The sequence below is a fragment of the Pangasianodon hypophthalmus genome, chromosome 13 (genome assembly GCF_027358585.1).
Source record: "Pangasianodon hypophthalmus isolate fPanHyp1 chromosome 13, fPanHyp1.pri, whole genome shotgun sequence".
Taxonomy (NCBI): Eukaryota; Metazoa; Chordata; class Actinopteri; order Siluriformes; family Pangasiidae; genus Pangasianodon; species Pangasianodon hypophthalmus.
In genome coordinates, this window is record NC_069722.1 from 1,754,815 (window position 1) to 1,826,903 (window position 72,089).

General features: G+C 40.9%; 3 protein-coding genes across 6 annotated transcripts in view; all 3 read left to right on the top strand.

Annotated features, from left to right (window-relative positions):
• The window catches only part of syt3 (synaptotagmin III), a 58,012-nt gene extending 47,170 nt beyond the window's left edge, over nucleotides 1–10,842 (top strand). For both annotated transcript variants that reach the window (XM_026916803.3, XM_026916802.3), the window contains 3 exons: nucleotides 2,867–2,996; nucleotides 3,147–3,237; nucleotides 6,269–10,842. In XM_026916803.3, coding sequence (XP_026772604.3) covers nucleotides 2,867–2,996; nucleotides 3,147–3,233 — 217 coding nt within the window. In that variant the 3' untranslated portion in view covers nucleotides 3,234–3,237; nucleotides 6,269–10,842. The remainder of the gene's footprint in view (nucleotides 1–2,866; nucleotides 2,997–3,146; nucleotides 3,238–6,268) is intronic.
• Nucleotides 10,843–23,040: 12,198 nt separating this feature from the next.
• On the top strand, nucleotides 23,041–49,984 carry med25 (mediator complex subunit 25). Of its 3 annotated transcripts, none has more exons than XM_034310286.2 (20): nucleotides 23,041–23,253; nucleotides 24,910–25,051; nucleotides 25,550–25,595; nucleotides 25,676–25,800; nucleotides 25,898–25,996; nucleotides 26,493–26,613; nucleotides 26,720–26,876; nucleotides 26,984–27,117; nucleotides 27,276–27,360; nucleotides 29,074–29,357; nucleotides 30,782–30,883; nucleotides 34,474–34,559; nucleotides 36,288–36,345; nucleotides 37,894–38,001; nucleotides 39,503–39,676; nucleotides 40,884–40,991; nucleotides 41,262–41,333; nucleotides 44,750–44,917; nucleotides 46,649–46,763; nucleotides 49,570–49,984. In XM_034310286.2, the coding sequence occupies exons 2-20, from the start codon at nucleotides 24,915–24,917 to the stop codon at nucleotides 49,674–49,676; spliced, it is 2,286 nt and encodes a 761-aa protein (XP_034166177.1). In that variant the 5' UTR covers nucleotides 23,041–23,253; nucleotides 24,910–24,914; the 3' UTR covers nucleotides 49,677–49,984. The 3 variants fall into 3 exon arrangements, with proteins under 3 accessions (XP_034166177.1, XP_034166178.1, XP_034166176.1); XM_034310285.2 differs by having other exon boundaries at nucleotides 23,042–23,253; nucleotides 46,646–46,763; XM_034310287.2 differs by lacking the exon at nucleotides 41,262–41,333 and having other exon boundaries at nucleotides 46,646–46,763.
• Nucleotides 49,985–69,962: 19,978 nt separating this feature from the next.
• The window catches only part of lrrc4ba (leucine rich repeat containing 4Ba), a 48,656-nt gene continuing 46,529 nt past the window's right edge, over nucleotides 69,963–72,089 (top strand). Inside the window, exon 1 of the mRNA XM_026916127.3 lies at nucleotides 69,963–70,072. The gene's annotated coding sequence lies outside the window, so the exon portion shown is untranslated. The remainder of the gene's footprint in view (nucleotides 70,073–72,089) is intronic.

The window sequence follows — 72,089 nt, forward strand, 5'->3', positions numbered from 1 at the left end:
GAGTTATAGAGACGCATGAGGGAGACAACCAATAACAGGACATGGGTGGAGACAAGACGTGAATCAAAGCAAAAACATAAACATAAGACAACCCGGAAGAGGTGGAAATTCCTGACAGAACAGTTTATAGCTGCTATAACATAAGTGAGTTCAGGAACTAACCTGTCTCATGGATGTTCCGCAATGTCCAATGGAACTATAAATGGATAAAAAGTTTCAGGTGAACCCAATATGCCGTAGGTATGCTTTGTATATTGTTCAGATGTTACTTTGGATCTGCGAAATCATGTGAATTTATGAATTACACTTTCAGTTCTGCTTCCGTCAGAAATCAGGTTCCCTCCTCTGATATTGAGCTGCGGTTCTCACAACCTCTCCACGACGACATCTCTCCGTTCCAGCACACGTCCTCGTGTCCTCGTTATCCTGCAAATCTCTTTGATGAATGGCTTTTAATCTTAACGTGTGGAATCGACTCAGAAGCTCAGACGCTGCTTCTGCTGTGTTCAGCTTTCACCTGCTCGGATAAACGAAAAGACAGGAGCGAGACAGGAGCGAGACAGGAGCGAGACATGAGCGAGACATGAGCGAGACAGGAGCGAGACATGACCGAGACATGAGCGAGACAGGAGCGAGACAGGAGCGTGAATGTGCTGTTGATGCCGGTGGTAAAGCTGATGTTATCTCAGCACTGGTTTCTGAAAAGGTCCACTGTGGCTGCAGGTTTTCATCCAAACCACGCAGGAGATACACCTGGTTCCACTCGTTCAATCCATCAGTCTCGGTCTTCAGCAGATGATGAGTTGTATCAGGTGCTCCTGCGCGGTTGGAATAAAACCTTGAGGCCATGCTGGACCTTTGTGCTAGAGCTTAGCGATGGATTTAGTTTGATGTAATTGCTGTGACGTATGAAACCTGGTGAGTCTGGAAACACAGACTTGTCTGCTTAAAATGCTTCTGTCTTCATTTATCAAAAAAGAAGTAGAAAAAAAATGTCTTTAATTGGAAAGGATGTGGGACAACATATCAAGGGGTGTGTCTCCAAGTGGAACAAATGGGCGTGTCTTTGTGTTCACAGCCACCTCACAGCCTTTAATCATTATAGCATTATATTGGATGTACAGTTATGTGTGTGTTTGTGTGTGTTTGTGTGTTGAAAAGCTTTGCTTCTGTTTGACTCTTAGAGATCTGAACTCATTGCAAGAACAAACAGGACACACAAACCCCTCATTTACATACTGCTTTGTACCTCTATTTGCATCTTCATGCAGTCCATTCTTTGTAAAACACCCGCAACGCGCCCTCGGTTTGCACACGCAGTTTATCCCCTCGCACATGCAAATTAGCGTGCGTTATTTGAGATCTTAGGAAATTAGGGCCAGTGTAAATTGTTATCTTCTTTCAGAAATGTATTCAGAGTCAGCAAATTAAGATCAAACGCTATGTTAATATTTATGCAAGTAAAGTTCCTGGTATTTAGAGTCAAAACATTTCAGCATGACACATGGTGGTTCCATCAAGCTGAGAAAAAGAAAAAGGGGCTTAATTTCAAGGTCAGAATCGTGCGTCACTGAGACACGCCTCCGTTTCAGGCAAGCTCTGCCCCACGCGCACAAATCCTGTGCAACTCTCTGAATTATGCGTAAGTCTGTAATTATATCTGAGGTCTGAATACAGACGTGTTCAATTTCCTCACTATGTGTCCTTAACCCTGAATACTGCCCTTTATGACTAACACCTCAGTGAGCTCTTTAAAGCAGTATTCATTATCGTCCCTGCTGTGTTCAGTCAGTAAAAACACACAGTTTGACTTATATGAGTGAAAAATGATGGAATCCTGTTAAGCGCTGCAACTCATGCTTATTTTTGGAACCAAGTAATCTAGTTATAAAAAGAACAAATTTACAGCTTAGGGAAGCGAAATTCTCTTTCTACACTCTTTGAAAAAAAAAAAAAAGGTACTGAACTGTACCGTTGTTTGTCACTGGGATCCTTTGTACCTTTAGTATGCATATATCACCTGAGAATGGAAATGTCGTTTCTTTTAAAGCTTATGTAAGGTACAAGCTGTCCTTGAGCTCTAATTACATACCCTACATTTAAAGGTGCAGTATATTCACTTAGACATGGGAAGGTTACAAAAAAAGAAGAAGTCCAGGAACAGGAACAGTTTAGTACCTTGTTATTTAAAGTAGAATGAGCTTAATGTTGGTCTGGATAATTGATCACAATTACAATCAAAAAATGATTTTGTCAGGATTCATCCACTTTTAGTGTAAAATGGGCGGAGCTCATTTTAGGTTAAGCTTCATCTCTACCAATCACAACGCTGATATGCCTCGTCCCTCCCACAGAGCGTTTATCGGCGCTATGAGGTCTCTTCCAACGCTAACCTAACCATGCTAAATCTGTACAATCCCAATTTTCAATGGGATTTACATTTTCAAAAATAATTGCACTAAAATGTAATTCCACTTGTGACAAAAAAGGCTAGTGTCCATGACGTCTGAAATGAAACAAAGAACATGAGTCTAGATGGAGGGATGTTTTGTCCTCTGACTGAAATGTGAGATTGAGCTGAAACAAATCATTTAGCTGATGGTGATCCATCTCTCTCTGTAATTAAGCGACTCTGTTAGGCTTCTCTGTCCTCTGTGAAGGATTTTTACGGTACTCATTTAGCCATAAGCCAATATTTCTTTGTCCTCTGTGGCTTGCTCTCTTCTCTGATCTTATCTTGTCTCTTTCCTCATCATATTTATCTGATTAATTTACTAATTGGGATGTCCCTTTGTCTGCCTTCGTCCCCATTCTCTGTCCACCTAATGCAATGTCTCTCTCTTTTTGGTTTCTCTGTCTCCGTCAGTATCGGCCATAACGAGGTGATTGGGATGTGCCGTGTAGGCAGCGATGCTGAAGGCCCTGGCAGAGAGCACTGGACGGCCATGTTGGCGAACCCCCGGAAACCCATCGAGCACTGGCACCAGCTGGTGGAGGTATTACTTGTCCCCTTTTCCCTGTGTGTGTGTGTGTGTGTGTGCATATTTACGATTTTGTGCACTCATTTGGTTTGGAGCTTTCTCTGTCTCAGCTGTTGCTCTCCTAATCTCAGCACTAAATATAAATACTGTGTTTTCTTTGGCCAGGAAAAATCCATTAACACGTACGTGTCGAAGAACGCTACAGCCTCGCCAAAACCACACATCGTGGTGGACAGTCCTCACTCCGACTAAACACGTACGTACAGACGCACAAACACACACTGACACCCACACATGGCTCATACGGCATCTTTCCAAACTTTACTTCCTGTGCCATAGTTCCAGGAACCTTTTTAGCCTCCTGCAGACCAGCAACCATTAGAGCTTTATGAAATGACAAACCCTCTTACTGACGTTTTTGAAAACCAGGGATCTACGCTTTTATATGTGAGGCAGCATTGAGCATTTGTATTTAGTCATTTGGAATAGTCATGCATAGCGATGTTCCACCATGGAGAAGCCAGGATCTTGCTTTACAAGCATATCCTATTGTCAGAGAAGGACATGCCAGGCACCCTGATGTTGAAGACTTGTGTCGGTGAGCAGGTGTGAGGTTCTGAAGATAGATAATTTGGTACAGAGCCCAAACTGATGACTGAAATGTGGGGAGATTTGTATTTGGTTCTTGCTGCAGAAGGAAACCAGTGGAGTTCCTGAGTCGGGGAGTCACATGCTAGAACTGTTGGAGGTTATGGTTATGAAGTAGATTAGCAGCAGCATCCTGAATAGTCTGTAGAGGAGATATGACAGATGAAATGAGGCCAGCAAGTAGAGTCCCAGGAGGTCTGCTTACTAACTAGATAGTTTGAGAGTTTGGAGGGGCTAGAGCTTGTTTGAGGGATGATGGAAAGGATAGTCAGGAAAGGGCATATTATTTTGATTCTGTTAAAAAGAAAAATGCAGGATCTCACAGTTGTTGAGGTGCACTTGGAAAAATATAAGCTCACACCAAAATTCTCAGCCATATGCTGGATGGTCTGTGATGGTGTACGTGGTGATTTGGAGGTCCAGATAGTTATTTTTGTCAAGGTCAAGTTGATGGATCTTAATCCGAAAAGGCAGTCTTTCATGTTGAAAGTCAGTGTAGCAGTGATAATCCCTGAAAAGACAAACACCTTGTCATCAAGATCCTTTTGAGGAGATAAGAGTTGAGGAACAATCCTGACATAGAACTGAAGTCGTGTGTCTTCAGTGGAGCAGTGATAAGAGGAGCTCTTAAATCTAATGGCTGAGCCCTGAGGTTTAGTATAAACAGGAGAACAAGAGTGGACCAAGAGCTGAACCTTGGGGAACTCCCATAGTGAGTTGATGAAATTGAACCTGTCCATACTTCATGACGGAATTGAAAAAAAAAGGTACGGTGATGCCAGCACTGTATTTATGCCGTAACGCAAAACAGTACAAAAACAAACTCCTTCATGTTAGTTGCTCACTAAACTTATGTCACTTCAAGGACTATCTTCAGGATAGCGCCGTTCCATTGAGAATCTTCTGAGGAACTACAGATTTGAGGAAATATCCTGACTTTGAACTGAAGCTGTGTATCGTCAGTGTAGCAGTGACAAGTGATAAGAAAACCATTAGATCTAATGACTGAGCCCAGAGGCTTAGTAAATATGAGAAGAAGAATCACATCTTTAGGGAACTCCTGTAGGGAGGTGATGAAAGTGAACCTGTCCTGCATGAAGCTCAGTTTCACACGCTGAGACTGTTTTTCCCATTAGAATTGATTACATACACACAGAGTCATTTATAATATCTACAGGATCGATCCTACCATGAAGCATGGACAGGAGTACACTACAGGAGTAGCCCAGGGTTCGGTTCTCGGTCCACTCTTCTTCTCCAGTTTACACTAAACCCGCGGGCTCAGTCATTAGATCACACACAACTTTACTTCTCTTTTCTGGCCAAGATATCGGACTGCCTTTCTGAAGTGTCTTTCTAGAAGTTAACCTCGACAAAAAGAAGCTTCATCTGTCTCTTCATGGTACTGCTGTCGTGGCTGCTCACTTGAATGATGATGTCACGGATCATGCGCTCTGTATCAAACACTCACGGTTTTTGCATTGAGGTGGAAGCCCAGAACAGGAAGTCATCCTGAGATCAACTCCAGGACAGTTCCTCAAAAGGTTCTCGATGGAAAGACGGTTATCTTCAGGAACTATGCTGATGACTTCATGATGGTGATATTATTTTATTCATCTGAAACACAACCACACCGTGAACATGAAGGACAGTTTTGGCATTTCCGTACATTTTGTTCGATCCAGATGTTTCTCCACTGGCATCGAGGTTCTTCCTCTGAGATTCTGCTGAGTTAAGGAACACGCATCCACTCACCTGGACTCATCAGAGGAATCTGCACCCTTCTGTTGTGTTTCTGGAGCGCTGAAGGAAACGAGAGCGTGAACATCTGCTCTGTCCTGATTTTATAACCCGTTTGTCCTCTCGCTTCTGTCCTGCTTTCGCTCTCAACTCAGTTCAGTTCAGTTTCAATTTAATGCCAAGCAACAATAATGTCTCTGTATCACTCTTTCTTTTCTTTTTCGCTCTTCTTCCATCTCTCCCCTCGCTCATGGTTGATCTATCTATCCCTCTCATTTCCTCTCTCTCTCTCTCTCTCTCTCTCTCTCTCTCTCTCTCTCTCTCTCTCTTTCTCTCTGTCTCATATCTCTCATTTTTTCCTCTTTCACTTTTTCTTTCTCCTCTATCTTCATCTATCTATATCTCTATATCATGTTTCTGTTTTCCTCCCCCTCTGTATCCCTCTAAACCTCTTTTCTCTATATTCCTCTATCTCTATCCATTTCTTCCTCATTCCCTACCTCTTCTTCCATCTCCCCTTCTCTTTGTTGTTTCTCTTTTCCTTCTTTCTTTCTCATTTTGTCTCAAATGCCTATTTTCTCTGTTTATTTTTCTTTACCCCAATATCCCTTTTTATCTTTTTATCTCTTTTTCCTTTTTCCTCTAAACACGTCTCCATTTTTTCCATCTCTCTGTTTCCCTCCTTCATTTTCTCTTTCCCTTTCTCTTCTTCTCTATTCTGTATTCTCTAAAAATTCTACCTCTATTATCATCCTCTCATTCTTTCTTACTTTCTTCTTTCTCTCTTTTCTTCTCATTCTCTCTAGCTTTTCTCTCTCCATCTATATTTCATTTCATTTCTTTTTTTCTATATCACTGTTCCTCTTTCATTTCTCTTTCTCTTGTTTTTTTCTCCTCAGGTCTGCATTGCCATTGCTCCAGACGTCCATCTTTTCCTCTCATCTGTGAATAAATCTCTCCATCAAGCAAAAGAAGCGGAAAACAGACACTGCAAAAAACCCGACACAACACACACACACTGAGTAGTCTATAGACCCACCCCACACACACACACACACACACACACACACACACATACACGAGCAGGTACACACACCTCGGCGGAAGGCGTGGTGCAGCAGGTGTGACATTACACACACATGTTGGTTTATTCAGGGGAAAAAAACACGATGCACATTCCCAAATCTAAAGATCTGAAAATCTACAAAGTATGTTTATTTAGTTATTTAAAACTGAGCCTGAGTGGAAAAAACAGATTTTTAAAAGAAGTCGTAGATGTAATTTCACTATGGACCATTAGGGTGTGTGTGTGTGTGTGTGTGTGTGTTTAGGAAAAAAAAGGCTGTAGTAAATCACTAGAGTCAGTTTTCACAGGGACGGAAAAAAAAAAAATCTCTCGAGAGGAGGACTACTTTAGTCTCGCATCAGGAGGACGGAAAACGAGGACGGACCCGTCGGCTGAAAGCATGCTGCGCATCCTCCAAATACGTCCTCCTCTCATGCTCCGAGAATGACAACAAGCTTTTTATTTTTCTATCCATCCAGCCATCCATCCAACTGTTTTGTTGATCCATGTATCTTTTTGTAGAACAGACTGTGCTTGGAGTGATGATGGGACAACTTTGAAGGGAAAAAAAAACAACAAAACAAAAAAAACAAACAGGCAGCGAAACTTTCTGGAGGAACTAATGATTCAAACGATAAAACGGAGGACCCTAAACGGGGACGGAGCGCACTTTAGCGATGGACAAGCACCCTTTTTTGGGAGAAAAGGAATTCTGCCATAGTGTTTTATTTTTGTACCATTCCTTCATTTTTGACACGCTTGCATTTCCTCGGAGAGACGCACGCATCCGTGATCCTTTTACGTACGTGTTCGTTGGGGTGTTTTACTTCTTGGAGTTCGTTTTTTGCTTGCGTGTACGCCTGTGCGTCTGTTCTGTCCGTCACCGTGCTCCTGTGTATGACATGTTCTGGCGCCTGACCTCTATCCTCTAATCCTCTAACCCTAGAACGTCTGTCTGACCCTGTAGCCCCGCCCACTGGCACTAGCTCCTCCCACAGCAGCTCTTGTTAAAGCGAAATGTGTCTTCTGTCCTGTGTCTTAGAAGATCGGTTTCTTTGTGCTCTCTGTGTCTGAAGCCGGCGGCTACGAGGAAGGAGGAAGAAAAAAAATGTCAGTTATATATTTTTTTTTTTTAAATTATCATTATTTTTATTTTTGCCTGAGTGTGCTGTTTTGTTTGTGGACATTGTTTACATTGTTTAAGTAGAGCTGGGCGATAAAACCAAATTGTCCCTGAAAGCATTTCGTTAATTTTATTATATATGTCATTTATTAAAAACAAAAAAGAACAATTTTCTACAGTTTCGTTTCAGCTGCTTTGCCAACAGCCAATCAGAACAAAGGTGCAGCAACCAATGAAAACAGAGAGGAGGCGGGATTTTATATCATACTGCTTATCATATCATTAATAAACAAATCTTCTCTAGTGCTGTTCTTAGAAAAGAATTATCTATCTATCTATCTATCTATCTATCTATCTATCTATCTTTTCATGCAATTTCTCCTTTCCCTCTTTATTTCTCCTTCATCTCTCTTTGTCTTTCCCTCACTCTCTTCTTTCTCTCCCTTTATCTCTTCTATTATTCTATCCCTCCTGCCCTCTCCCTCTTTTATTCCACTCTTTTCTTTCTCCTTTTACTTCTCACTCTCTTTGTATTTACCCAGTTCTATCTGTCTATCTCGTCCCCTTTCTTCCTCTTTTTCACCATCCATCTTTCCTTGCCTCATCTTCCCTCTCTCTCTCTTTCTATCGCTTTCATTATCTTTCACTCCCTCTTGCTCATCCACTTTCGATCATTTTATCTCCTTTCTCTCTTTATTCCTTTCTGCTTATTTCTTCTGTTTTCTCATTTTCTATTTGTATTTATCCGTCTCCCTCTTTCTCTCTCCTCTTCCCCCTTTGGTCCTCCTTTACTTCATCTCTCTCTTTTTTATTCTCTGTCACTCTCAGTCCATCTACCCTTCCCTTCATTTATCATCGCTTATATAGCTTAAATAAATAAATCTCGTCTCTCAGTGTTCTAAGAAATAAACTGACCCGTGTGTTAATAAACAAATCTTTCCTAATTATCGTCACATAATCATTAATTGCAATTATATGTTTTTTTTTTCATGTCGTCCAGCTCTATTCTTTCCAAACATGAGACAGAGACTGATGGGGACTTTCTTCATTTCTTCATCTTCATCTCTCTTCGTCATACTACTACATCGCTGCACACCATCACTCACATCAGTTCAGGACAATTACAGATACGTTAACCAGCAAACCTGATCGATGTCAAATGTTGCTAATGAACAGTGGAAGTTTATAAAGCTTTAGAAATGCACCCTAGCTTTTGCAACTAAACGTAGATTCTATATTTCTCTATAGACTCTATATATAAATGTATACAGATATTTCTGAAAACATCAATTTTGTCCCTCTATTTTCAAAAATATCTCGTATGACGCTAACATGCACATGACAGCCCAGTAGGTTGCAGTAATGCGTCATAAAGTATTAGACCAAGTGCAGAAGGTACAGGCTCTTTATTAGTACCTAGAATAATGAAGACTAAAGCAAGGGGCAGCGCTTTTTGAGCGTTGTATTCAGGAGCAGTACAGCGCCGATCATATTCTGTCTTCTTCAACAAGGGTGTAAAAATAAAACAAAGTGAAATTAAACTGCAAAATAAGAAATTACAGACCACAAATTAGCAGCCTGGTCAGTTATAACCAGCACATTTAATACATATGCAATGGGCTTGCGCAGGTTCACACTGTGACATCAGCATTTTCGAATAATATACTTTTAATCCCAGCCATGCAAAACCAATGAAAAAGTATGTAGGTTATTTTCAAGAAAGTTTAGTTTTTAGTGACCCAAAATGCTGTTTTCAAAAATATGCGTATAAATATTATAATAAATATCAGTAGGTGGGTGGGGCCTTACTGGTATTAAATTAAGGTCCACACAAACATTTGTAGATTGCGAGTTTGGGCCTGCTAACCTGTCTGAGTCGATCGCTAGCAAGCACTAAATCACCAACTATAAATGGTTATGGTGTCTAATCTAGCTGCCTGTCTGACTGTCTGACTGACTGTCTGACTGACTGCAGGCCTCTTTTTTAAAATAAATTATCCATAGTATAGCGCAAAATCATGGACTGTCACAAAAGTGTAATTAGTTGGGGAAAAAATAGCGTGACTCGACCTTTAGACTACTGTATCAGTACAAACAAGGGTTAAAACGTCATCTGTTTCTCTCTGGGCCCATACACTCACACACACACACACACACACACACACACACACGCACCAACGTGGGTTCAATCCTCTAAAGCAAAGGACATTCTGTCATTTCCTGTCTTTGTTTCTGTTCTGTTTGCTGTTCTGTTTGCTTTCTCGCTCTTTTTTCCTTCTCTCTATCCCTCCTTCTCTGGCTGTGTTCCAAATGCAGGTTTAATATCTTATTGGAATTCATGCTAGCAAGTTGTGATCATCGTTCAAACTTTAGACGTCCTTAAAGGAGAGTCGCTAGGACAGAGGACACCAGGGATTATTGCTAGCATGTGTGGTTGCTAGCTAAAAGCACGCAGGCTAATGGGGCATTTAATAATAATAATAATAATAATAATAATAATAATAAAAAACAAATCTACAAGATCTGTTTCCACATGGATCTGTTCCTCACTCTCTTTTATTTACTCTTTTTTTCTGTCATGCTTTGTATCTTTTTCTCCAAGCAAAGGAATCTCTCTCTCTCTCTCTCTCTCTCTCATCTCCTTCTCTCTTATTCTCTGTCTCTCCTATCTGTCTCACTTTTTCTATCTCTCTTGTTTAATCTTAATGTTAATCTTAATTTTCACCCTGTCTCCCCCTCATACTATCTTGTTTTCTTCTCTCTCTCTCTCTCTCTTTCTCTCTGTCTCTCACATCTGTTTTTCCTTTTCTTTCATTTCACCTATTTCTGTCTCTTGTTCCATCTTTGTCTATTTCTCTCTTTCTCTCTCATTTTGTCTGTCTTTTTAATGCCATCACTCTCATTCTGTCTCTTGCTCTCTCATTCTATCTCATTTTCTTTTATTCTCTTTCTCTCTCTCTCTCTATTTTTCCTCTCTTTCTTTCTCTCTCTTTGTTATACATATCTATCTATCTATCTATCTATCTCACGCTCTCATTCCAACTCTCTGTTTCTCTTTCTATCTGTCTCTTTATTTTTCTCCATTTCTGTCATTCTCTCTCTCTCTCTCTCTCTCTCTCTCTCTGATACATTGCAGTTATTAAGCTTCTCTCCATTCTGACCTCACCTCACTCCTGAGCTGAACATCATTCCCCGTCCTGCTCTGGCCCCGTCTCGTCTCCGTCTCATCCCCGTCTCGGTCTCGTCTCGTCTGTCTCGGTGTCGGTGCAGTTCTGGGTGACCTCGGGGGGGGTGGGTATGGTTGGGGGGGGGAAGCGTGGTGTTTGCATGCCTTTATTAACATGGATGATGTCAAACTCGATGCAATGATAAATTAATGAAATTAATGAAATAAGTGATGCTGAAAAAGAAAAAAAAAAAAACAACAGAAGAAACCGACAACGAACTCGGCACTTAGCTACTAGCGTCGATCCTGATCGGCCTGCAGAGTAACGGTGTGTATACTGTATCTCTCTTTCCAATCGCTGTTTCTGTTTGTCCGTCTGTTTCCTTTCAGAAATGTTTTACTTTTTTATGAGTTTCGATATAAAGAGGAGATTTTAAGAAAATGCAACGTTATCAGGGCAAAAAAAATGAATATTACATGCTGATGTGAATGATGATGATGATGGTGATTTGACAGTGGTCAAAATAAAAGATATGTACCAAAGCCTGTGTGTGTGTGTGTGTGTGTGTGTGTCATTTCCTGCCGTGCATTAAATTGTGCAATTATTTAGTGACCTTCATCAATTTTTCATGATGTGGCACACTCAATTCAAATGCAATGTGTGTGTGTGTGTGTGTGTGTGATCACCTGCAACATTTAGGCTTCTCACTTTTAGACCAAAGCGAATTTGAAAAAAAAATAAATAAATTCACCTGCTGAAAAACAGCCAAAGGGGAAAGGATGCGGAAACATGTTTAGGTGACCTTTAACCCCAAAAATTCACACACGCCTTGGCAGTGAATAAAAATAAGATGGTGGGATGTGTCCTCTATATGCTGAAGAAAAAAGAAAAATGAAGAATTGCTAATTATTTATTGCACTTTTTTCTGTGACTAAACACCCGTGCTGAGTGTGGTTCTCCAAATATGGACGTGTGGGTGGAGTTCAAACAGTGCTGATCACTGATTGGTCAAACACATTGAAGATAGAATCATCCGGATTAATGTCTCTGGCTTGGTTTTTTGTAGTAAAAACACTCAGATTTTACATTCAGCTCTTTTTTTTTTACATTTGTTCCCCGGGATCCAGGTAAAAATCCACCATTTTCTAATTAGGGCAAGTCCTGAATGGCTTCCTGTACACTTTCTTTGTGCCCTACATAGGGTATAACCTGGTGTGTGTGTATATATATATATATACACATAGCATAGACCACAATTTGACATTGTTTGAGAAAGTTTGTGATCAAATGCATCCGTAAACAAGTTATTTACTTACGTTATACGTTATAGCAGCTATAAACAGTCGTTCTCTCATCTCTCTTTTCTCTCAAAAACAAAAAACAATCGCAGCTTGTCATGTTACTGAGAAACCGCAAAGAAGTGTAAACTCCTCTGTCCTGAAGATGTCGGAAAACTTACAGTTACAGCTTCACCTCTGACGGTTACAAAGCGCTGACACTGGAGACTCCTTCCATAAACTTTAAGTAAACATCTCCTCACAGAAAACTTCACCGTATCGATGATTACACACGTTTTTAATCTGTTTATGTGGAGCGTCTGCTGTACACGTCCCTGTGAATGAGCTGTTACTATGGAAACGATAAGGTGTCAGAACGAGAGCATTAATTATAAATAAAGCTGTGATCTGCGGCTGCACTACTGTAAGAGCTGCTGTTACAGAGAATTAATCAACACCTTCTGACCAATCACAATCCAGATAATAAATCAGTATGGAAGATTGCTTCTTATTCACTGTTTCTGTCTCTCTCCCTCTCTGTCTCTCACTCTCTCTCTCTCTCTTTCGTTATTAGATCTGATTTGTCTGTGAGAAAGGTAGAGTAAAGAGGACAGAAAGAGGAGTGGCTTCAAAAGAGGAGGAGAGGAAGGAAGGAAGGAAGGAAGAATAGAGGATGGGGAGGAAGAAGAGGAGAGGAGAGGAAACAGAAGGAGGAAGAATAGAAGATGAATAATGAGGAAAAAGGGGGAGAAGTAAGAAAGCAGGTGTGTGTGTGTGTGTGTGTGTGTGTGTGTGTTTGTGTGTGTTCGCGCGTGTGGAGCAGCTGCAGCCCCACGGCATAGTGAGAGCACACACTGCACCAAGGTGATGACACGGCACTTATCACTACCTCACACACACACACACACACACACACACACATGCACACATACACATGAGGGGCTGGGCCTGCTACAGTCTCCATGGCAACATTCCCAGAGTGCAAAAAAAATCATTTAGTCGGAAAGACACTGCGCTCCGGTTCAATGAACTGAGAGAGAGAGAGAGAGAGAGAGAGAGGAAAAGAGAGACAGAACGGTAGACATGAGAAGAGAGAGAGAGAAAGAATGATAAGACATGAAGAGAGAGAGAAAAAGAACGATAGACATGAAGAGAGAGAGAGAAAGAATGATAGACATGAAAAGAGAGAGAGAGAACGGTGGACTTGAAGAGAGAGAGAGAAAGAATGATAGACATGAAAAGAGAGAGAGAGACATACAAAGACATAGAAAGAGAGAGAAACATAAAGTGAGAAACAGAGAGAGACATAAAGAGAGTGATATAAAGAGAGACAGAGAGAAAAAGCTATAAAGAGAAAGTGAGACACAGAGACAGACAAACAGAAACCGTAATAGAGAAAGAAAGAACAATATAGAAAGAGAGGTACAGAAAGATATAGAGAGACGCACACATGGAGAGAGACATACAAGGAGATATAAAACAGAGAGAGAGAGATAGAGGGGGACAGACATACAGAGAGAGAGAGAGAGAGAGAGAGAGAGGGACAGACATACAGAGAGAGACATACAGAGAGAGGGGGGGGGAGAGAGAGAGAGAGAGAGAGGGACAGACATACAGAGAGAGACATACAGAGAGGAGGGGGGGGGGAGAGAGAGAGACAGACATACAGAGAGAGAGAGAGGTGGGGGGACAGACATACAGAGAGAGAGAGAGAGAGAGAGGTGGGGGGACAGACATACAGAGAGAGAGAGAGAGAGAGAGGTGGGGGGACAGACATACAGAGAGAGAGAGAGAGAGAGAGACAGACAGACATACAGAGAGAGAGAGAGAGATAGAGGGGGACAGACATACAGAGAGAGAGAGAGAGAGAGAGAGAGAGAGAGAGAGAGAGACATACAGAGAGAGAGAGAGAGAGAGAGAGAGAGAGGGACAGACATACAGAGAGAGACATACAGAGAGAGGGGGGGGGGAGAGAGAGAGAGAGAGAGAGAGAGAGACAGACATACAGAGAGAGAGAGAGATAGAGGGGGACAGACATACAGAGAGAGAGAGAGAGAGAGAGAGAGGTGGGGGGACAGACATACAGAGAGAGAGAGAGAGAGAGACAGACAGACATACAGAGAGAGAGAGAGAGAGAGAGACATACAGAGAGAGAGAGAGAGAGAGAGAGAGAGAGATAGAGGGGGACAGACATACAGAGAGAGAGAGAGAGACAGAGAGAGGGACAGACATACAGAGAGAGAGAGAAAAAGAGAGAGAGAGAGAGAGAGAGAGGTGGGGGGACAGACATACAGAGAGAGAGAGAGAGAGAGAGGTGGGGGGACAGACATACAGAGAGAGAGAGAGAAAAAGAGAGAGAGAGAGAGAGGGACAGACATACAGAGAGAGAGAGATAGAGAGTGAGAGCTACAGCGATAGAGACAAAGACAGAAAGATATAAAGATAAACAGATATAATAAGAGAGAAGGAGGGAGGATGAGTGCACTATAAAACTTCATGCTAGGTGAGATCAGTGACTGTGTGTATGAGTGGACAACATGGCGTCATTCCTCCCTCTGTGTGTCTGAAGGCTTTTTGGGGTCCGCCTTTGGCCCCGCCCACACAATCTTACTCACATGTTCACATAAATTATTTAAGTTATTAATTAAGACGTAAAATGCTAAACGTTAGCGGTATCATTTTCGCAGGTATATTGTATATTGATTTTACTGTCGTAAGGAAAGATTTCAGCGCTTTGAGTCATTACTGACTGAGCTTTTGCTAGCGAGCTGACATTTTAATTAAATCGTTTTAATTAAAGTCGTGTAAGTATAAGTAGCGAATGCATGGACTCAACTGAAAATATAAACCAGTCAACATTTACACTCAACACAGACTAAGAACAAAAATCGCTGCTCAACGTGATTTTCATCTCGCTCTGACACTCGCTCTGAAATTTCAAGTGTTCGCTAAAAGGTCATACAGTCGATACGTTATTATCAAATTTCGTGAGTGTTAGCTGCCTTGGTTTGCGCCATCATTTCGTTCACTTGTGGTGGTTTGCTAGTAATAATATCAGTATAACGAGCTAGCTTAGACATCAAAATGAGCAACGTAACGTAAAAACTGCAGACAATTCCCTGCTGAGGGTCTGTCAGAACAGCTTACAGCACAACAACACATGGCTTTGCTACAGCGCTTTAGGGGCGTGCATGCGTGCTTGTTCCTGAGACTCGTCCATCATGGCTGCTGCCGTCAATCACCCCATCAGCCACGCCCTTTTATTTATCACTGAACAACTCCTATAAAACGCATTTATCGTAAGGAGAAATATTGGCTGAGATATCAACTGAAATTGTAACAATGACAGAACACTATTCCTGAAAATAATTTGTGAGCTGTAGCCTAAAAGTACTGCAGACAGCCACTAGAGGGCCTCAGAGACATTTCAGCTTCACTTCCGACTTCCTTGTTAGACGTCCACCATTACGTTCAGTCACTGGGTGAGACTAACACTCTCTTAATGTTAACACTCCCTTTCACATCCTGTCGCACTGAAGGATCACCACGTATGAGTGCAAAATGAATCAATAATTTTAGTTCTTCAATCCAAGTGCAAAAGTTTTCACCCCCTTGTTTTATACATTGATAAAACTAGAATATGGTGGTTTTGATGAAATCCAGAATCCTCCTAAAGAACCAGGATGTTTCAGCTCAAAACCTGATTGCCTCTGCCATAAGGTTACGACTTTCTTCATACTGTTCATTCCAGTCGACACAGAAATGATGTTAAAAGTCTGTGAGCCGAATTAAAGAATTAAACAGGAAGTTCACATGCGCAATCCTTAGAATCTAAAGGAGATGTTAGAAAATGTTGTGCCTGAAGATGATCACCTGTAAGCGTCATCAACACTGCTAGACATCACGGTAGAGACTCCGCGCTGCTATTCTCTCGGCATTTGTTAATTGTCTGGGGGTGCCATTAATTTTGAAGTCAGTGCACTACATAAGAAAGTGCACTCTACAAGACCCAGGTTAGGGTTAGCTCAGAATATTACTCATGACTTACAATATGTTTTTTACGCCATATGTTCATTTATACGATTCCATGAAGGGTGCCAATATTTATGGAGATGACACAAAACCATTCAGAGATATAAAAATAAGTAATAAAACCTTAAATTGGATGAGAAAGTCCAGTGAATGTGTGAAAAAAATTCACACAGAGACAAAAATAAAAGCATGAATAATGTTTTCTAGGCCATTGAACATGAGGAATAGTTTTATTGTTATCTTTAGTCCCACTGACCCAGTTACTGGGGTGTGTGTGTGTGCGTGTGTGTGTGTGTTTACGGTCCGATTGCCTGTTGTGACCGACCTCCAGATGGTTCCTGTCTCGCGGCGGGACGGTCCGGCCACGAGCGTGTGTGTGTGTGTGTGTGTGTGTGTGTGTGTGAGTTTTAGGAAACACCAGCTGGTGGAAAAGTGCAGAGCTGCATGAATAAACAAAGAATCCAAATATAACACACTAACACACTCACACACACACACACACACACACACACTTTATTTATCACATACTACACACTACATACATTCATTCTGATAGAAAGCCAAACAAATTAGAAAAAAGTATAAATGTAGCTATGGTGTCTTGCATAAGTATTCACCCCCTTTAGGAAAATATCAATATAGTTTGCAAAATGATTTAAAAAGAAACACATTTAAAAGCATATGTCTTCACACCCATTGCTGTGAAACCTCTAAATTAGTTGTGATCAGTTAAACAGAGTCGACCTGTGTGTCACGTGATCTCAGGATAAATACACCTGTTCCTGGAAGAACCCAGAGTTTGTTAGAGAACCTACATAGACGAAAGGCATCGTGAAGATCAAGGAGCGATCAAAACAAGTCCAGGACAAAGTTCTGGAAAAGTATCAATGAGGGTTTGGTTATAAAAAAAAATCCATGAGGAGGAGACCGTGGACCAACAGCCAGTGACCGGGTAAAGAGGGGATTAGTCAGAGAAGCAACAAAGAGGTCAAGAGTGGCAATGCTCCACACGATGCTACCACCACCATGCTTCACAGGGGGGGAGGGTGTTCTCTGGCTGAATCCATTCACCTAATTATGTGACTTCTAATGTGAACTGGTTACACCAGAACTAATGTAGATGCTTCACACCAACAAGGGGTGAATATTTATGCAACTAGTAAGTGTTTCATTTGTAAATACTTTTGCGAACTATATACATTTTTCTCTGCACTTGGGAGGTGGTAACGTTCAAGGGGGGGTGAAAACTTATGCAGTTTTCCTAGTGCTCTACATGCATAATGCAGAACGCCATTTGGGATTCAGTCATGGAAAAAGCATGACGCAATGTTTTTGTTGCATTCGAACATCATCTGATTAAATTTGCAGTCAGACCTCTTTGTACTTTCAGTAAAGAGAAAAGTATTGGCACCCTTGTCTTTGGCTAACAGTTCACTCACAGCAGACACGCACCGAGTGGGATTATATATTCTCTTGTTTCATAAGAAATTATGAATAGTTTTTACTACTTGCTTATTACTAGTCATCTGATAACCTCCACCGAAACTCCTCCTACTCTCATGGGTACCGTTGCATCATGGGAAACGTCATGGACGAAGGGACTCAACCAGCATACGGTTAGTTCTGGGTTGTTACTGAGCCAAGCCAAGCTAGCTTTCTGACAGAGAAACACTGGGTTGTAGGGTTCTGCGTATAATGTTTAAGGGTTCTTCTAGAGGGACAAACCAGAGAACCTTTAAGTGTGGTTTTTTTTGTAGATCCTGCATTGTTTAAAATGTTTTACCTGAGAACCGTTCCTGGTTCCATCCCTCGATGTCTCTCTTTATGATGCAGCTTAAAGGCTAATCGATTTTTTACACACACCCTCTCCTCATTTCATGCAGATTTATTTCCACATCTACAGTGTGTGTGTGTGTGTGTGTGTGTGTGTGTGTAGTAGCACATAGCCGTGGTCTGCAGCATTTTACCCACAGGAGAACTGGAGCCCATTAATCCACAATACACACTCGTTACCAGCCGAGTCTGAGAGGTGGTTAATGTACAATAACTCTTCTGTGACAATCCTGGAGCTCAGAGTCTTCTCTGTACACAGAGTGTAAGGACGGAGGTGAGCTCTGACAGGAGAAAAACAACAGAACACGCATAAAACACAAATAAAATGTTGTTTCAGACGGCAAGAAAATGCTAAAAAGGAGAGAAGGCCATGTTCATTAAAATAAAGCCCAGGGTTTTTTTAATCTCTTTAAACTGAAAGGAGATATAATTGTTAGAATTATATCAAAATATTCAACACTACAGCCCCAAAACACAGCACACATCCGAGAATCCTCCTGATTAAAGAGGGGAAGAAAACGAGGAAAACACCTTTTTCATTTCACATTTCAGTACAGTAGTCATTTTTATCACGTCACAAATAATAAATAGAGTAATTAGAGAAACTGGCAAATAACATACATACATTTTACATTATAAACGTTCTTTACATGCTTTATATCTTTATTTAAATAATAACAATAATAATAATAATAATAATAATAGTGCAGAATGGTTAAATGATTTTGAATATGCAAGCATTTAAAGTTAATGTAAATATTATTCTATGTATTTTTCATATACATAATATTTATTATTATTATTACTGGTGGTGGTTTATTTCTTAAAGTACAGTGTTCTGTTTATTTGAATATTCTTATGCATCTTAAGATGTCTTAATAGTCCTGACTAAAATAAAACATATTCCTCTTATTATTATTAGTAGTAGTAGTAGTAGTAGTGATGCTATTATTATTATTATCAGTTTAATTAATAATTACATTAATAATAATAATAATAATAATAATAACAGCATCACTATTACTACTACTACTACTAAGGAGAAGAAGTGAACCAAAGTCCAAGGCCCATTCTGGGAAAATCAGATATTAGCTGCTAACATTAAATTTATATAAAAATTATATTTCATTCCAAAACTTTCCTGTCTTTGAAAAAAATTATTTTTGTTTTCATGTGACTTTGCTGACACCTTGTGGTGAGTGAGTGAGGGAGTGAGTGAGTGAGGGAGTGAGGGAGTGAGGGAGTGAGTGAGGGAGCGAGTGAGGGAGGGAGGGAAGGAGCGAGTGAGGGAGTGAGTAAGTGAGTGAGTGAGGGAGGGAGTGAGTGAGTGAGTGAGTGAGGGAGTGAGTGAGGGAGGGAGGGAGGGAGGGAGGGAGTGAGTGAGTGAGTGAGTGAGTGAGTGAGTGAGTGAGGGAGTGAGTGAGTGAGTGAGTGAGGGAGGGAGTAAGTGAGTGAGTGAGTGGGTGAGGGAGGGAGTGAGTGAGGGAGGGAGTGAGTGAGGGAGGGAGGGAGTGAGTGAGTGAGTGAGTGGGTGAGGGAGTGAGGGAGTGAGTGAGTGAGTGAGGGAGTGAGGGAGGGAGTGAGTGAGTGAGTGAGGGAGGGAGGGAGTGAGTGAGTGAGGGAGTGAGTGAGTGAGTGAGTGAGTGAGTGAGTGAGTGAGGGAGGGAGTGAGTGAGTGAGTGAGTGAGTGAGTGAGTGAGGGAGTGAGTAAGTGAGTGAGTGAGGGAGTGAGTGAGTGAGGGAGTGAGGGAGTGAGGGAGGGAGGGAGGGAGGGAGGGAGTGAGTGAGGGAGGGAGGGAGTGAGTGAGTGAGGGAGTGAGTGAGGGAGGGAGGGAGTGAGTGAGTGAGTGGGTGAGGGAGGGAGTGAGTGAGTGAGTGAGGGAGTGAGGGAGTGAGGGAGTGAGTGAGTGAGTGAGTGAGTGAGGGAGGGAGTGAGTGAGTGGGTGAGGGAGTGAGTGAGTGAGGGAGGGAGTGAGTGAGTGGGTGAGGGAGTGAGTGAGTGAGTGAGTGAGTGAGGGAGTGAGTGAGTGAGTGAGGGAGGGAGGGAGGGAGGGAGGGAGTGAGTGAGGGAGGGAGGGAGTGAGTGAGTGAGTGAGTGAGGGAGGGAGGGAGGGAGTGAGTGAGTGAGTGAGTGAGTGAGGGAGTGAGTGAGTGAGTGAGTGAGTGAGGGAGGGAGTGAGTGAGTGAGGGAGTGAGTAAGTGAGTGAGTGAGGGAGTGAGTGAGTGAGTGAGGGAGTGAGGGAGGGAGGGAGGGAGGGAGGGAGTGAGTGAGTGAGTGAGTGAGTGAGTGAGGGAGGGAGGGAGGGAGTGAGTGAGGGAGTGAGTGAGGGAGGGAGGGAGTGAGTGAGTGAGTGGGTGAGGGAGGGAGTGAGTGAGTGAGTGAGGGAGTGAGGGAGTGAGTGAGTGAGGGAGGGAGTGAGTGAGTGGGTGAGGGAGTGAGTGAGTGAGGGAGGGAGTGAGTGAGTGGGTGAGGGAGTGAGTGAGTGAGTGAGTGAGTGAGTGAGTGAGGGAGTGAGTGAGTGAGTGAGTGGGTGAGGGAGTGAGTGAGTGAGGGAGGGAGTGAGTGAGTGGGTGAGGGAGTGAGTGAGTGAGGGAGGGAGTGAGTGAGTGGGTGAGGGAGTGAGTGAGTGAGTGAGTGAGGGAGGGAGTGAGTGAGTGAGTGAGTGAGTGAGTGAGGGAGGGAGTGAGTGAGGGAGGGAGTGAGTGAGTGAGGGAGTGAGTGAGTGAGTGGGTGAGGGAGTGAGTGAGTGAGGGAGGGAGGGAGTGAGTGAGTGAGTGAGTGAGTGAGTGAGGGAGGGAGTGAGTGAGTGAGGGAGTGAGTGAGTGGGTGAGGGAGTGAGTGAGTGAGGGAGGGAGTGAGTGAGTGAGTGAGGGAGTGAGTGAGTGAGTGAGTGAGTGAGTGAGTGAGTGAGGGAGGGAGTGAGTGAGTGGGTGAGGGAGTGAGTGAGTGGGTGAGGGAGTGAGTGAGTGAGTGAGTGAGTGAGGGAGGGAGTGAGTGAGTGAGGGAGTGAGTGAGTGGGTGAGGGAGTGAGTGAGTGAGGGAGGGAGTGAGTGAGTGAGTGAGGGAGGGAGTGAGTGAGTGAGTGAGTGAGTGAGTGAGTGAGTGAGGGAGGGAGTGAGTGAGTGGGTGAGGGAGTGAGTGAGTGGGTGAGGGAGTGAGTGAGTGAGTGAGTGAGTGAGTGAGGGAGTGAGGGAGGGAGTGAGTGAGTGAGTGAGTGAGGGAGTGAGGGAGACTACATACTTTTACACAAAGAGCACATGACAGTGTAATGACTCCCAGAAGTCCAGGTAAGAAAGTGAATCAGATGACAGCAGTGTGAAAGAGTAACAGTATAAGTTGCTGTAAATATAATTTAAGGAGTAGCAGCTGGATAGAGAGTATAAAAATGATATACGGTTTTTATAAATATTGTAGCAGCAAAAACGCAGGTAGTGAATACAGAGATGTGCAAAAAAATTGCAAAGAGAATGGGATGGTGTTCAGTTGTGTGTGTGTGTGTGTGTGTGTGTGTGTTTTCAGTCCAGTCTCTGAGTGTTGAGGAGTCTGATGGCTTGGGGGAAGAAACTGTTGCACAGTCTGGCCGTGAGGCCCGAATGCTTCGGTAAAGTCACAGTTTGCAGCAGCAATCCAAAAAGTACAGTGTGCAATAAAAATAACATAAATATATTCAGTACAAAATTATAAAGTATAGTATTGGATAGAAAGTGAGTATGGCCTTATATGAGCTGGTGCTAACGTTTCATCCAAGCGCTTCAGACAGAGCGTGCTTGCCTTGGTGATGCTCTCACTAAACCAGGTTATTCAGATAACTAGCTCAAAATCCAGACTAAACCAGTCCATGTCAGGTCTGAAGTGGAGAATACGGAAACTGGGCACGTAAGACTTTCGATGGAGAAGAAAGAACTCTGAAGACTTGAGGGTTTGTGTCTGGATTGTAACAGAGAAGGACATTTCCAAGCCAAATGTTTATTTAGACTGAAGTTTAATGTGCTGATGGCGGAATATCGTTAATAAAATCATTTGTCGAATGGATTTACATTTCCAGAAATGTCACTTAAAGCCTAATGTTATTTATTTATTTATTCGTTACTGTTTTCTGCTGCATTTTTACAGGATTATTGTACAGTCTGAACCGCTCTATTAGATCATAAATGAGATATATAGCCTGCAGTGTATGGCTGGACCATAGTTTTTCTAGGCCATACTGTAAATAAGTTATTATTCAGTCATAATTAGTCATTTTTGCTGGTATGTCTGTCATACAAGTCCCTGTGAATGAGCTGTTACTCTAGAGAGTCACATTCATATTCATTCATTCATTCATTCATCTTCAGTAACTAACTGATCCTGGTCACCATTGTGGTGGATCTGGAACTAATCCCAGGAGCACAGGTGCAAGGTGGAGAGTTCACCCCAGATATGATGGCAGACCATTGCAGAGCACTACACACACACACACACACACTCACATTTACAGTCTCTTTCACACCTAGGAGAGATTTTGCATACAATTTGTCTACCTGCATGTTTTGGGAACCGGGGAACCCTGAGCAAACCCACATGAACCCGAGGAGAACATGCGAATCTCCACCCAGACAGTAACCTGAGCTCAGGATCGAACCTGGAAGAAACCCTGGAGCGTTAAGGGTGGCAACTCTGCCTGTTCCACCACCTTGATATTCATGTCATGCTCAATTTCAAAGCCTCTATGGTTGTGTAAAATTGATGATTTTGTTTTTTTTTTAAATGTGAATCTTCTGCCCTCTGGTGGTGACTGAGTGAACTGCTCTCAGGAAAGCCTACAGGATTGCTCCAAATAATGTACAGAAATCTGGAAAAAAAAAAAATTAGTCAAATATTTTGTCAGTTATTTGCTCTTAGCTCCATAATATTGTCCTTAGAACAGTTTACTATATCTATACCCTACAATAACATATTATATTGTGTTTTATATGTAGATGGCACCCTAGATTAGTAAATAATATCAAATAATATCAGTAATATATAATACTTTTATAATTAGCCCATGTTTTATTAAAATTTTTTAATATTACAGCTATTGTGACATGTTTACAGTGATTGATTAGTTGTTAAATTATATGATATTATAAATTTTTTTTACAGTAAATAGGAAAGTAGAGTGCTCGGTTATTGACTCGTCGTCCTGCTCGCCTTTTTCCCCAACGCTCCAGTCCGCAGTGTCGATAACCGAGTCACAAATCTCAACGTTTTGTTGCCATTACGGTTCTTTATCATCGGATATTTTCAAAATGTCTAAAAACTGGAATTACTCAAAGTGGTGCTAGATGACTCGGTTCTGAGTGCTGGGATTTGTTTAATGCTAATTAGTTTCTTGTTTGGTGTCATTATTATTATTCTAACCAGGTAAGTTGCTGGATAAATCTTGGCTACTAGCCTCCGTGTTGTGTTTAGCTAAAAAAAAAAAAGCTAGCTTGGAGGCTGTGTCCCGATTGGCGCGTTGCTCCCTACGTAGGCGCACTACATCCGGGTATGTAGTGAGCGGCTTTCAGACCCTACGTAGTGCACTTTGTGTTTAAAGTGGAGCCATTTGCGATTTAGCCATATTGAATTGGTTTGCATGTAGTCATGGCTAGGAAATCTTCATAATAGTGACTTAAACAGCTTCTGAGTTGATTATGCGATTAAATGCGAGTTTGGTTAATTAATATATGCTGACTTTAATGCTTACTACACCAAATGATGGTGAATTAATGGTAGTTAGGTGTTAGCATTTGTGGCTAACCTACTCATTATAGCATTTACAAGTATTAAGTATATCACTATCATTATTTGACTTTATTAAAGAAACAGTTCAGTTATAAACAAACTGTGCTCCAAATGCAGTGTTAGTCGATCAGTTAAGCCATGTCTGGTGTTTAAAGTCTTTACTTTTTGCATTGTATCTACAAGGCTAATGTAGCTAACAGGTAATGGAAGTTTCTAGCTACCAGTTTAGCCCTGTGCAGATGTGCAGGTGTGCAGATGTGCTTTAAAGCCCATGCAGGATGTCAGAAACCACATCAGTGAGCAGGTGCTGCACTGGAGGTGATCAGCTTCCTTCACCTGTCAGCTCTATCAGCCTTGGAGTAAAGGGGTAGTGGTGTTTACCTGCGAGCTGCTGCTGTAATCATAAACACTGTCCCAGGATCTTTACTCTACACTCACACCAACAAGCGACAAAAAGCCACAGCTGTTCGTTTTGTGTGAACGCGCCACAATTTCAGCGACTACGTTTATCAGCGTTTAAACTGCACTTCTGGGCAAATTAGGTGTGATGTCAAGCGACAAATCCAAGCGACTGGCTGCGTCCGAATATCCCTACTACCCCGGGCGAAAAGCAGTAGGCCAAAGGAGAAGTGTGTCCGAACTCTCAGTGTTCATAAACCAGTAGGTGAGAAATACCTAGATGATCGACAGCCATGGACGCTGCGATATCCCATAAGGCACTGGGGCTGGAGCAGAAGATCTGTCAGAGTCAAAACTGGCGGAATGCAGAGCGTCGACTCTTTTTAAGTGTAAGTGCTGAAGGTATTAAACGTTGTTGAAGGTTTAAAGAAGAAAAAAACAGTTGAGGTGCAGCTGCTCGCATTATGACGGTTGTTATTATTACGTTGTAGGTCACATGACAATGCCAACATGGCGGATGTAGTAGGTCCGGATTGTATTCGTACTACACACGTGTACTGATCAGTATGTACTGTGTGAACAGCCGAGCAGCAGGTACTGAATCGAGCGCAGTACGCGATTTCAGACGCAGCCATTGTCTCGATTGATTCCTCGGAACAATCCTACGGCGGCGTGCGGTCCGACGTTTCTTCAGTTCCCCGCTCACGACTTTACTTCCTGCTGATTGAATGTTGGACAGGCCACGCCCACGAGATGATTCGTGTCAGATTTCTGCCTCACGTCGCCTCTGACGTGTTCGTCAGGGATCTAAAATTACATCTGGGTCTCTGAAAGCCGCATTGTGACAATTTCTATGAAATAAAACTTTGAATTGAATTGAACTCTTCTTCCCAGCGCTCATGGTGACCCTCATGGACTCGGCGCCCAAACCCGGCGCCTCGCAGGTCTCTGACGTCGTGTTCGTCATCGAGGGCACGGCCAATCTCGGCCCGTACTTCGAATCCCTGCGCAAGAACTACATCTTACCGGCGATCGAGTAAGTCCAGCGAACGAGGGTTGTTTAAGTAAAGAATAAAGCACTTCGTAGCGTGCTGTTAAGGGAAATTAATCAACGATGGGGTGGTTTGATAATAACTCAAACAGCACACTTACCTTTACCACCCCAAAAGTTGATTACTTTCCTAGAACAGCACATCTCCGAGTGTTTTATTCCTCTTATACCACAGCGATTTTCCAACAATTACAAGGTTCTTATTTATTCTTGACACACTTTTTAACCGTTTATTGTTACATTTCATCCTGCGGAACGTCTTTTTCTCACTCACATCACAGCAACTGTAAACATTTCACAAGTCTTTGCGTTACTATAGAAACAATAACATATTAGATTCAGCTGCGGTACCGTTTAATTCATCAGCACCTTCTGACCAATCAGAATCCAGAATTCAACAGCGCTGTGGTATAAACGAGTACAAATCATACACTTTTAAAAGTTTACATGTTTATTATTAACCTCCTGATTGCGTGACTGCAGGTACTTTAACGGAGGTCCGCCGGCCGAAACGGACTTCGGAGGAGACGTGAGTGGGCGCACGTGATTTCTGTTACTCTGAGTGATTGTGTATGAGTAGCGCATACTGAGAACCGTTCTCTTTGACAGTATGGAGGGACGCAGTATGGGCTGGTCGTCTTCAACACGGTGGACTGCGCTCCCGAGTCCTACGTCCAGTGTCACGCTCCTACAAGCTCCGCCTTCGAGTTTGTGTCGTGGATCGACAGCATTCAGTAGGTCCTTCATCTGATCTAATGCTAGATACGATGCTTTCAGGAAACCTAAACATCAGAACATCATGTACGAACGTTCCTCATTCTGTGTTGTCAGGTTTATGGGAGGAGGAGCCGAGAGCTGCAGCCTCATCGCCGAGGGTCTGTCTGTCGCGCTGCAGCTGTTCGACGACTTTAAGAAAATGAGGGAGCAAATGTGAGTATTTTATTTGTATATTTTACTGATTTAATTTAAGTACATTCAGGGAAACACACTGAAGGCAAATCCCATTATCAGAGGCGTGGCCTCTGTGACTGTCACAGTGAAGGGGGCGTGGCCTCTGTAACTATGAGTGTCAGTGAAGGGGGCGTGACCTCTTTACCCATCAGTACTTTTGAATTTTTCAAAAAAAAAAAAAACAGTTTGACCTCCTTGAATCTGTAACTATGAGTCTCAGAGAAGGGGGCGTGGCTTGTGCTCATCAGTTTAGGTGAAGGAGGTGTGCTCTCAGATCATCATTAGTGAAGGAGGCGTGGCCTCTTTGTCTTAGTCCATTAAAGGAGGCGTGGCCTCTTTATCAGTTACATTAAAGGAGGCGTGGCCTCTGTGTTTCAGTCCCATTAAAGGAGGCGGCAGGAGGAGTAGTGTTTCTTTTGTTTCGTAGACGTACTGATTAATCCTCCCGCTGCTCTCTGTCTCTCTTGTTTTCCAGCGGTCAGACCCACAAGGTGTGTGTGCTGCTGTGTAACTCACCTCCGTACCTGCTGCCCGCCGTCGAGAGCGTCAGTTACACGGGCTGCACCACAGACAGCCTGGTGCAGATCATCCGAGACGTGAGTCACTGCAGGAAGGCAGTTTAAAGATATCGAGCTGATAGGCGTAACGTGGCTCTGTGACAGTCCTGAGATTTGAACTCAGAACCTTCTGTTTGCGCTGCAGAGAGGAATCCATTTCTCCGTGGTCGCCCCGCGGAAGCTTCCGGCTCTCCGAGCTCTGTACGACCGAGCCTCGCCTATAGGAGCACCCGAGCCGTCGCACCCGGACTACAGCCAGGACCCGTTTCACATGGTGCTGATCCGCGGCATCGCGCTCCCGGGTAACACAGCGCGTCACAAATATTCCCTGTGTGTGTGTGTGTGTGTGTCGCTCTGACCAAATATGGAGCACTGTGTTTTAACGTTTTTAACATGTCTGTGTGTGCAGTCACTTCTGGATGCGGTTCTGGAAACGTCCCTCTCAAACCCGTTCTGCCCCAGCAGCCCCTTCCCGTCAATCAGCCTCCCATCTGCTCCGCCTCCCAGCCTCCTCCTCCAATCAGCACCACTCACACCTACCCGGTAACTGTGAGCTCTCCAAACATAAACACAGCTCATAGACTGAGCTGTTGAAGTCTGGATTTGCGATGAAGACGTGTATTCATTCTCTCTCTCTCTCTCTCTCTCTCTCTTTCTCTCTGTTTTCTTTCTGTGTCTTTCTCTCGTCTTTGGTTTTTCAGCCTTCTTCTCAGTCTCTGAACGCGGCAGCAGCTGCAGCAGCGATGGCCGTGGAAGCCGCCAGCAATCAGAAGAACCAGACTCGCTGTGAGTTCACGTTCACCGTCTGTTTACGTCGCTCTGTTCTCTCCTTTTCTCCTTCGTATGTATTTCAGTGTGTATTTTTGATCATTCGGCATGAAAACTTTTACTTCCGATACCGAGGTAATACTGTAATGCAGACGACACGAAAAGGACGTATACGGCATCTTTCTATAATAAAAGTAGCCTGATAAAACACGTTAAACATAAAAGTCATCACAAGGAGTTAATCCCTAGCAGGCAATGCTAGCAGGGCGAGAAGAAAAACATCTACAGACAACGCTAGTTGAGTGAAAGTAACAGCTATCGACGATCAGCCGCTATCGGTCATCAACAGTGAGGGATTCGCACCCATGTTTTACTTACAGCAGAGCTTGAATCTCGGCGCGGGATTGCGGGGATTGCGCATAATTTAAACCATTCCCGCAAGTTTCACTTTTATAATGCGAGAAATTCCCGCACAAATGTATTTGCCTCATTTCAGATCAAATTATGAAATACATCAACAGACGCAAAAAAAGAAATCACGTGTTCAAACAGTGTGTCTTTATTTTAGAGTTTAATTCCACAAACAGCGCTGCAAACAGCCGGCCGTCTCTGACTGTCGCTGAGCGCTGTAGCGCGCCGGCGCGCTCTCCGTGGCCTGCGTCACACTCGTCTTATTCACACAAGGCCGTGTGACGCGCTCGAATATCCTGAGTCATAATGAGCTGCTTGTGAAGATAGTATCGGCTTCCAAATGATATTATTTTAATCCTGAAATTCAGACATTAAATGCTGTTTTGCTCTTTATAGCGTGTGAGCGGATAGAGCGCGCCTGCCGACTCAACACCGCCGCAACGAAGCTTGTTTGAAGGAGAGCATGGTGTATTTTGTATAAAGGTTTTTTTTAAAAAAAAAAAAAAAACAAAAACAAAGAAATTGAAGTGAAACTGGAATATATGAAATTCCCTGATTCTGAAAGGCATTAATATATAGTTTTAATCCAGTTCTTCATGTCAGTTTGGAGGAGGAGAGCATCACAAATTGTGTTATTAAGCTGTTTTGAAAACCACCATACATTAAAATCTGTAAACATAAATAAATGAAGATTATTAATTTAGCCCAATGTGTCAAAATTTATTCTCCCCCCTATAATCTTTAAATCCCCCCCATGTGACCCATATAAGGGGGGAAATTCCCCCAGTTTAAAAAATGAAATTCAGGCCCTGTACAGCTGTACAGAAGCGCTTTTCCGAAGTGAAACAAAACCCGCTCTTCTCTACCACAACTCTGTTTGATCCAAGCTAGCTAATGCACTTCACTTTTATTAAAATGAACGAGTATAGTAGCGTACATGCATAAACATGTGCTTATGTGATTTTCCTGACCACTGTTTTAAACCAGAGAAACATAAACAGAGCTGAATAAAATGTTTTGTGACGTTCTTGATCAATTAATACAATACTTTCAGACTGGAATATCCATCTTGCCCTCAAGCCTGTCCAGTTCCCCCAGTCCCTGCTGAAGGCCACACAGCACGATGCTCCCACCACCATGCTTCAGTGTTCTCAGGGTTATGAGCAGTGTTGGGTTTCCGCCAAATTTAGCGCTTTATTCTTAGACCACAGAGTTTACTTTTGTTCCTATCAGACCAGAGAACTTTGTTCAATTAAAAAAAGATCAATGATAATCACATCAAATCCTTCACGCAGCGTTAATTGTTAATTTTTTTTTCAGTCACAGCAATGATGAACAGCGGCCCACCTTTCAGTACCCAGCCAACCCTTTCCACAGTGGGCGGAGTCAAAATACCCCCAGCCAGCCAGCCCAGCCTATCGACGGTCACCACAGTGCCCACACCCTTGTTACCACAGCAACCAGCCCCTCCTCCGGTCCCACAGCAGCCACAGTCACAGGTTCTGCCTCCCGGGCAGCCAGCGGCCAATCAGCAGCCGCCTCAGTCTCTACAGCAGCCGCCTCCGGCCAATCCGCAGGCGCCGCCGTCCTCTCAGCCTGGCATGGTAAGGCAATATACACTGCTGGTGTAGTTAATAAAGGGGCGGTCAGGGGCCTAGGGCCAGAGCGAGTGTAAGTCAGTGAGTTGTGTATTTATTTATTTATTTATTTATTTATTTGGAAGAACACCGAGCCGGGACGTCCGCCAGGGCGCGGAAGTTCTCCTGGGATCACGAGTGTGAACACATTCGTTTCCCTGACAAGACACATTTGTAGTTTTTCTTCCAGAACAATTACTCACAAGAGAGCGCAATGTATACACACACACACTCACACACACATAAAAACGCACACACACATCACGTCCTGTATACCGATGTCCTGAAGAGACGATAGATAACTTTACACCTGGATCGTAGACCTGGAAAGCTCCGGAAAATTAAGCGCTAAGTAACTGTTGCTGATGTTGTTTCCATTTTTTTTTTATCTTTGAACCCGAAAAAGAAAACAACAGAAACACCACATGCAGTGAAGTCTGGAGTGTTTGCGTAAAAGAGAAGGAGACAGATTATTTTACATATTTAAAATACTTATATATCTATATACATAAAACAATTCTGTCTTGGTTAAATGATGGACAGGATATTTTATTTATTTATTTGTTTATTTTACATGCTCAGATGTCCCTCGTTGACGTGCTCTAATTAATTGTTTCGAATGTACCTCATTAAGAGAGTCTAATGATTTAAATCAATCAAAGTCCTTGAAACCTGAAGAGATTTGCATAAATCTGAAATAAAGAGCAAACCTGAAATGATATTCCACTGTTCTAGCGCATTCGGAAACATAAATCTGTAAAAGTTCACATCAGATGTCTTGTTTCATCGGTTTAAAGTAAGGGTGCGCAAACTTTTGCACTCAACTCAGTTCACATCAAGTGAATTGGATTGAAACACAGATTGATGTTTTCTTTTGCAGATAATTTAGAAAGCTGCTTTAAAATATCGGAAGTAAACAATAATAATAATAATAATAATAATAATCTTTAAATGTTTAACACTTTACAGTGTGAAGTATTAAACAGAATGAAATAAACACAGAGTAAATAATAAAGTAATAATTAAATAATAAAAATAAAACAAGTAATAGTCGAATAACAAAATAAAAACAAAAAAATATATAAAATATATAATATTAATAAATAATAGTGTGTAGAATAATATTACAATCATTAAAATAATAAGAAGTAAAGTGTCTCAGTAAACTTATTAAAGTAAATTAGTTTTTTATTTTATTTATTTATTTTTTTTTTATTTTTATCAGTGATAGATGGAGCCTGGAATATTTAATTCGTGTGGAATTTTGCTGAGAATTTTAGGAATTTTAGATTAAGAGTCATATAGTGATATAAGAGGGAAAAAAATGAATACGTTTCCGTAAAACACTCATCACTCTGTTGATCTTTTCCTCTCCGATATCCGTGTTTCAGCCCGGAGTTTCTGCAGCGCAGCCCGGAGCCAATCCTATCGCTGGTCAGCAAGGCGTTCCTAATAAAGTGGTGGCCTGGAGTGGAGTTCTGGAGTGGCAGGAGGTGAGGAAATGTGTGTGTGTGTGTTTACAGCATTTAGCTTTGATGAGTCTCTGAAGTGCCACACTCAAACATCTAGTGGCTCAAATCGATGGGATGGAGATCAGGTAACGACTCGCCTACAACATCTCGCTGGCCGTGTGAACACGTCGGTAATGAACAGCGCGGGAACGTCACACTCGACTAATCCATCACTCCTTATATACAATCGCCCAATCGATCAGTTAGGAAAACACAGCTCGAAATTTCACACACTCATTTTCTTTAGATTGATGCGACACGGCCGTGAATGAAGCCGGGGTGCCAATACTTTAATCTCTGAAACCAGGGCTTCATGGTGTGATGGAAATAATAATGAAATAATAGAATGTTTTACTGTAATATTTATCTGTATTCAAATAATAATAAATGACACTAAGCCTAAAGTGCTGTGAGTTAGAGAAATCATTTAATCCACATAGTATGCAGTTTAATTTTCCATATTGATTAAAAGATTTTTTTTAATGGCTTCATTATGAAATGACTCAAAATGGCCGACGTTACAGGACAGCAAACGTAACGTCTCACTTTCCTAATCATGACAGAAATTATTCAGTTGTCCAACATTTACATTTGGATGCTTTCTTGTGTTTAATCCTCATCATGAAAATAGTGTTTTTGTAGTTTTTTTTAATTTATAATTTTTTTTTACATTAACTCTCTACATATAGTGCAACACTGATCATCTAAATTTTTTTCTTTTAACCAGAAGCCTTAGTTTTGGAAGTAAAGTTTGCTGTTTGTTTTCATTTTCCTGTTTGGTATTAAAAATACGGAGCTCCTAAGGGGACATAGTGATGGAAAAAAAAATGAGACGGCAGGAAAATTTATATTTCAGTGCTTTTGAAAAACTCCCCCGATTTGCGTTCACTCGCAAAGACATTTCAGCTCGCGAGAGAACGCAAAAAAATTGCGAGAGAACTCAAAGTTTCTCGGAGGAACGCAAAGGTTTTCCAAGCGAACGCAAAAGCACTGAAATATAAATTTAATAAAATGAATTTTCCTCCCATTTCATATTTTTGTCCGTCACCGTGTCCCTTAAGGGCTCCGTATAACAACATGTATAAGTGTAATTTTAACGAGTGCAGTAAATACTTTTACTTTTAAAAATTCACTTTAGTCGTTTCTCAAAAATGCTGCAGAGTTTAAATTAAGTTTAAATAAATTAAAACATTAAACGTTAAAAATCAGCTCAAGTCCATCTGAAGTCGTGATGTTTTAATGTTAAACTCCTTATAGACCTTTGGTTGGCTGTTTTTGTTTTTATTTATTTAAAACACGACTTTCTGTCTACTATTTCAGGGGCGGAGCTACGTCTGAGCTCAGGTTATGATGTCACAAATTAGACTCCACATATTTGAACCAATCATATCCAAGCTTTGAACAGCGACAACTACATGATAAACGAAAACTGCGTTCTAAGCTAGCTAGCTAGGCCACTTAGCTAAAACTAATGATGAGCAAAATCAGGGTTGTCATGGCAACATTGAAATTTTCCAACATGGCTTGGCTTCTGTTAATTAAAAGCTAGGTTATTGGATATAGAATCCGCCTAGGCCTGTCACGATAGCTACTTTTGTTGGATGATGTATTGTCCCAGAAATAATTGCGATCAACAAAGACCATTTAATGCCACTGATATAATGATAACAGCATAATAATGTAAATACATCCTTTCTAAGAGCAATGAACTTTTATTTCTTAATAATATTCAGACACTGGAACTGGAATATCAAAAAACACCAGGGTTTTAAATCAACAGTCCACAAGAGGGCGCAAGGAATAAATACAAGCCGATGTTACAGTGTTATAGTGTTTATTGTTTACTGCAGAGTACAAACCTGGCTGTTAAAAAAGCACATTTATTTATATATATCTGAACTAAAGTGCGTAAAATTATAAAATGAAAAGATTGAAGCGAGGCTCTCAGGCCAGTTCTAGTTCATTTTCATTTCTTAAAAATGCTGCAGAGTTTAAATTAAGTTTAAATAAATTAAAACATTAAACGTTAAACATCGGCTCTGTTTTCAGTCAGTTTTTGTATTCTGATAAAAATATCCTTTAAATTTAGTCAATATTTTGTCGTATTTGTTAATTTTAGTCAGTTTTACTCGGACTGAAATGGCATCGATTATTAGTCAACGACAAGAAAATGCAAATATTAAACCAAATATTCACACAATTATATATTAACTTCAACACGTATCAACAAAAACGTGTGAAAACCCGATGTCCTGAGGTGATAACATTACGATGAGAACACTATTGTAATACAATATTCTTTATTCTTTATGATTTAGTTCTTCACTGTCCGTGTTTTAGTGCGTTGTTACGGAAAGAGCGGATTCACAACGTGACTTTCTGTGACAGTTCTAGCTACTGCCTTACTTCAACTTCAACTTCTACTTCAACTTCAGCTTCACTTGTGCATTCAGGCCCCATTTCCTCCTCCTAATTTGCATATTCATGAATATTCATAGATCCTGGCATTTTTAATATGTGAATTTTTATTTTTTTTTTGTAAAAAAAATGATCATTTTTATATTAATATAGATTATTATTAATTTATAGTTTTATTTTAGCCTCAATGAACAACTTTGTATATATAATAATTGTCACTGCTCGATAAAAAAGAAGCTTTTCATGCATTACACAAGAACCTTTTGAAGACCCAAATTAAACTAAAAAGAAAAAAAAACGTCAAAAAATAAATAGTTAGCTTTATTTATTTATTTATTTATTTATTTGGTCTTCAGTATGGGTTGTTGCTTTAACAGATACTTTAATGGTGGCTTTATTATTAATAAATTATTAAATTATTATTATTAAACAAAACCAGGTTATTCTTAGCCTTTTTTTTCTTCTTATTTTTAATAATTATTTCTTCTGCTGAAGATGATGATGTAGAGCGCTTAAGGACATTTACCTGTGACTCGAGTACGCGCGCTCGCTAATAAAGCTCCGCGGCCGTGTTTACATCACCCGTCAATAAAATTGATTAATCGAGCGGAATCGCGGGATTGATTGACAGCAGCGTGTACCACACACTGACTCTCACTGATTAGGACATTTCATTAGTGGTGTGTGTGTGTGTTTTGTGTGTGTGTGTGTGTTGTGTGGGTAAAGGGAAATTTCTCACAGCTGATTTTATTACCCACGATGCACCTCTGGGAAGCGCGCAGCACTGTAAACAGCCCCGGAGAGCTTTATCGGCGCTCTTTATCAGGCCGCTCGTCAATAATTTAATGTGCTGTTGCTTAGATAGCGGAGATGATGCGCTGGGAGAACGCGTTCCCGGGAATCCGCTCCTCCTGATGTGTGTGTGAAAGTCCACGCCGAGACCATTAGGCTTCTCCTGATTGGTCATCGATCCGCCATTAATTCATTATCGACGAGGGAGGAGAGGAGAGTGTGTTGTCCAGCAGGTTGCGTTGTATCGATGCGAGATGTCGCGTCCATCTCGCCCCGAGCTTCACCATCAATCTGTGTCACTGAGACGTGTGTGTGTGTGTGTGTGTGTGTGTGTGTGTGTGTGTGTGTGTGTGTTTGAACAGAAGCCCAAAGCCTCCTCCATGGATTCCAACACCAAACTGACTCGCTCGCTGCCCTGCCAAGTGCAAGTCAACCAGGGAGAGAACCTGTGAGTACTGAGCTCAGCTCCCATCATGCCTTGCTCATCCTCCTATATACACGGTGTACACACTTACACACCATGTTATCAAGTACGTTTTATATATATTATCATGGACGAAACACAAACAAGTAAAGAGTTTACTTTACCAAAACACAACACAACTTTCCTTTTTCTTTTTATATTTAGCGATTCGTTTTTAAATGAACATGTGAGGACATGCAGCTCATACACTTATATACATTGTTATACTTTAATTTGGTGATTTATTATTTTTTTTAAATCATGTAGTGAGATATAAACCATAGAGAGCCATAGAAATAAATTAAAGAATTAAAGAATAACATAATGGATGTAAGTATATGAGCTGTATGTCCTCACATGTTCATTTAAAAAATAATCACTAAATCTAAAAATGAAAAAATTAAAAATGAAGTTGTGTTTCAGTAGTTTGTGTTTCGTCCATTTTTCAAAAGATTCTGTTTTTCCTGAAAGAAACGATCATGGTATAATTTTTTAGGTGATTATTGCGTGCTCACGTTCTTTGTTTGTTTGGTTTTTTTTTGTGCTTTTTTTTTTTTTTTTTTTTGGTATTTATATATATATGTTTAATTTTTTACATTTTTTTTAAGCAAACATCTCTTTAGGGGCTCCATAAACATCATACACTAATGTACGTTGTATTATTATAATATATGGTTTATTATTATACACAAAAACAAATGAGTTGTATTTATCATTTTATTATTATTAATAGTATTGTTTATTTATTTATTTATTTTGTAATTATTGACTGAACACCTAGTGACACAAATGATTCACTTACATGCATTATATCAAGAGTTTAATTCCAAAATGCTACACTTTATTTATTTGTTTATTTGTTTGTTTGTTTGTTTGTTTGAAATAAGCTTTTCATTTATTCAGTGTGTTTATTTATTTTAAATTTGATATATTTTTAATTAACATACAGGGACACAAATTGTCTCATTATGTATGTTTTATTATACAGTGTATTATTTACAACTTTTTCCAAAAACAAATGTTCCATTCCTAAATGATTTACATTTAAATTAAAATATGATGATTATTTTTTTTACTTAACATTTGGAGACACTTAAATCAAGTACTTTATATTATTATATAGTTATTATACTGTATTATTATATTATTATTATTTTCTGTTTTATTCCGACTGAAACACAAGAAAATGGAGACTTTTTTAAAATTGGTAATTTTTTTTTATTAACATGTGGAGACAATAATTTACACAAAATCATAAATATTTTTTGTAAATAAAAAATTATTTTAAAAAATTATTTTTATCTCCACTATGTAAAAAAAACAGAAACCCTTAGAATTTTTTGAACTGAATTAAAATATATTTTTTTTACAAAATTTTAAAAACGAATGATTAAAATAAGAAATAATTGAAATAAGAAATAATTTAAGTCAGCGGCGCTCAAACCGGGAGCACAGAGAAGTCTGTTAGTAATTTTTTCGTTGTGTTAATTTAATAAATCTAAAATAGTGTGATGCGAATAAAGAAAAAAAGTAGGCGTTATTAATCATTATTATTAAATAGTGCGCCAGCCAGTCGCGATATCCCGTCCACCTCGCGCCTGTTTAAAGCGTCAGCTGTGATGTCATCATGATGACACACGTTACAGTTCACACGTGTTTCATTTCTGTGGCGTTCACGTTTCACTTGTAGAAGTGATGATGTTGTGTTTGCAGGAACACGGAGCACTGGCCTCAGAAGCTGATCATGCAGCTCATCCCTCAGCAGCTCCTGGTGAGTGGGAGGGAAAAAAAACAATCCAAAAAAACCATTTCTGTCTCTCTGCTACAGGAGAGGGAATAAAACGCAGGCGGGCGAGGACACGCACAGAGACTCAGACGTGCTGTTCAGGGGGTTCTGCTGAAAGTAATCGAGTTTGTAGCAGGTGGCTTTTGAACAGACGGGACTGTCCCGGTTATGAGCTACCGTATTATCCAGATAATAAGCTGCAGGAGCGCGAGACGTGCCTAGCTTCTCAAGTGCACGCTAAGCACGACGTGACACTTCACGTGATCCGGGAGACCGTATGATTCTCAGGACGATATTACAGAAGTGAAGCGTGAAGTGATCGCGTGAGAGAACACGGACGTCGTGGTATTTTCTCTCATTCCGGTTTCCCGTCTGTTCTGATGGATCACGTGACTTTTTTCTAGTAAAAGAAAAATTGACGCAGCAGCTTATCCACTAAGTTAAAACATTTCTTGTGCATGAAGTCGGGACGGAACGCCGCCTAATGATGCCCTCGTTGTTTTCGCCGGATTTGGCTCGCTGAGGCGTTTTTTCAGGAAAGATGGACTAACCAGGAGGTTCCTGCGGCCAAATTCCTGCTCTAATTGCACACTTCGGAGGTTAAAACAAGTGTGAAATATTCCTTTAATTATCTCTCCATCCACATTAGAGATCTCTGATCTCCAGCCGTTGTTTCCTCTCGTGTAATCGTGTCCGGTTCCTCGTAGATCCTTTAAAGGAGAACGACACTGTTTTATTCTCTGTACATCCTGTGTGCATTAACACACTCGTTACTAATATTAATATCATTATTAATAATAAAATATAGCAGATCTTATTGCATTAAGCATTACGGAGTAATTCCAACTTGTGTTCAAGGCGGTTCTCGCAGATACTAAGACAACCAAACAGGGCCTGTGGGCGGAGCTAGAAGCAGTGCTGATCACTGATTGGTCAAACACAGTGATTATAGAATCGTCCTCGCAATGTCTCTGGCTAGAGTTTAGGACTTGTGGTACAATTTGTGTTATAATTTTATCATAAAATTAGCATTTTTATACTCCTTCTTGTTGATTTGATTCACAAACATTCATGAGTGAGCCATCTTGATATTAGAATCCCAAAAGACTCCTCCTTATTCACTATATACGCTCACTCCAAAGACCACATGCTCGACACACAGCGCAGAAAAGGAGCAACTTGTTTTTAAGTTGACAAAAATACAAAGATTCTTGCTTCTTCAGCGAAAGATAAAAATATTGGCACCCTTTGTCTTCGTCATGGTCGCTCTCCACTGTCCGTTCACGTGAAAGATCCATGTTTTAACATAAACGGAACTCCTTTTTATTTTATTGATTCAAAATAAAATGAATTCGGAGTATTTTACTAACTGTGCCCATCACTAGTCTCCACCTCCAAACCCCTCTAGAGAAGCTCCGCCCACTTTTTGTGTATCACCTGATTAGAAGTGGACAGAGGGACTTGAGGAGTGTGTCCTGTGGGAAAACACTGTTATCTTATCGTGTGTGTGTGTGTGTGTGTGTGTGTGTGTAGACGACTCTGGGTCCTCTGTTCAGGAACTCTCGCATGGTCCAGTTTCTCTTCACGAATAAGGATGTGGAGTCTCTGAAGGGTCTGTACCGCATCATGACCAGCGGCTTTGTGAGTATAACACACTGTTTCTGCACCTTTTACTTTATGTACTTTATTATTTTTTTAAATTAATAATAACCACACCATTTTAGATTAAAGATTACAATTCATTAACGTTTTAGAGATTGGAAGTTCTCTCTGCATGTATGTCCATGCCTGTTGATCCTAATTCAGAGGGCGTGGCCTCGGTTTCTGCCAGTATTCGGGAAAGGAGGCGTGGCCTCTGTACTTTTCCTCGGTGATTCAAAACAATCAAGGTGTGGCCTTGCAGTCAGTAAAAGAGGCGTGGCTTCTACGCTTGTCACTCCCAGTGAAGGAGTCATTCCTAGTTAAGGAGGTGTGGCCTGTGTGTTTACTACACTGAAGGAGGCGTGGCCTTTGTACCTGTCATTCCTAGTAAACAAGGCATGGCCACTGTTTATGTCAACCTCAGAGAAGGAGGCGTGGCCTCAGTGCTTCTCACAGAGAAGGAGGTGTGGCCTCTGCACTTGTCATCCCTAGTAAACAAGGTGTGGCTACGATTTCTGTCAATCTCAGAGAAGGAGGCGTGGCCTCTATGCCTGTCATTCCTAGTTAAGGAGGTGTGGCCTGTGTGTTTATTACACTGAAGGAGGCGTGGCCTTTGTCCCTGTCATTTCTAGTAAGCAAGGTGTTTCTGTCAGTCTCAGTCAAGGAGGTGTGGCCTCAGTGCTTCTCACACTGAAGGAGGCGTGGCCACTGTGCTTGTCAGTCACAGAGAAGGAGGCGTGTCCTCTGTGCTTGTCAGTCACAGAGAAGGAGGCGTGGCCTCTGTGCTTGTCAGTCACAGAGAAGGAGGCGTGGCCTCTGTGCTTGTCAGTCACAGTGAAGGAGGTGTGGCTTCTTGCAGGTTTTTAAATCTGTCCGCTTCAAGACGATGTGAAATTAAATCCGATCTTTCTTAGCTTGTTAGCTTGTTTTTTCTGAATCAACTGAACGCGATTTTATTCAAAATCTCCCACTAAAGCCTCTGACTTTTCACTGCTTCACAGTGCACTCAGATGAGGGTTTAAAGAAAAAACAAACACACCTGTTCTACTTCCTTCCCTTCTCCCACACACACACACACACACTGAACAGAAATCAGTGAGTCAGCTCTGGCTGCAGTCTCAGAGATCCTGACGGATAAAAGTAAAGGTATTAATCCTGAGGAAGTGTGACATTCCACTCAGAAATACGTGACATAGACGTATGGTTCGGAAGGAAAATTCCCCACTCAAGAGCCTGGAAGTCTCAGAGCTGTCCACTAGAGGGTGTGGTGATGAGGCTGTGTGTGTGTGTGTGTGTGATGCTCTTCAGTTCACCGTGTGGACACTGAGGTCTCTGTTATAGAGGGTTCAGTCGTCACACCGAGTTCCAGAGGAATGAAATGTTATTAAACACTCGGCTTCTGTCTCACTCTCTCTCACATTCACTTTAAAACCCCATCTGTAATAGGTACTGTGTGTGTGTGTGTGTGTGTGTGTGTGTGTGTGTGTGTGTGTGTGTGTAGGCGGGCTGTGTCCATTTCCCCCACAGCGCTCCGTGTGAAGTGCGCGTCCTCATGCTGCTCTACTCGTCTAAGAAGAGGATCTTCATGGGTTTGATTCCTAACGACCAGAGCGGCTTCGTTAACGGCATCCGCCAAGTCATCACCAACCACAAACAAGTGCAGCAGCACCGCACGGTGACACACACACACACACACACACACACACACACACACACACACACATGTATATACACACATACACACATTGGGATCCCTTAGGAACCTACAAAAAGTATTAGGCACAAAATGCTGTTCTCTGATGCCAAAACGAAAGTCAAAAATGTTTAAAATTTTGTTGAAATATAAAATAAAATATTTAAATTAATTATGAAATACATTTTATAGTTTGAAACCCTGCAGTCGTGATATTTATTTATTTTTTTTGTATTTGCAAACATCGTGACTAAATTAAGACAATAATGTATATAGTTATATTTTAAGCAATATTTCAAACAATAAAAATTTTAGTTTAAAATAAAAATAAATACTAATAAAATAAAATATGTGAAAACATTACAATGAAATATGATATAGATTGGAATATATAGTGTATATTTTATAGTTTAAAATTCTGCTGTTATGATTTTTTTTTTCATTTTATATGCTGCTGTAGCGACTTTATAAAGTATATATTTATGCAATCAATCAATAAATAATCAATAATAATAATAAATAAATATTTTTATTTGAAATAAGGCTGCTATAGAATATGATCATGCAAATGATTTTTGTTTCTTCCAAAAAAAAAAAAAAAAAAAAAAGCAGGTACAGGACTTTTCAAAATTTACTCTTATGCAAAAAAATAAATAAATAAAAAAATAAAAAATTTTTTAAATTAATAAAATAAAATGGAATGTGCACAGAATGTTTACATTTTATAAATTAATTTTTTTTTTATTTTTAATAACTGTTGTGACTCTATAAAATATATACTTATAAATAAATAAGTAAATAAATAAATAAATATCTTGAAAAAAATAAAGCCGGTACAAGACTTTTTAAAATTTACTTTTAAAATTTATGCAAAAAAAAAAAAAAAATACAAATATATAACGCATTAAAAAAAAAATGTTGTAATACAAGAAAAACCTGTTATATTAAAATATTAATAAAATAAAGCAGAATGCACACAGAATGTTTAGTTTACGTTGTATAAAGTGATATTGCTGTTATATTTTTTTTAATATTTAATACTGCTGTTATGATGCGGTATTTTAATATAAACAATGTATTATAGAGTAAGCAATACACACACACACACACGTACGGAAGTCTGTAGCGTCTCGTGTGTGTGTGTGTGTGTGTGTGTGTGTGTAATATCTCTCCGTCTGTTTCTGCTCAGATGGGTAACGCGGGTCAGATGCAGTCCACTCAGGTTCCTCCCAATCAGAACTTCCTCAACCGGCCGCCCGGACAAATCCCCGTCACTCACGGCAACGTGCAGCCTCAGGTAACCAATCAGCAGCCAGATTTCTGTTCTGTGGGCAGGGCTTTATCGTTTTTGTCTCTCTCAAACTCCGCCCCCATGTCATTCCTGTCTTCTGTGTCACACTGAAGCCGCATGATGTTCTAACACTCCGTCTCTCCGCTCACGTGTTTCTCTTTCTGTGTCTTTTTCTTTCTATCCTTCTTGCTCTGTCTGTTCCTCATCTTCCTCCCTCGCTCCCTCTCTCCCTCGCTCCCTCTCTCCCTCTCTCCCTCTCTCTGTCTCTCCACCCAGCCTGTGGTGGTGGGCATGGCTCCCGTTAGTCAGGTCACAATGATGGACGAGCAGCAGAGACAGAATAACATGGTGAGAGACACACACACTCTCTCTCTCTCTCTCTCTCTCTCTCTCTCTCTCTCAGACACACACACACACACACACACACACACACGCTCTCTCACACTCACACACAGTCACACACACTCTGCACCTTATACAGTACATATAATTTCATACATTAACGTATCCTATCACTCGCATTAATATCATTTCCAACAACTAATACCTTCTAAAAAAAAATGACGTTATTGTTAATAATAGAAAATTAATTCTTGTTAATAATTATAATAAACACAATTATCCAATGCATTTCATTTAAACTTTTTATTTTCCATTTATAAATATTTATCAATTATACACTTAATTTATTTTGTATTTAATTGATCAAGCTTTCAATTAATGCATTGATTCATTGATCTAGTTCCTTATTTATCTTTATTTATTAAAAATCCAAAAATATTGTCGATAATAAAAATTAATTGCATCAAATTACGATCACTGCATGAAAAATATGCATGAAAAAATATTTCCCGTACCGGTCATTTCATTTAAATGTATGTTTGATTCATTTATTAATTACATAATTAAATTAAAAGTATATATATTTTAAATTCATCTGCAAATCTTTTATTATCTAGTTTCCTTATCTCTCCAGGTTATTAGCTCGCTAACGTAGGACGCTATGATCAGACAAAATTCCTACGCTAATTCCTACGCAAAATTTCTACGCTAACATAGGAACGTTTAAAAACTAGCCACAAGTGACATTAGCTAGCTATCTTTCTAAACTTTATTTAAATAAAACTCACGTTATAGCAGCTATAAACAGTCGTTCCCTCACCAGCCTCTCTTTATTCTCTCTCTTGAATTTAATAAGACAAAAAAAAAACGCAGCTCGTCATGTTACCGCGAAACCGCAGAGAAGCGTAAACTCCTCTGTCCTGATGACGTCGGAAACCGTGAAGTTACAGCTTCACCTCTGACACTGGAGACTCCTTACAGAAGCGTCACATAAACACATCCTTACAGAAAACTTCACCACATGACAGATTTTTTTAAATCAGCACCTTCTGACCAATCAGAATCCAGAATTCAGCATCGCTGTGCTATAAATATATTTATCATCTCTGTTTTGCTGAAGCATGTCAGATTTTTATAGCATGACGTTCCTGTGATTTCTGCACGCAATCTCTTCGCTCCTGAACTCACGCTTCACTCAAACTCTTGCTTCTCTGGAAACACATGAACACCTCCCGACACAGTATCCATGACAACGATCAGCTAGACAACGTTCATAGGAATTTATCGGCGTTTTAATCCTGCGTTTTAAAACTGATGATTTATTGTGAGGATTTATTAGCAAGCGCACCTTAACGCCGTCGAGTCTGAAGTTTTGCCCCAGAAGCCCATGAAGATGGTAGTTATGGTAACGCAGTGACGTGCGCAGAGCTAGTCAACTAGTGACGTGCGTTAGTACTGACTTTTATGTGGCACGTTGTGTTTGCGACCTCGGCACATGTTTAAGTGCCACGTTGTGTCATAGCATCAGAGGTACTTTGGCTCGCGTCTTTATTTTCTCTCCACACGTTTAATTATTTCCACTTCCGAAAATTCCTTCCGTCGCCAGTGCTGGGATCGAGCATCGAGCTGCGTCACGTTACCTGAAGCATGTTACGTTTAAACACGCACGTTTCTTTCCTTTCCTTTCCTTTCCATTCCTTTTGTATTTATCTTTTCTATCCTCTCTTTCATTTCTTTTCTTTCCTTTACTGTCTTTCCTTTCATTTCTTTCCATTCTTTACTTTTTTTCTTTCCTTTCCTTTTGTTTTTGTTAATTTTTTCCTAAACTTTCTTTCCTTTCTTTTCTCTTTTCCATTCCTTTTGTTTTTTTTAATTTTTTTTTCTTTCCATTCCTTTCTTTTCTTTCCTTTCTTTCCTTTTGTTTTTTCATTTCTTTCCTTTCTTTTCTGTTCTTTCCTTTCATTTCCTTTCCTTTCCATTCCTTTCCATTCCTTTTGTATTTTTCTTTTCAATCCTCTCTTTCATTTCTTTTTTCCTTTCGTTTCTTTCCTTTACTGTCTTTCCTTTCCTTTCATTTCTTTCCATTCCTTTCATTTTTTTTTCATTTCTTTCCTTTCTTTCTCTTTTTTCTTTCCTTTTGTTTTTGTTAATTTTTCCCTTCCTTTCTTTCCTTTTGTTTTTTTTTATTCTTTTCTTAACTTTCTTTCCTTTCATTTCTTTCCTTTCTGGGTTTTTTTCCATTTCTTTCCTTTCTTTTTTCCTTTCCTTTCTTTCCTTTCATTTCGTTCCATTCTTTCCTTTCTTTTCTTTCCTTTCCTTTTGTTTTTTTTAAATTCTTTCCATTTCTTTCTTTTCTTTCCTTTTGTTTTTTTTTTTATTCTTTCCTTTCCATTCCTTTCTTTTCTTTCCTTTCTTTCCTTTTATTTTTTTTCATTTCTTTCCTAAACTTTCCTTTCTTTCCTTTCCATCAAGGTGCATCACATTGCTTTAAGCGCATTACACTTAAACACACGGCAGATGGAAGGGTTTTTTTGTGAAAGTCAGTAAAGAGGGATTTATTTGCCTGGTTGCTGATCAGATCAACTCCGAATAAAGAACAAGTAACTGAGTGAGCAGAGCTACTGATTTGTCCACTGCCTTCCGGAGACGAGACACAATCCAGACACGTGATCACGACAGTCCTGAGATTTAAACCGACAACCTTCTGATCCTTTCTACACAAACCCGACCGTGTAAATGAGACAAAACGTCTGAAATATCGAGATTTAATTCCGGCTCACTTCTGCGCTCATTTCTGTCCAGCGTTGAGGAGTGAAGTCTTCTCTGGGACGGACAGCTGAAAACGCAGCGTTAACTCGGCAGTGTTAACCAGAGCGCTGTGTAATATTTCACCACCACTGCGTTTGATCTGCTGCGTGTAAATCAGATCAGGTGTCGTTCAGCCCCACGAGTCCCGCCTCTACACGCGACAGCGGATGGAAGCTTGTTAGCCAGCAGATACCTACAGGCTCTGTAGAGAACGTTGCTTTTTACGGACTACAGGAAACAGGAAACAGGAAACATAATTCCGCATGAACAGATGTGTTGCGCGGTTAACGTGGGGTGCCAATATTTTCTTTTTAGCAGCAATTCAAGGTGCAGTATTGATATACGGTAATATATCTTTAATTCCTGTGTCCTTTAACTGTATAAGTTTAATAATTGTAATCTGAAATTACTCCATTTAATTCACTCTAATGATAAGTTTAAGCTCTGGGTTGAGTTGAAGGAATTTACCGCCATCTTTTTTTAAATCATAATTTTCCAAAAATTCCTTTTTTCTTGCTATAAATCTTTTAATCCTGTCCATTAATTAAAATAAATCTTCTATTTTGGTGTAATTATTATGTTACGTAAATGATTTCAACGTCCCGTTTTCTCAGCTAACGATGAGAGGAGCAGTGACGGCCAATCAGCAGCCTCCGGTCACCAGCGCTCCACCCAATCAGGTGGCTCAGGGTCAAGCCCAGCCCCCTGGTGCCATGCTCCGCCTCCCCAACCCAGGAGCCAATCCGCAGCTCCGTAGCCTTCTCCTGAGCCAGCAGCAGCCAGTAAGTGTGTGTGTGTGTGTGTGTGTGTGTGTGAGACGGACGGCTCATCGGGGTTACATAATGAGTGTAATCACACAGTGCGCTGTGTGTGTGTGTGTGTGTGTGTGTGTGTGTGTGTGTGTGCTTAAATAAGCAGCAGCTGCTTTATAGTGGGAAATGTTCCTGTGAACTCACAGTTTCTCGTTTTCCTTTGAGGCGCTGCAAAGGTTTATATACAGCTGTGTGTTAAAATCTCCACCTTAAAATAACTTTTGGTTTAAGAGTGTATAAAGGGATAAAAATGTTTAAAAAAAAAAAAGAAAAAAAAAAGTACACAATGTTTCTTCCAGCTCCGTATTTATTTGTCTGTTTCTTTATTTATTCCAGGACCGTATTTGTTTGTCTGTTTCTTAGTTTTGTGCTGAAGGCTAATCTGTAGCTGAGGTCTGGTTTATATTCGTGTGTCCGAATGTTTCTTGCGTATTTGCTAGAGGTGTAAAGTAAAGCTGAAATGCACTGGACGGCTTTACGAGCCTAGATCAGGTGTGAATCGATTAAAAAAAATAAAATAAAAATCCGATACTTCTGTTGAAAAGCAGAGATTCAGAGAGAGCAAGCGTCTCACTTTAGAAATAATATCGATATTGTGATAAATGATGTTACAAATCATTTTTCTGAGATATCGTGGCTATCATGGTATCATTCCATTATTATTTTTTTAAACAATCTGGAAGCAGCTGATTTTATATTAACGATTTACAGTTGTTAAATTTTAACAACTTTTTTTTACAGGTGTTCAAAATTTTAAAATTTTTATAGATTTAAAAAAAAAAAAAGGACTGTATGGTATAAATTTTTTGTAGACATTACAAAAACGTTAAATTAAATAATATCTAAAGTATTATTTAATTAATCAGAATAATGGTACAGTTGAACTTATTAAAATGTTTCATTTATATTTTTATATTTATTTTAATTTGTTTCCTCACACTTTGTGAATAATCCGATATATCGTGATGCATATCGTGGATCGTAGAATTGTCTGAAAATATCGTGATATGATGTTTTTGTCGTATCGGCCGCCTCTACTCGCTACCACACACTTCCACTCTGTCGAAGGAAAACTGATCGCTTTCTTTATTTACGAGGAAATGTGTTACAGAACATGTCAGATTCAGACACGAGAGCTACGCAGGAGTCGGCAGCGTTTTAGCCAATCGTACTGTACGGAGAATAAAGCGAAGATTTAATAACGTAGTAACGTAGAGAATTCTCAGACAAGATAATGATAGCGAGGAAATGTTTTTAAAAGGAGCGAGTCGAGCCTAGGACACGTCAGTGCACTCTTACTACAGTTTAACTGAACTGGATCGTCCTGGATCAGAGCTGAATCGTATCGGTGCTGAACCGAATCAGTAGTGAATCGAATTGTATCGAGAATACGTATCGAATCATCTGTAGGAAGGAGATAGTGGAGATTCACACCCCTGGAGTTTGTGTAGGTGATGTAAAGAGTAGCAGCTCAGTTTTTTTGTAATATCAGATTGATAGAAGTGTGAATTTTAAGCGTTGTTATTATATAGAATTTGATACATGAGCCAATTGATGCTGCTGAAAACACTTCAGTACTTTTCGTCCATTTGTTTTTCCTACAGTGAAACACGGACCTCTCCTTTGTTTAGAAATCGTACCGTTTAGCGTCGTGTTTCGATCGTTGGCGATGTTTCCACTTCCTGTTTTCTCTCTCAGCAGAGCGGCGTGTCTCATATGCAGGGCATGCTCCCTCTGCAGGGTCTCAACCAGTCGATGGTGCACCCTACAGGAGCCGGCGCTCAGATCCAGCCCCAGTGGAGACAGCCCATCTCAGGTGTGTGACACACACACACACACACACACACACACACACAGCCCATCTCAGGTGTGTGACACACACATACACACGCGCACGCACACACGCTGCGTTTGCTTTCTTCATTTGATGGGATGGATTTACATCTTTTCCTCATGTCATTCCGTATTCATCAGGTCCTTCCTCATGTCCTCTTTAATCCCACTAACTTACCCACAATGCATTGCAGTTTCCTTTTTCACAACAGCAGCAAAACATCCGAAACTCTTGCAGTGGAATCATACCTTATTTACTAAAGATCACACATTATTCATTCAATCTGGGTTTTATTATTCCAGCTCCACCATCTGTGCCTGACATCTGGTGCTACCTTATTTCACTCACTCCGCTAGTTAGGGAGCAGCAAACTGTTAGCATGCTAACATCAGAAATGTCACTGATAACCCTTTTGAAGATATTAAATGGAAATTCCACGTTCCATCTACTTGTTGTCCAGTACAAGTTGTGTATTCTGGTTGTTTAAATAGGGTAGGGATACGTCCCCAACAAAATTCATGATAGCTGAACTGTTCCTACTGTTAATTATGATTCCTGAAATGTCCTTACTGACATTCATGATCTCTGAAACATCCCTAACAACATTTACGAAGGCTAAAATTTCCCTAACGTCATTATCAATACCTGAAGTGTCCTCAAAGATATTCACCATAGCTGAAATGTCCCTACCGACATTCCTGATAGCTGAAATGCCCCAAGTGACATTCCTGATAGCTGAAATGCCCCAAGTGACATTCCTGGTAGCTGAAATGCCCCAAGTGACATTCCTGATAGCTGAAATGCCCCAAGTGACATTCCTGGTAGCTGAAATGCCCCAAGTGACATTCCTGATAGCTGAAATGCCCCAAATGACATTCCTGATAGCTGAAATGCCCCAAGTGACATTCCTGGTAGCTGAAATGCCCCAAATGACATTCCTGATAGCTGAAATGCCCCAAGTGACATTCCTGGTAGCTGAAATGCCCCAAGTGACATTCCTGGTAGCTGAAATGCCCCAAATGACATTCCTGGTAGCTGAAATGCCCCAAATGACATTCCTGATAGCTGAAATGCCCCAAATGACATTCCTGATAGCTGAAATGCCCCAAGTGACATTCCTGATAGCTGAAATGCCCCAAATGACATTCCTGATAGCTGAAATGCCCCAAATGACATTCCTGATAGCTGAAATGCCCCAAATGACATTCCTGATAGCTGAAATGCCCCAAATGACATTCCTGGTAGCTGAAATGCCCCAAATGACATTCCTGGTAGCTGAAATGCCCCAAATGACATTCCTGATAGCTGAAATGCCCCAAGTGACATTCCTGATAGCTGAAATGCCCCAAGTGACATTCCTGATAGCTGAAATGCCCCAAATGACATTCCTGGTAGCTGAAATGCCCCAAATGACATTCCTGGTAGCTGAAATGCCCCAAATGACATTCCTGATAGCTGAAATGCCCCAAATGACATTCCTGATAGCTGAAATGCCCCAAATGACATTCCTGGTAGCTGAAATGCCCCAAATGACATTCCTGATAGCTGAAATGCCCCAAATGACATTCCTGGTAGCTGAAATGCCCCAAATGACATTCCTGATAGCTGAAATGCCCCAAATGACATTCCTGGTAGCTGAAATGCCCCAAATGACATTCCTGATAGCTGAAATGCCCCAAGTGACATTCCTGATAGCTGAAATGCCCCAAATGACATTCCTGGTAGCTGAAATGCCCCAAATGACATTCCTGATAGCTGAAATGCCCCTACCGACATTCCTGATAGCTGAAATGCCCCAAGTGACATTCCTGGTAGCTGAAATGCCCCAAATGACATTCCTGATAGCTGAAATGCCCCAAATGACATTCCTGGTAGCTGAAATGCCCCAAATGACATTCCTGATAGCTGAAATGCCCCAAATGACATTCCTGGTAGCTGAAATGCCCCAAATGACATTCCTGATAGCTGAAATGTCCCTACCAACATTCCTGGTAGCTGAAATGCCCCAAATGACATTCCTGGTAGCTGAAATGCCCCAAATGACATTCCTGATAGCTGAAATGTCCCTACCAACATTCCTGGTAGCTGAAATGCCCCAAATGACATTCCTGGTAGCTGAAATGCCCCAAATGAGATTCCTTATAGCTGAAATGCCCCAAATGGGAGCTGAAACGTCCCTAACCACCTAAGACACATTTTTGTTGCATTCCATCAGTGAAATGCATTCTCCTAGCTAGCTGTTAGCATTGTGTCTATAGATCTGCTTTTCATCTCACTAGCCGTAACATTAGCTAGCTGTAGCTACAGCTGTGCTTAGCGCCCTCTGGTGGTGTGGATTGTAATTGGTGGATGTAAGTTGCTGCATACGCTGCATCGAGAATGTTTAGCAAACAAGTTAGGAGTGGAGTTAGACAGCATCTGTCTGCTTTAACGTTACCATGGCTACGCAGATCGGAGAAGACAAGTTTGCGTCTTTGGGTTGGACGAAATCATGGTTGTGATGGTAACATTGTATTTTTGAAGTTTGGCTGCTGTTTAAAAAAAAAAAAAAAAAAAAACGCCACCTCATGTCTAGTTGTTACTAACTCTAGCTCATCTGCTAGCTTTGTTAGCGATATTAGGGTATTAGCATGGATTTCTAATTTGCATATTCATGAATAATCATGATGAATAATCGTGCATATTCATAGTCACTAGCATTTTTAATGTATGTAAAGGTGTAGAGATAGTAGTAGCTCCGTAGTAGGCTTCTCGTCTCACGTTTTTTTTTTTCTCTCCCTCCCTCCAGGTCAGATGATGATGAGCGCAGGTCCGAGAGGCGCCGTCGCTCAGAACCCCGGGATGCCTCAGGTGTCGAGCGTGATGGAGGACGAGATTCTTATGGACCTGATCTGACGACTTCGACTCCTTTTCCTTTAGCTTTAGACGGAAGAAGTGCAGGAGGTTCAGTATTGAGTTATTCCTGTGTGTGTGTGTGTGTGTGTGTGTGTGTGTATAGTAATATTAATGTAATGATATATAAATATATACACACATGCTTTATTTACTGGACTTTGTCCTGTAAATGTAATGCTCCTTTGATTTAAATCGATTATTCTTGTATTTTTTACGCTTTTACTTTTGCAAAGGTTTTACTTTTTTCTTAAGTTCGTCTGCGTTGTTTTAGATGAAAATGAAATAAAGCTGATTCGTTTGTCCGGCAACTTTTTTTCTGGGAGGTTTCTTGGAGAGGAAAACAGTGTTTCAGCAAAAAAAAAAAATTAAAAATTAACAAAAATACTGTAGTGGTGTATGTGTGTGTGTGTGTGTGTGTGTGTGTGTGTGTGTGTGTGTGTGTGACTGAAATAGAGCGAGCAGTAGATTTGTTTAATGCCTGTTTCTGCCAAACCGTGTCACAGTGTTAATTTTAACTACTCCAATATGTCGTGGAGCCGCGCAGCGTCCCCTCGGTGCCAGCTCCTGCTACCAGATGGCATCGTTTGGCTGATTTTCCTGGCAGAGCACACGATCAGGTTGACCGCATGCGCACACCGTCTGCACGAGTGCTGCAGAGATAACACACACACGTGTATACACACCATATTTCCTAGATTATAAGACATCATTTCCTTTACCACCTTGCCAGATGCTGAGACTGTGCAAAAGTCTTGGCTCCCTAGTTTTGTTTTATTTTAGTACAAACTTTGTTATAGATGTTTATTTTCTGACTTCTACATTATTGATTCAGTACAAAAACATTTTAGATTCCAAACATTAGTTTTCCAGCACAAAATGAAACGTTCCAGAAAAATGTTTGTATGTCAGTAAAGAAAGCAGCAGATTCCATAAGAGACACTTTTCAGATAAAAACATAATGAAGGCTGCTGGGTTTCGCTGCAGAAATAAGAAGCGAGTCGACAGTCAAAGTCTCCAGAAGAACTGTGGCTGCTTCTGCAAGATGCTCAGTAACACTTCCAGCTCATTTCCTTAGAAAACTGCACACACTGTACCTTCGCTTTATTTTTAAAAGTGAAGGATCATCACACCAAATATTGACTTTGTTTCATTTATTACTGTTTACTGCTCTTTATAGTATTTTTTAAATGTAGAAACTTTTAATTTCATTATTTTTGAAGGCGTCTTTGCTCCTCAGCATTTCTTTGCATGTGCCTAAGACTTTTGCACAGAACTGTGTGTATGTGTGTGTGTGTGTGTGTGTGTATAGGCTGAGTTCACGCTAGCAAGCAACAAAGCCATTAATTTGCCATTACGTTGATCATTAATTTGTTATGCACAATGCACACGCACAACATACAGCTGCGAATCCGCAGAGTGACTCGAGTGATTCTATGCAGATGATTAGCTTTAGTAAAGTCCTCAGAACAATCCTATGGTGCACGCTGAAGAAAAATGAAGAAAAAAACACACATCATGCTGGGTTTCGCGACAACAGACCTGGCAACCCTAACTCTTTCTCGCTTTTTGCGTATGAAATCCGCATTTTATCATCGCATGCCTCTTCTTCCCCCCCAGTAAAAAAAAAAAACAAAAAAAGGACAGATGAGTCAATTGACATGTGAATCTGGAATGATTGAGAGTTGCGTAGATGTTTTGAACCCTTCTGATATTAACCGACAACCCTGGAAGCTCCGCCCCCTCGCCTGCATCTCACATTAGCCGTGTTTGCATTTGGATGATCTCCTGATGCGGCGTCCCTGCTTTATGTTTTTACTTCATTAATATGAAATTATGTTCTAGCTAACATCTCTTAAAAATATTTATTAGGATTGAACCAAAGGTTTGTCTGAAAATGGTTAAAAATAGCAGCTCAAAGAGGACAAAGACTGAAAAAGACTGAATCGACCCACACCAAAATGTCAAATACAGCAATTTAGACATAATTTAAAACTTAATGATTATTCAAAAGTGATAACGAACACTTTTTATTATTCCAATTATACAATAAATTACATTTTACATGAAGATAAAAGGTGATGTGTATAAATAATACATTTTGGTTACTAATATATACAATGCTGTTACTCTTGTAGTCTTATTTAATCTAAATGTTGGGAAAACTCGTTCACGGTGATGTTTCATGTTAATCACATCAAATAAAACTTTCCTTTCTTCGATCTATCCACTGCACATCATTGTTTATTCAAAAAACAACCAAAATAAAAAATCACAAACTTCGTTCGTTTCAGAAAAAATGGCCAGGAGTCGTCTGGGAGTCAAAAGAGTCGACTCTTTTTGGTCAAATGATCTGACTCACTAAAAAGAGTCAAAACTCATCACTAGCGTCACGAGGGACCTCAGAAGTGGGAGGAGTCTTGAGGCGTATGCTGATGACATCATATATTAGAAGTAAACAACAATGAATCACCCCGTGTGGCCTAAGGAAGCTAGCTCCGTGACTCGGGAGGTGGTGTATGTGCTTTAAAAACCTGCGTTGTAGAAGGACACCACCCCGTGCAGGGGTAGGAGGCAGTAGATGGGCTAAATTAAGGTTCTGGTTAGTTCTGAAACCCGGTTTGGTGGACCACTGGATGATCAGGAAGAGCTCATGACTCCAGTGTGTTTGGATGATGGACAGAGAAGATTAATTGCATGATATTGCTTTTTTCCTTCTTCTTCCTGCAAATGAAGCAGAGGAATGACCGAGGAACATCACGGATCACGCGTTACAGACTCGAGGGCAGGTGAAGAGAGGTGACACGTACATTAAGTTTGTTAGCAGCACTGTTGTGTACTTCACAGTTTCTGAGAGCTGTGTGATGAGAACTCCGATAACAAGACACCATGATGATGATGATGATGATGATGATGATGATGATGATGGTGATGATCAGTCAGGTGATTTGACTGGCCATGACATTAAAAAAACGTGAGGTGTGGATGTTTTTGCCATGCTGTTGGGCCGTTGTCGTGACTTATCATCCTCACAGTTATTATGTTCTTCACTGATGTTTTTGTGACATGCTGCTGGGATATCATACACTATATTAGCCAAAAGTATGTGCACCCCTGACCATCACACCCATATGTGCTTTTTCTCTAAAAGTTTGAAGCACACAATTGTATAGAATGTCTCTGTATCCTGTTCCAGCATGACGATGCCCCTGTGCACAAAGCGAGCTCCATGAAGACATGGTGTGTGAAGGTTGGAGTGGAAGAACTCGAGTGTCCTGCACAGAGCCCTGACCTCAACCCCACTGAACACCTTTGGGATGAACTGGAACACCGACTGAACCCCAGACCTCCTCGACATCCCAACATCAGCGCCTGACCTCACTAATGCTCCTGTAGCTGAATGAACACAAATCCCCACAGCCACGCTCCAACATCTAGTGGAAAGCTTCCCAGAAGAGTGGAGCTCATTATAACAGCAAACACACGGGGAATAAATCTGGAAAGAGACATTCAGTAAGCACATATGGGTGTGACAGTCAGGGGTGCACATACTTTATGGCCATATAGTGTATGAAACACATATGTTGTGTATGAGAAACCCCTATTTAGACACCAGACAAAGTCACAGGTGATAAGTGAGTAATAAGCCACTGTCTGTGTTGCTGTTCTAGTGAAATACTGAGTGATGGTGTGGTGTGATGAAGTGGAGTTACTGTTCCCACCCTGAAGTTGGTTAGTTTCCTATAACAGCATGTCCTCGAGTGTTTTATTCCTCTTATACCACAGCAAATCACCAGCGATTTCAGTTTTTTAAATTTATTTACTAAAGAACAAGCTACCATATCTGTCATTTTATCTGTGTGTAGTTTACAGTTTAATGTTTTCCATGAAACAAGTTAGTTCCTGATCTCACTTAAGTTACGATGGTGGCAAAAGCTGGATTGTCGGACCTACATGCAGGAATGAATGAACGAACGAATAAGTCACTATAGCTTTTGTGAAATCTCTTTACCCTGAATATGAGTACTTTTGCTTTCTAAGAATTCCTTACAATCAGAGCAGGAGAGAGAGAGAGAGAGCGAGAGAGTGAGAGAGCGAGAGAGAGCATGTGAGTGAGTCTGGGATAATTTTTATATCAGATTTTTTTTTTTTTCTTTTCCATCATGCACTACAAGGTCACTGCCCATACGATGTTTTTCACAAATAGTTCTTTTTAAATCAACTGAACTCAGTTCTGTTACAGTGAACCTGAAAGAGAACCAGCTGCAAATGACCTCAGCACTTTTTCCACACAGGACGTTTATTTTCCCGACTCGAGGCCAGTCCTACTGAGAGTTTAATACACGCACCTCTCTCCCTCTCTCTCTCTCTCTCTCTCTCAGTGCGTGTTTTGCGTAAATAAGATGTATTTGAGGCGACTGTTTCATGAATCAGACACAAATTCCTACTACGCAGCTTTGCTGAATAACGCCATTACACCACAGCGCTGCTGAATTCTGGCCTCTGACTGGTCAGAAGGTGTTGATTAATTCTCTATAACAGCAGCTCTGACAGTAGTGCAGCTGCAGATCACAGCTTTACTTATAATGACTGCACTCGTTCTAATACTTTATTGTTGAAACGGTGAAATTTCCTGTAAAGAGATGTTTATTTAACATTTATGGAAGGAGTCGTCAGTGTCAGTGCTTTAAGAGCTTCTTTGTGGTTGCTCAGTAACATGACAAGCTGCGTTTTATTGTTTATTAGCACCAGAAGAGAGAAAGAAGAGACGCTGATGAGGGAACGAGTGTTGAGGACAGGAACTAGCTTGTTTTTCACGGACGTTCCACAACACTAAATGTAACCCTAAAGGGATAAAACGTGTTGTTCTGAGGACTTTACTAAAGCTAAATTCCACTCATTGGCAATTTGCTGTGGTGTAAGAGGAATAAAACACGCAGGGACTCGCTGTTACAGGAAACGTGGAGGCGTTGACATGCTGTGTGAGAAGTGTTTTATTCCTTACAGCTGATTTTGAACATTTTGTTGATGACATACACACCAGTTGTGCAGTGATGTAGTGCAATTTGTCACATCAGCTCTTCTGGTTTAGTGATCAGACTCTCAGTGTGTGTGTGTGTGTGTGTCTGTGTGTGTGTGTGTGTGTGTGTGTGTTCAGTTTAAATATAATTAATAAAGCATTAAGTAATCGAGTGTTTGGCCACTTGTGTGTGTATTATGCCTATTTTTTTGCCCAGACAACTCGGTGTGCAGTCACATTCTCTCACACAGACAGGAAGTGATGTTGGTCCCCATCACCCGGGAAACAGAGACTGTTGCTAAGAAACGCTGACACTGGGATCGGATTCTGAACTCTGTCTCCATCCCCCTCTTTTTTTTCCTCTCTCTCTCTCTCTCTCTCTCTCTCTCTCTCTCTCTCTGTCTCTCTGTCTCTCTCTTTCTGTCTCACACACACACACACACACACACACACTCGGAGATAGAGGATCTTCTGTGTTCCCGGGACGGCTGCTCATCGCTCTCGCGCCCATCCGGGTCACGTCAGCATCCCAGTGAAAGCCAGTTCTTTCTTTCTCTCCCCCTTTTTCCGTACCTCTGTCATGTCCTGTGTCCTTCAGCTGCCTTCGCTGACGTAGTGTCTTAATATTGTTTTTGTTTGTTTTGTTTTTTTCACGGTACACACTATCATTAGTCTCGGCACTGATGCATGATTTGTCTTAAGACGCTGCAGAGAAGAGCGCAGGAACCGACTTGCTCGTGATGAATGTAGTGAAACGCACATCACCCTGCAGCTTATTCAGTCTAATTACAACATTAACGTCAGTCGATGACATAAAAGGTGAGGACAAATATGAAAAATGATCAACTTTATGGCAGATCTATTAACATACTCTTTAATCAACATTAACTTGAGACATCCGTCTTTTTTAGTATTGTTTTGGTGCAATTGCAGGAACTTTTGCTAAGCAGACAACTAATTAAAACTAATTTAACGTTTCTGTTGCTGTTCTGATTTGATTTGTAGCTCTTTACCTGACGGTATGTTACACAAAATTATAAAACCAGCAGCCAAAGTGGTAAGCACTTAAATATAGAAATAAATGTTGTAAATACAAGCACACATAATTCAATGAAAGTTTCAAAAATACCTTTACCATTCTTCATGGGATTTTTTCCAATTGTCTGTAAAAAAAATAAAAATAAATAAATAACTGCTGAGTTTTTTTCCCTTCTGACTTTTGGCAAGTGAAAATACTGAGTGACCCTCTGACCCATAGCCACGCCCACTCAACAAATCACACATCTATACCTCCTCCTAGGACCTCCCACACTCACAACATCTCTTCAAAATTAGACGCAAAGAAAAAAATCAAGAAGCTTGAAAAGGTAGGGAAAAAATGAGGAAGTATGTTTTAAAAAAAATTAAATATTGTTACTATTTATGCCCATAGAAGGTGACTTAAACAGAAGTGGGCGTGGCTACACAGGCTTAAGATAAATGAACTATTACCACTGAGTACGCTTGTACCAGTAAAGAGGGAATTACAGCGACTGGGACAAAAATGAAAAGTGTGTGTATGTGTGTGTGTGTGTGTGTGTTTCAGCAGAAGGCAAAGATGTGAAATATTCACAAGACGGAAAGAAAAATCTAGTGCTCTATTGCTCTTAACATGAAAAAAGCTGAGATCTGAAAGTTTCAGTGTGCAGCCACAGGCAGTGCATTCTGGGAAAATTCTGCTCTTTGATTCTGCTGATGTGATCATGTGGTCGTCTGATGACCTTCAACCAGAGCTGATGAAGAAACAAGCTTCCCACCTAACGCTATCCTTCTCTAAGAAAAGAAACATCACAATTCCGGTATAGATTTGCTTTCTTAGATTATAAAAAAAAGGTCTCGCTTTGTTTTTAACTGAGTTTAGGAGATCATTCACCTCCTCGACATCCATCACTCAACCTCTTCCACTTCAGGAACATCAGCTATTCACGCTTGGTGATGACGGATTTCACTTCCTGGAGTTTCTTCTCCCCCGTTTTCCTCTCACGTGCAGGTTTAAGCACGCGGTGCAGTGGTGTAGGATTTCGTCAGGTTTGCGGTAATGTGAGAGCGTGTGTGCTGACAGCAGAGATGTTGCTTTGGGTGTAATAATGCTGCGAAGTGCGAAACACAACAGCTTCAAGAGCAGAGGTCCACGACGAGTTGGGTCAAAGGTCACGGAACGGCTTTTACATTCAACGTTTACATTTTAATGCTTAACCGTGAAGATAATTTCAAAATGGTGCGTCACATTACCACTTCTGAAAGTCTTAATCTTAAAATTCATCGCAGGAAGAACAAACGCGTACTTCTTTGTCCAATCAGCTTGAAACGTTCTGTTCTGTCATTGACTTTGTTCACTAATCAGAGCAGGGAGGAAAAATAAAATAAAATAAAAATCTGTGAAAACTCTCCCTTTCCCGACATAATGTCTCTCACCCTGTAGCTACGCTCTGGTCTGATGAGCTGCCTTCAGCTAAATAATTTACATAAATGCGTTTGATTGGCCGTAACAGAGAAACTGCTATGGTTCATGTTCAGAAAACTAAAATCATTGAACTATGGACATTTTTTCCCGTATGTTTATCATCTATGCTAGTACTCGGAATACTTTCGCTGATATACTTCACAGATTATCCGCTTCCTGATATTGTCCGGAATGTCCATAAATATAAAGTTACACAAAAACCAGGGGGTGAAATGTAGCATAAGAATGTATTTGTATTTGTATCCGGTGTTTAATGATGGATGTCCAAAAAAAATAAAAAATAATCGATCCTGGACCAGGACTCCAATTATCCAAGGTATTTTGGCCAATTACTCAGTCTCTAAACTTGGTGGAACATCTCCATGTAGCTGCATTTATTGACCATTTATTCACTGCACCTATTAGCTCCACTTTTGATCTGCACAATGTATTGGCGCCCCCTCACCTGTCTGCCAGTGGTCAAAGCACAGGGAGGTACGTGTGTGATGGCGTCTAGGGATTGAACCCATTGGCTGAACCTTCAGCCCCCTGAAAGGTGAAAAGCCCTTCAGATATCAGTCTGCTTAAACCCTAATCCTGATCCAGATGTGCTCCAGTGGTTTGCGGTTTTAGGATGTGAATGTCACGACTCTGTGGGATCACATGTCAGAAGGTTGAAGCAAACCAAAACCTCGAACACACACCGGTCTCTGTGCTGTAGGTGCAGGGGCGTGCTGATGAATCGCAGGTTTAATCGTAGAGACCGGATGCAGAGGTGCAATAGCGCTGTGGTACTTTCCATATTTTAGCCTTTTATCAGTCTGTAAAAATAAAGGTTACACATTAAAACATGAATGCAACTCTCTGTGAAACACCCTGACTTAACGTTTTATCTCGGTTAAAATACTGGATCATTTATTTCAAATCACAATCACAATCTTGCAAATATTTTTTTTCTTTTTTTTTCAATCAGGCATTTTTTCATTTGAAAATAAATACATTTAAAAAAAAACCCATCTATTTCAAACCTATGCAATGACAAATTCAACAGAAGGCAAATAGGATTAATCAATTAATTAATAATCAGTTAATTCTTAAAAAGAATTTGCAATGAGGAAGAGAAACGTCAACCTGAATAAGAAATAAAGGGCCGATTGTACGTCAGTTCCTGATGCTTTTTAATGATTGATCTGCCAAGGACAGAGGACACGCCTTCATCACTGGCACTGGGAACGAGGAGCATGGACGGGAATCAGGGATGATTCCAGGGATCTCCAAGGAATGAAAATTGTCCAGAGGGAGATGGGCCAAAACTCCTGGCGCCCTTGAGGAAGAAAGAAAAAACACTGTGCCAACTAAAGCTCGTTTTATATCATCTTTACAGAACCTCAGAAATGGAGATGCGTGAGACGCCGCAGCGCTTCGACCTCCCACGAACAGCCATAAACCTCCATTAGACAGAGAGAGAGAGAGAGAGAGAGAGAGAGAGAGAGATGGTATAGTCGGCTTCATGTACATCACCAGAGCCGCTGCAGCATTTAAACTGTAATGCTTTTCCATGAGTAACAATGAGGTTTGATTTCATACGAGAATATCAGCGATGTGTAACTGCTTTACAGAAATACAGAAAAAACAGATACATTTCAAGGTGCAATATATATTTTTTTAATTCTTACTAGAACAAATAACCTGAAAAAATACATAGAACATGATTAAAAAAAATGAATTGTTTAAGAAAAGCCATCAGCACAGACCTCACAGAGTTTTCCAGGCTGGAACACATGTCTGTGTTTACGTCAACCTCTTGTCAGTCTTTTTACAGACACGCCCCCAATGCTCTTTCGCTCCGCCCCCATGTTAGTCTGTTCGGAAAAGGAAAACGTGGTGGCATCTCGCAAGCGCCCAGCACAGACAGACAGTTTTACTGTGAGTGAAAAAAAAAACGCTGTGCTTCCCAAAACACTTCAAGAAACAAACACAGCGAAACTCGAATAAACACTGCTAGCGCTTTTCCAAGCTGGAGACCGTATTACTATTGAAAGGGATGAATTTGGACACAGAATCAGCGATCTGCAAGCGCTGAACTCTTTGAATGGCAGTTTTACACAACAAATCAAGTAGACACGTTTTTTTAGTCACCTTGCAGAAATGTATGTAATGCTAGATAGATAAATCCCTAAATATCCCGGTGTTAGCTAAATATCTAGCTAACACCGGTAGTTATGGTTAGTTCGAAAAGTCGTTACTAAGAAAATCAGCACATCTCGCAAATCAGTAGAACTTCATGTTTCACGTGTTATAACTGGGCTATCATATATCAGTTGAATGGTCTAGTGGGAAAAAAAAAAATCCACTGGCCACTATAGAGTCAGGGGGCGTGGCTTGGGAGGCGTGTTCAAAGAGTACAAAACATTTTTTGTAAAATTTTGTAGTATTTGTTTAAAATGTTTTTTTGGAAAAGGTGTTACCTTTGAGACGGACCAGTGGGAGGACACGCCTTCTTCACGCGGACGCCTCTCCAAGCGTGGAGGGTGAGACAGGAAGTCGCTGCTGCTGAAATGTAAATATGACTCTTCAGAGCCGTGACTCTTTACACCTTACGGCCATATTGTTTTTTTTGGGAGGAGAGTCGTACGCATGCCGTTGCATCATCTTCATCCTTCACCTTTCAGAAACGTGAACAATCGAGCACTAATATGGCTGAAAGGAGGACTGTTTGTGAGGAGGATGTGTGTACGATACAGCCTGAAACATGTTTAATGCTCCACATCATGAACTGAAGTTAATGCAGCAGAAAAGCTCTCGGTGAGAACCGAGTCGTTAGAGCCTCTGCGCCGAAAAGAAACGAGCAACAGGACGGCGACTAGCGCAGTTAAACCATGAACCGTGACCAAACAAACACATCATCCTGCAGGACGCAGAACCTTAACACACACACACACACACACACACACACACACACACACACACAGTCAGGATCATGTACATGCTAAAATCCTCGATAAACAATATACTGTCTCTGCTCACTTTTTCTCCCATTTTTTACTCTTAAAAGTATCTGTTGTTTTCAGCACAGAACATTATATTGTTTGTTTAAACATTGAAATAAAACTCCTGAAGTTTTAGCATTTAATCCGTAAAACACTGAGCTGGTGGGAAGGTGGTAGAGAGGAAAGCAGTGCTGCCCTACAATTCAGGTTCTCCAGTTTGATCTTGAGCTCCAGGTTCTCAGGTTTCCTCCTGAAAACATGCGACAGGTGAACTGATGGCTCTGAATTTCCCCCAGGTGTGAATGAGTGTGTGATCCTCTGAGATTGACTGGCGTCCCATCCAGGCTGTATTCCTGCCTCATGCCCTGTAATCCCGGGATAGACTCCGGATCCACCACCACCCTGACAAGCATAAGGAGCTTAATGGAGATGAATGAATTCTGAACTCTTGTAGATGGAATTCTGTGAACTTTTGCTGTCTCCTAACAGTCTCGCTGTCTTACGTTCCTGCTGGAAACCAGCACATGGAAGTGTGTGTTCTGGGAAATGCGACGAGCCAATCAGAATACAACCTTTAAGATCCTGAAGCGTGGCCTGAAAGGTGTACAACAGATCTCAGATTCTTCGTGTGATGTGGGCGGAGCCTCAGAGGTTGAGACTAGATGTGCCACATGACGCCACCTGGCTGCCATGTCTTTCCTCGCTCTCGCTCTTACAGTGGACGCTTTTCTGACGAAAACACCCGACTCTAGAGATGCTTCACGTTATGAGAATCCACTAACGTTAGCGTTGCATGTATTCTCCACTCTCTGCGAACATTACCATGTTAGCTTGCTCGATTACACACCATTTCTGTCAAAGCTTTGTTAAGAGCGTCAGGCCACAGTGACGCTATAAATCTCCTCACGCGACCAGAATTAAAAGACGTCAAATTGGAAACTGATTAAAATTCTCGCTCCCAAATTTATTCAGCATGAAACCACTGATTGCTGTGAATTCCACTGAAATAACCATAATTATGCTCATGAAATTTTACTTGGAATAGATGAATATCTAGTTAATGTTTAACCCTATGTTCACACTAGCAGATGACAAGTCACTCATATTGCTTGTAGCTTGTGTCTCGTTGTTGCTTGTGGGCGTGGCCTAGTCAGCATTTTTTTTTTTTTTGAGAAACTGCTGTCGCTATGTATATGCATGGCTTTTAAAACACTTATAAAATAATGTGAAAATCAGTTCTTTGATTTATGTGTTATGTGCCCAGGTTCGTACTAGGTTCGTTCTCAGATTAGATTAGAATAGCAAGCTAGTACTAGCTACATACAATTACCAGAGGCACAGATGATCTCTACATCCTTCCAAGCTTTATTTTTCTTCGTAATGAGGTCATATATGACAGGATAAGATGAAACCACAGTTATATGTTTTTCCTCCATTTTCACAGGAACTAATTGCAGGTAAGAACTTAAGTTGTGAGCTGAAGAAATGTCGGAGCACACGCTCTGTGGGATTGGTCCGAGGATCAAGCATCGAGCCAATCTTTGGATTTTTCGCTTTACAGAGTCGTACCTAATTTGCATAGAATTGAGAAAATCTCAGGTGAAATGGCACATGTATGGAGAAAATGAATGCTGTTGCGTTGTCATTTGGTAGCGTGAACGTAGGATCAGGCCTGAGATTTGAACTTACAACCTTCTGGTGATTAGCGCAGACAGTTTAACAGACAAACACTCAGGCCTGCGTCTCGGCCTGGTTAATGGTCTGCAGTGTCCACGCTGTCATTCACATTTCCCCACGCTGGACACACTCACTCACACACTCTCACAAGGGACGAGGAGGGGTTCGAACACGGCACGCGGCCAGCGTACAGACACACACACACACACACACACTGCGGAACACTGACTCCGACCCCGGAAGTGCGCAGGGAAGCTGTGGGGTTCAGTTTAAAAAAAAAAAACACCCAAAACTTGGGAAAAGAAAAGATTAGCAGAGGACAGAGACAGAGATGGAGATGAAGAGATCCGGAATGATTTCAACATAGGAGGTTCGAGACGGGGTTGTACGGAGGAGAAAGAAGGAAGGATGTGTGGTGTGTGTGTATGAGAGAGAGAGAGAGAGAGAGAGAGAGCGGGAAGGAGGGAGGGATATCCACTGCACTGTTGTGTGACTGGAAATTTAATGGAGAGAGAGCGAGTTAGCGATGGAGGGAGGGAGGGAGAGAGAGGAAGCAGGCAAGCAGCGAGAAAGGGGCAAACATCCACCGCTATAGAATTCCACAATACGGCCTCCGTTAGCACGGGGTGGTGGTGGTGGTGGAGGAGGAGGAGGAGGAGGGGATGGAGGGATGGAGGGGACAAGGAGAGACAGAGCTAATGTTCTAGATGTGTCGTCAGTGCAGTTGAGGGCTCTATTGTAGACAGATGAAGAGGAGAGTGTGGAGGTGCTTCAGGAGCATACTGATTTTAAACCCCTCCCTACACACACACACACACACACACACACACACACGTCCTCCCTGCCAAACTGAGGACATGTCGGTCAAGCAGGAACGCAGAAGACGTGCTCTCCGTCGCCCACAAGTAAACCGAAAAGCACTGAGTCGAAGAATGAGCAGTGTCCCAATAAGTAATATGATCATTAATTCCACACTAGAAGAAGTGCACTATATGTTGTGTTTATTATATATGCAATAAGACACGGCTTGGGGAATTGCACTAGGTAGAGCGTAACACTATATAATGTCAAATTAATTAGTACATAGTGCACTTTTTTAAGGGATAAAGAAGCTAATCTGGTTCAAAAAAGGGTTTAGAGCATTAAGTATGCCTTTGAACGTATCGCATCATCCCAGTTGTAGTGCACTTACTAGTGTATACTATGCTAGTGTATACTATACTATATACTAGTGTATATAGGGAATAGGAAGGGTATAAATAATAACTTCCACACACTACCTAGTGCACTACATGCCCAAGTAGTGTATAGTGTACATAAGATATTATATCATCAGTTACGCATATAGTGACTTGCGTCCAAAGATTACGTCAATATTTACGTTTACATTTAGGTTATGTTAATATTTACATGGGGAAAGTTCCTGGTATTCAGAGTCGGGTTACGCAGCTGCTGAAGTGGATTCTCTGAGTGTCCCAGTAACATTATTAAAATCACATACATGTAGTTCACGCCTACGAGGTTGCCAGATTTGTGTTGAGTAGAAGCGTCAGAGACGGGGGTTTTTCAACAGCGTCTTTATACACAAACACTTGTCTTTAAAGCTGAAAGAAAATCAGACTGAAGATTAAAATGCTGGCGATTCTGTGTAACGTAAAAGCATGAAACAATATAAAAATGAAAACTAAAAAGACTTACATGATGATATATGAATGAGAAGATGGCGAGTGTTGAAATCAGTCTAGTAGGAGTCTAGTATATCACTCATATATCACTGCATGAATAGTCCTAGTTGGAATGATCACATTGATCACTGGTTTAATTTAACAAAATGGCTTCCACGCTCACTATCCAGCAGCGAATAGAATAGCACTTGATCCAGCACAGCCTGTCATTTTACATTTCAACAGTTTAGAGTTTTTGTTAATTTGATGTGCTCTCCTGTACAGAAAGTGTGCCCACGGTTTGAAGGATAAGCTGACAGAGCACTCATCTGCTACATTTACAGCTCACTGCGCACTGAACCCCAACACACTGAACTCTTAACACACACTAGAAAGGGTGCAGCCATTATTTTGTAGACTGGAGTTGCACTCTATTAGACATACACTATGCATAAGCCTACGTAGTGCCCTTAGATTAGATAGGAAATGAGATTAGTAGTGTCAGTGGAGCGCAGTGCATTATGGGTAGTGTAGAGGAATAAAAAGGAACGATCCATAGCTCAGATATGAGGGATTATCAGACGGGTGATTAGCACTGAACTGATAACGTGCTATATTCAGACTCTGGGGAATCAGTCACACTCATAGATCTCACACACATACACACACACACACACACACATTGCATCGTCGCTGCATTAACCCCTCCCCCCACACACACTTCATTTACCCCTAGCGACATTCGTTATGGCCCCCGATATTGAGTACAATGATCTATCTACACCTTTTAAATCAGGATATAGATGTGCATATGTGTGTGTGTGTGTGTGTGAGAGAGAGAGAGAGAGAGTGAGTGTGAAGGAGAAGGTGGGACCAGCGGTCTCTGAGCTTCAGCGTTGCCAAGGTAACACACAGCCATACCAGAGAGAGCATACAGACTACACACACACACACACACACACACAGGCTAAATCCCAAACGGCTCCCTGTTTAATATATAGGGTACTACATCTAGTCTAGGAGCCTTTACTTTACCTTATGTAGTGCACTTAGTTATCAGGTTTTGCACTATGCAGAGTGTACAGGCTGCTATTTCACACACTATGTAGGGTGCCTAGATAGGGAGTAGGGAATTAAATCACACATGACTCATTGTTAGGGAAAACAGAGCATACATTGGGTGTAGGAACCATTTCATGAACTGTTTCATAGCCTACGTAGTGCACATACTTACTTCATTTAGTGGATGCTTTAGAAAAAAGGCTGCAGTAAAGCTTCTGTATCGTGTTACTGTCTGCTTTTCATTCTGTCATTTTACTCTATTATTATTATTATTATTATTATTATTATTATTATTATTTAATTACTAGCCCTTTTATCACCTGGGAAATTGGTTTATTTAAATCTAGAACTCTAAACCACCTAAAATTTATTTATTTATTTATTTATTTATTTATTTGTTTGTTTGTTTGTTTGTTTGTTTATGTTCATGTATGTTCATTTTTTTCAAGCACTCATTTGTATTTTTCATTTTAACAAATTTATTTTTTTATTTACTTAGGGTAAATAAAAAGTATTTTTTATTTCTTATTTATTTCATTTCTTTTATTTCTTTAGGGTTTTTTATTAATTAATTTACCTGGTTAATATTTATTTATTTATTTACCATTAAAGGTTCTATGGAGAACCCACTCCACAGTGTTTGTATGGAGAACCCACTCCACAGTGTGTGTATGGAGAACCCACTCCGCAGTGTTTCCATGGAGAACCCACTCCACAGTGTTTGTATGGAGAACCCACTCCACAGTGTTTCTTGGAGAACCCACTCCACAGTGTTTGTATGGAGAACCCACTCCACAGTGTTTCTTGGAGAACCTGCTCCACAGTGTTTGTATGGAGAACCCACTCCACAGTGTTTCCATGGAGAACCCACTCCACAGTGTTTCCATGGAGAACCCCACTCCACAGTGTTTGTATGGAGAACCCACTCCACAGTGTTTGTATGGAGAACCCACTCCACAGTGTTTGTATGGAGAACCTGCTCCACAGTGTTTCCATGGAGAACCTGCTCCACAGTGTTTGTATGGAGAACTCTACTCCACAGTGTTTGTATGGAGAACTCTACTCCACAGTGTTTGTATGGAGAACCCACTCCACAGTGTTTCCATGGAGAACCTGCTCCACAGTGTTTGTATGGAGAACCCACTTCACAGTGTTTGTATGGAGAACCCACTCCACAGTGTTTCCATGGAGAACCTGCTCCACAGTGTTTGTATGGAGAACCCACTTCACAGTGTTTGTATGGAGAACCCACTCCGCAGTGTTTCTTGGAGAACCCACTCCACAGTGTTTGTATGGAGAACCCACTCCACAGTGTTTCTTGGAGAACCCACTCCGCAGTGTTTGTATGGAGAACCCACTCCGCAGTGTTTGTATGGAGAACCCACTCCGCAGTGTTTCCATGGAGATGTTAATCCACAGTTTTGGCAGACGTTACCTGACACTATTTGCTAACAGTTTTGAAACCCAAAGTCTGAACACATAGAGCTATCTTAGGATTCTGTGGCTTCTTTGGAAAAACGCTCTTTGGTAGTGTTCTACATGGAACCTTTAAGTCTTTTTAGTTCATCAGGTTTTTAAATTTTACTTTTATAGCTTCTTTTTCTTTATAGCTCACTTCTTTAAACTTGACTACATGGCAAACAAGCGTTTCTTCTTTGACACACTTTTAAATAAACGTTGACTGAATCAGAGACAGAGCTCACACTCTTACACTCTACACTTCCTCTCTTGTCCTCGGTCCAACTTTACTCCCCGTGCTGAAATCTTCCTGGATCTCTCTCTTGGTATACAGTTCTCCTGCTCTGTCCACTGATTCAGACTGAAAGCTCACTGACTCTATCTCTCCCTCTCTTCACCTATGGTTATCCTACAGCTTCCCCGTTTAATCATCTGGTTTGAACTGGATTCCAGCCCCGTGTTGAGCCGTGTGGTGATGTGTGACTGTAAATATCATGGTATACGCTAATAAACAGGCTCCAGCGACCGCTAACGCAGCAGTGATGCCAGGTTTAAAAGTCGATGAATACAATAAAGGTTTAAATCCTACAGTAAAGGTATATGCAGAAAGCATGTGCAAATTTAAGATGGAACAGGAGGAAGAGGCTCTGGTGCTGCTTTAATGTCACTCTGTAATTGTTTTTGTTTTTAGAAATATTCAGAAAATGAACAAAATGCGAAAAAGTTCATTTATCAGATTGTGGACACAGCAGTAGGATATCATCAGCATATGATCACGAACTTGCAAGAGACCATGTTGAGATCACCTGAGACCTGTCAGTGTGTGTGTATGTGTGTGTGTGTGTGTGTGTGCGCGTGTGCATGCCGTAGAGGTTGACATGGTACAGATGTTCAGCACTTGCAAGTTATTGGATCAACATCTGGCCCACTGCAGTATGACCAAGAGGCACATTCAGGTGCTCCTGGATAATGAAGGTTATAAATCTAATTAAAAGTAAACTGGTTAAATGAAAAGTTGAAACCCTTACAGGTTCTTCACCTGTATCTCTGATAGAAACCTTAAAGGTTCTATATAGAACTCTAGTAGAGAGTGTTTCCCATTCAGGCTGAGAACCCATAACTATCTGAAGAGCCTTTGGAGAACCCTTGAAGAGTTAGGCAGAAGTTATTGGTTTTGAAAACACAAAATCCAAACAAACCCACCCAGCTATGTTCTCAGAGAAAAGGGTTCTTTGGATACTGAAGGGTTTCTCACCTCCTGAAAGGGTTCTACTTGGTTTTCTAGATGTGTTTGTTGTACGATTGTAGGTTAGAACATCTGAATGAACTACAGAGTCTTTGTCCCATTTAGGGTTTCAGGTAGAATTCATTTAGGAAGCCAAGAGCTATCTAAAGAGCCCTTTAGTTTTACAAACTCAACACAGTTGGCAGCATTCTTAGAGACGATGGTTCCTTAAGGGTTCTTTGGATAGTGAAGGGTTTCTCTCTTCCTGAAAGGGTTCTACTTGATTATAACCCCTGAATGACCTTTACTGCAGAGTGTTTCCCCATTTCCCCGTTTCAGGTAGGATGTTAAGAACCCACAACTATCTAAAGAGCCTTTGGGGAAGGCTTGAAGGTTTCTTTTTTTCTAAGAGATTACTCATTAGACATTATGTGAAGCTAACAGTTAAAAAAACCTCAAACTCCAAATAAATGCAGCTGGCTATGTTCTTAGAGAAGATAGTTCCTTATGGGTTCTTTGGATAATCTTTCTTTTTCTTTCTTCCTGAAGGAGTTCTGCTAGGGTTCCTTTACTTAACTGTTTTTTTTTTTTTTTGTTCTAAGAATCTATGTTAGAAAGTCTGAATGAAATACAGAGTGTTTCTCCATTTAGGGTTTCATGTAGGAGGCATTTAGGAAGCTAAGGACCCTTAACTATCTAAAGTGGAACCTTTAAAGGGTTCTTCTTCCTAAGATTTTAGCTAGTAATTTCAGTGGACTTTATTTGAAGCTAATGGTGTTAAAAACTCAAAAATCCAAGCAGATACGGCTGCCTACACTGCTAGAGAAAAGGGTTTCTTAACGGTTCATAAGATAGTGAAGGGTTCTCACTTCCTGAAAGGGGTTTTACTTGTGTTTCTATATTTAATAATTGTTTTTGTTCTAAGATTGTAGGTTAAAACACCTCTTTATGGTTTCAGGAAGGACCCATAAGAACCTTAAGAACTATAAACCATAAAAACTATCTAAAGACCCTTGGGGAACCCCTGAAGAGTTCTTTTTTCTAAGACAAATACAGCTGGCTACCTTCTTAGGCAAAAGGGTTCCTTAAGGGTTCTTTGGATAGTGAAGAGTTTCTCGCTTCCTACAGCTTTAGCTGTAGATCATTTCTGATGGAAACGCTCTGTGGTAGGGTTCTAGTACCAAAGAAGTACCAAATTTAAGCTTTTTATTTCATTAAAGCCCTTATTGAAGGTGAGAATAATTTCACCCAGTGCAGGAGGCGGAGCTTTCTGAATTGAGAGGCAACATTACTGGTGGGTGAGTAGAAACGCCTCCTTGTTCTGATTGGTTGGATGTTGCTGGTGTTTTGTTTCTTCTGGGGCACCACAGAAACCAGAGGTTCTCCTCTGAGCCAATATTCTACAGAGAAACTTCACCAAATAATACAAAAATCATCTGTATTTAAATTCTGGCAGAGTCTGAAAGAAACACAAACTAACACTCCCTAAAGGGTTCTTCGGTTGTCCCTCAAGGGGAACCTTTAAAGGTTCTATATAGAACCCTACTACAGAGCGTTTCCAAATCAGAAAGGGTTTCAGGTAGAAGCTAAGAACACTTAACTATCTAAAGAGCATTTGCAGAATGATTGAATCTATTTATTTATTTATTTATTTATTTATTTATTTATTTATTTATTTATGGAAACCAGTCAACAATTTTGTTGGACATTATATAAAGCTAATAGTTTTAAAAACCTCAAACTCCAAACAAATACAGCAGCCTACATTCCAGTGCAAAAACGTTCCTTAAAGGTTCTATATAGTTCCTGAATCAGTGGATCTAAAACAACAACTTTAAACTGCAACTGCAAACTCATGTATCTAATGATGGACCTCGTCATTTTTAAGGAAATGCGATGTAGAATCTCTGTTATTTCTCTTTCTTTATGATTTCGACCATACAAAAAAGAGTAATCTATACTGCTGCCTTGGTGTGAAAAACCTTCAGGAGTGCACATGTGAGAATTCCTGTAAGGAGATATTTATCTAGTACTTATGGAAGGAGTCTCCAGTGTCAGAAGCAAAGCTGTAATTTTAATAACTGTTTATAGCTTCTATAATGTAAGCAAGAACTTGTTTTGTGGACAACATTAAATGTAACTATAAACTGATAAAAAGTATGCCAAGTCGTTCTTTCATAAATTAAAAAAGAGATCATTGTTGGAAAACTGCTGTGGTGTAAGAGGAATAAAACACTCCGGGGTGCTAACAGTAACCACGCAGCTGTTGATTATTTTCCCATAACAGCGTGTCCGAAAACACTGACTGCAGCTTTAATGTTTGGAATTCATACCAGCGCTTTAATTCCTCTTATTCCCTATGCATGTGCATTCTTTGAAGTAAATAATCATCAGGTGTCGCATGTTCATGCTCCATATGTCTTCAGGCTGGTGTTTCAGAGAGTATCGTATGGCTCCGTAAGCTCTCGCACGCTGCATCTGTTCTCCCGTGTATGCATATGTTAGTCACCAGACGAGTAAAGCTGGAGATCATCATCCTCATCATCATCCTCATCATCATCCTCATCTGTGCTCCATATGACCTGCCACTATGGAGGAAAAGAGGGGGCAAGTTAAAAAAAAGAGAGAGAGAAAGGGGAGGAGAGAGAGAGAGACAGAGAGAGAGAGAGGAGGGGTTAGAGCTGAGAGAGAGAGAGAGAGAGAGAGAGAGAGGAAAGACAGAGAGAAACAGGACAGTGAGGATGGAGGATGTTGGTCATGAACTCGCTCTCTTTTTCTCTCTGATGGAAGGATTTTTGGTCTCCAGAAGCTAATCCTCAAGGTAAGCGCGGATCCCTTCACCTCGCCCTCTTTCTACAGCTGGATTTTTCTCTCCGTTATTCAGACATGTTGTTTGTTTGTTTGTTTTCTTGGGTAAAGATGAGGATGAGGAGGATGAGGATGATTTAGTGCAGATCAGATCAGACGAGCGCGTGGACGTGCCTGCGAAATGCACACGGCATTTTTTTAATTTATTTATTTTTTTTAAATGCGCGCTCGGTCTCCAAGAAGATTTTTAATTCCTGGGCAAAAAAAAAAAAAAAACCTGCGCATTTGCGTCGCAAACATGCTTCAGTAACGCAGACCCAAATCTCCACACACACACACACACACACACACACACACACGACATTTACTGCTGCTTTCCTGACATTTTCTCCTGTGTGCTGGAATAATGGATGCATGCGGGAGGGATGTGGGGAAAATTGTTTTGTTTTTTTGTTTTTTTTACTTTAAAGTGCAAAAAGGGGAATAATTCGCGCCTGGCGCGCGCCTCTCACGTACGCGTGGATAAAGCGTTGCAGAGAAAATGCCCGTTAATGAACAGTGTGTCTCTTATATACTGTGTGTGTATGTGTGTGTGTGCAGATTATTTGTGATGAAGCAGTATCAGTTTTAACTGGCATGCATTTTAATGGCCATTTTCTGCAGCGTAGTGCATTCTGAGGCATGCAGATGGTCCAGTTGTGCATGCCATGCCATGCCATGGTGATGTGTGTCACACTGCTGCGCCATGGCTGCACATCACTATCACTGGCCTTGCTGTCTAGACTTAAACTTCCTCACAGGAAGGCTGATGATTTGGATGTTTCTAGTGGACTGTATTTTATTGCGTTTTGACCTGTTGTTGCGTCGGCTGCTGATGAGGTCGAGGGGTTGTTTCCCGCTGGAGCTGAGTTTTTGCTCTTAAACAGCTCTCGAACCTGAACTGAACGGACAACCGAAGGCTGTAGAGCTCCTAATTAGCAGGCTGTGATGTGGATCAAGCTGGAAGCGACTAGCCAAGGAATTTCAAAACATCAGAAACTGATGATGCGACTTGGATTCAATTCAGACTTCCTTTTCAGATAGTTTGATGCTTTGGGACTGTTTCGGAGGTTTCCCGAGGAACAGATCGAGGAACCTTCAGAAAGGTGTCTGTGCATGTGCTCAAGAGGCCATCTTGCCTTGTCGGTCTTTGGTCTCCAGCCCACCATGGTGGAGATCCTATGCAGTGTGTTTTGTAGCAACTAGACGGGGTGTTGAACGCCGTAGGAACATGTATCTTCATTAGGAGGTCAGGTGACCACTCTTATAGGTCAGTGTATCTCTCAAAGCTTTCATTTTGTAAACTCATTTCAGTGGAGCGTTGTGTTTTCTAGCTGCATTGCTTCAAAGATTAGAGCAGCCAGTTCTATAACTGAGGATTTTTATTTTTTTATGTTTTTTGGCTGATGGTTCCTTATCGGAAGGGGTCAAAGTAGCACTGTTTTTTATTACGAACCCTTAATTATCCAGTGAACCCTTAAAGAAGCCTTTTTTAAAGAGTGTACCAAGTTACAAGAAGCTAAATGTTAAACATCTAGGTGTTAAGAAGGAAATAATGAGCAATAATAATTCACACATGCACTGTTAGGGAAAAAAGGTTCTTCAAGGGTTTCTCAAGGGTTCACTGGATCATTAAGGGTTCTTAGCTTCCAAAAAAAAAAATTGTTTTTATACAATGCAAAATGTCTGATAGGAAACACATATAGAGCCTTTAAGGGTTCTTTAGAGGAACAGCTGAAGAATGTTCTACATTTTTAAAGAGTGTAGTTAATGATCTGTGACAGTAGAGAACACTGTGGAGACCTATAGAAATCTCCAGAAACAGCAAAATTCTTTATCAAACACTAACTTTATTTTTTTTAAAGCAGACGTACTGCATCATGCATCAGTTCTCCACCAGACACCATCACCCATCACCATCACTTCCTTTTTTCTTTAATAAACTCTTACATTTTCCACCAAACATTAATATTCTCAAGCAAGTAGCAATT

Bases quoted from the DNA above. Each gene is read 5' to 3' on its own strand.
- med25 (XM_034310285.2), top strand. From the start codon at position 24,915: ATGGTGACCCTCATGGACTCGGCGCCCAAACCCGGCGCCTCGCAGGTC. The intron at 29,358-30,781 runs GTAAGGCAATAT...TCCGTGTTTCAG, and splicing joins CGTCCTCTCAGCCTGGCATG to CCCGGAGTTTCTGCAGCGCA. The intron at 30,884-34,473 runs GTGAGGAAATGT...GTGTTTGAACAG, and splicing joins GAGTTCTGGAGTGGCAGGAG to AAGCCCAAAGCCTCCTCCAT.